Source organism: Symsagittifera roscoffensis, chromosome 7, assembly GCF_963678635.1.
Source record: "Symsagittifera roscoffensis chromosome 7, txSymRosc1.1, whole genome shotgun sequence".
Lineage (NCBI taxonomy): Eukaryota > Metazoa > Xenacoelomorpha > Acoela > Convolutidae > Symsagittifera > Symsagittifera roscoffensis.
The window spans coordinates 7,023,885-7,095,560 of record NC_087068.1 but is presented as its reverse complement, the minus strand read 5'-3'; the positions used below and the strand labels follow the sequence as shown (position 1 = coordinate 7,095,560).

General features: G+C 36.9%; 3 protein-coding genes across 5 annotated transcripts; all 3 read left to right on the top strand.

The window, feature by feature from the left end:
- The first annotated feature begins 13,743 nt into the window (after positions 1 to 13,743).
- Positions 13,744 to 36,311, top strand: LOC134850956 (uncharacterized). 2 transcript variants are annotated; one of them, XM_063866788.1, is made up of 9 exons: positions 13,744 to 13,776; positions 14,050 to 14,234; positions 18,607 to 18,843; positions 23,222 to 23,409; positions 26,329 to 26,420; positions 26,641 to 27,080; positions 28,242 to 28,561; positions 29,465 to 29,648; positions 35,121 to 36,311. In XM_063866788.1, the coding sequence occupies exons 2-9, from the start codon at positions 14,138 to 14,140 to the stop codon at positions 36,050 to 36,052; spliced, it is 2,490 nt and encodes an 829-aa protein (XP_063722858.1). In that variant the 5' UTR covers positions 13,744 to 13,776; positions 14,050 to 14,137; the 3' UTR covers positions 36,053 to 36,311. The 2 variants fall into 2 exon arrangements, with proteins under 2 accessions (XP_063722858.1, XP_063722857.1); XM_063866787.1 differs by having other exon boundaries at positions 13,750 to 14,234.
- A 306-nt stretch (positions 36,312 to 36,617) lies between these two features.
- LOC134851031 (uncharacterized) lies at positions 36,618 to 56,069 on the top strand. The gene is made up of 7 exons (XM_063866912.1): positions 36,618 to 37,141; positions 37,728 to 37,906; positions 45,664 to 45,752; positions 46,065 to 46,600; positions 50,818 to 51,131; positions 52,439 to 52,622; positions 54,908 to 56,069. The coding sequence occupies exons 1-7, from the start codon at positions 36,709 to 36,711 to the stop codon at positions 55,807 to 55,809; spliced, it is 2,637 nt and encodes an 878-aa protein (XP_063722982.1). The 5' UTR covers positions 36,618 to 36,708; the 3' UTR covers positions 55,810 to 56,069.
- Positions 56,070 to 56,529: 460 nt separating this feature from the next.
- Positions 56,530 to 61,689, top strand: LOC134851706 (actin-related protein 2/3 complex subunit 3-like). Of its 2 annotated transcripts, none has more exons than XM_063867910.1 (4): positions 56,530 to 56,681; positions 57,148 to 57,383; positions 58,095 to 58,225; positions 61,374 to 61,689. In XM_063867910.1, the coding sequence occupies exons 2-4, from the start codon at positions 57,166 to 57,168 to the stop codon at positions 61,538 to 61,540; spliced, it is 516 nt and encodes a 171-aa protein (XP_063723980.1). In that variant the 5' UTR covers positions 56,530 to 56,681; positions 57,148 to 57,165; the 3' UTR covers positions 61,541 to 61,689. The 2 variants fall into 2 exon arrangements, with proteins under 2 accessions (XP_063723980.1, XP_063723979.1); XM_063867909.1 differs by having other exon boundaries at positions 56,531 to 56,681; positions 57,029 to 57,383.
- The last annotated feature ends 9,987 nt before the right edge of the window (positions 61,690 to 71,676 follow it).

Genomic DNA, 71,676 nt, shown 5'->3' with positions numbered 1-71,676 from the left:
CTCATGCTTTCGTTTTTTTTTTTTCATTTTTGTTTGATATGTTTTCTGATTTTTTTTTGTAATTTTTCATGATACTGATCGGAGCATTCTGTTCTAGATATTTAATTTCAAATGTTTTCGCAACTATGTGCATCGTAAAATTTTTTACAACAAGCTAAACTAAACCCCCAATCTGTTCTAAACCATCATGTTAAAAAATTAGCCAAGCACAGTTGACTTCTAAAATTACTATTTAGATTTAAAAAATTTTAAACTCTAAAATTATTTAAGCAACTTTTATTTCTTTTCTAAAGAAGAAGATAAAGAAGAAAAAGACGAAGAAGAAGAAATACTTTTATAAAATACATTCAGGGCTTTTTGCTGATACAAGCATTCTTAATTTTTTAATTTGCCGTAATCAACTATAATTAAACAAGCTGAAAAAAAATTCAAAAAAAAAGATAGATTGGGATATGGGATTTTTTTTAGCGGGATATGGTATTAAACGAGTAGCATTAATTGCTGTATACTTTTTTAGAAACTTGATAGAGCGTAATGACCCTAAGTGCTCAGTTTTTCTAAACTTATATTTTATGATTTCTTTTAGGTTGCTGAATAAAGAAACTACGTTGATTCACAAAAGATTTTGAAACTACTATGATTTTGAAACAAAAGCTTAGTGTTGTGAAACCAGGAGAAACTTGGATTGAAATGGTTGATTGAAATGGAAAAACATCGGAAGAGAATCTTTGATTCTGACCCCGTGTAAAAATTTAAGATTAGAATTGATTAGAAACCAGGATCCAAACAGGGTAAGAACAAATTAAAATTGTTGATTGCCATCTCGTGTAATAATCAAAAATTGGAATTGATAAATAAGCTGCTTAAAGTTGCTATTGAACTTCGCCTACATTCAAAATATTGGAAAAAACACATCTCAGGATGGGGTACGAAACATGGAGCTAAAATTGCTGCACATTCTTTCAAAATTTGATAGAGGGCATTGACAACCTGAATAGTTCAGTTTTACTAAAATTATATTTAAGTAATTCATTTGAATTGATTATTAGAGAAACTATGTTGAGTTACGTAATTTCTCGAATGTTTTCTAGACAAGATTCTACTAATGTGAAATCAGGATAAGTTTGGACCTATTTGGTTGATTGTCGTCCCTTGTAAAAAAAGTAGAAATTCAAGCTTAAAAAGCCTAAAATTAAAATTACAAAAATAAAATTGATTAAAAACGAGCATCAAATCAAGATTTGTTTGGCTTGAATCTGTTTTTTTTTTTGGTCATCCCGTAAAAAAACTTTATTTACGATTTGGCAAAATAGCAAATTTGAATTGTTACTGAACTTCGAAGTGCTCAATTTTTTTAAACCCATATTGCTCAATATTATTGAAATTATCATCTATTTAACATTTAAATGGCATACTAGAAAAACTTGAGTCATGTAATTTCTCAAATTACTTTGAAACAAACGGTTGATTATCCACCTTTTTATCAACGTAAGATTAAAACTGATTAGAAACCAGGGTTAACCCAGGATAAACTTGGATTGAAATGGTTCATTTTCATCCCGTTTTAAAATCTATGATTATAATCAACAAATCAGAATTGGTTTTGAGTTACGAGCCTACTGATATTGATTTTGTTTACCTTTTTGGATTGAAACGGTTGACTCTCATTCCGTGTTTCAATCTAAGACTAGAATTGATTAGAAACCAGGATCAAACCAGGATAAGCTCGGATTAAATGATTGGTTGTCGTTCGGTGTGAAATTCTATTATTAGAATTGACAGTTCAGCAGCTTAGAATTGCTAATGAAAATCGCCTAGGTTCAAAAAACTTCAAAAACAGGTTGGGATGTGGGATTTTCAGGAGGGATGTGATACTAAACGGGGAGCTAAAGTTGCTCAAACTCTTTTAACAAACAGATCGAACGTAATGGCAAACCTAAGTGCTCAAATTCACCAACTTACATTTTCATAATTCGTCCAAATTGCTTAATATAGAAACTATGTTGAATCACGCAATTTCTCAAATGAGTTTGAAAAACGAGACTACTGATCAAAAACTACGGATTGAAAAAATCTTAACCATAAGAAACCCGGATATTCTCGATGGTTTGTTGACCCGTGCAAAATTTTAAAATTAAAATTGACAAATTAGCAGCTTAGTATTGCTATTCAATATGATGTAAATTTATTCAATAGCACTTTAAGCTGCTGATTTGTCAATTCTAAATCAAAAATTTTATTTTGCCAAATTGGAGCGAATTAGTTGATTGTAATGGTTACAGAGCTTACTTCCAGGTTCGGTGGCACTCAAAACTTCAAACAATTAGGGTCGAAAAAAATTATCCATGAACAATTAAACCTCTGTAACTCTTAGTTTTGCGATCTTCCGCAACGGCGTTTTGTTGTTGCAAACCGAGCTTGAGCTTAATCTACTAGGAGCTACGGGGTCACGTCAGTTTGCATCCTACAGGAGCTGGCTAGAAACAGCCCATGGGACAAGCATCTAACCGTGTGGTCGCTTTTGGTCTGTCATGTGGAGGTAAAGTGGCTCTAAAACAGAAGAAATGTCAGTGGTTGTGACACTTGCTTTATGAGGGATAAGTTCAAATTGAAAAAATTGGTTGTCCTCTAGTGTAAATATCTGGGATTAGAATTACCAAATAAGCAGCTGAGAACAGCTATTGAATTTTTCCTGTGTTTAATTTAAAAAAAAAAACCAGACGCGTTTGCGGAAAAGACGTAACAAAGATGGATGGCATGGCCCATCTAGTCTGAGAAGTGCAGGGACAGGGAAGATGCCTTCAAAAATCAAATTTTAACATCTTCACATATTCGTTCCGTCACTTCCACAGAATAGGTCAAAAGCGACGAGAAGGTTAAACACTTGTCCCATGTGCTGTTCGTAGGCAGATCCTGTGGGGTGAAACGGTTTTTGAATCCCTAGCCCCTAGCAGATGAAGCCCAGGCTCTGCTTGCAACCCCGGAACGTCGACGTCCGACGCGGCAGGTCAAAACCGATATCTACAGAAAATTAATCAATTATGTTTTTCCAACCAACAGTTCTTGAAGTTTAGAATGCCGTTGGCCGTAGATTTTTCTTAGTAACTCTATAAAAATTTGAGCCCATGTAACCAACAAATCATCAGAAAGAACAAATACGCAGTTAGTTAATTATCAGATAGATATGTAGCCTCAAATCAGGTGAATCTTCTTGAGTATCTTTCAACTCCTGTTCATTTTTTGCAGGCGTTAGGTTTCTCAATCTGGTCGGTTTATTTTCCAAATTTTTTGTGGAAACTCTCTCATAATGTCTGAAAATGGAACTAAACTAGGTGATCCTGAAGCCCTTCTTTTTTTGCGGAATCAATCCAGACAATAGTCAAACAGCTAGAGTCAAAAATTAACATCTGATTTTTAAGATGATGGAAATTTAGCCGACGACTACAAAGTAGTACTCCGGATCCTTGAAATCAGAACAAACTTACGGCCTGAGATTGAGCACACACCAAAAATTTTATGGAGCTTGAAAATTTTTTCCTCCTAAAAAAGTGAATTAGCATGCCAAAACTCTAATATTTCTTGCGTACGAGCCATTGCTTTTCACAAACTGATTTTGTGGACAGCTATGACAAACACTAAGAACCTCAGTATGCAAGGTCACTAATGTGAAACTGGATGATAGTCAGTTTTCACAAGCAGTTCTCCCGGCATCCAAAAGAGGCTTGTGTGATTCCTCAGCTTTTCTACTAGCTTTACCCGCTTTCTTAGCCAAAATAGTACCAGCGAAAAATGAGGTAAGTGAAACTATTGGTTCGAAGCTTGCGGATCGAACCTATTATGAGGCGCTTAATTGTTAGTTCGAACTTGGAAAAATTTAATTGGCCCCGGAAAACTCAACTAAAAAAAGAAAATCAAAAATGCTGATTCGATTTGAAGTTTCGAAACAAAATTCAAGATGAACGTAAAAAAAGTCAACACGTTCCAAGATAGATTTGGCTCCCAATTTTGGAACATCATCTCATGCAAAAATCTATATTTAAAATTCTTGAAGCAACAACTCAGAATTTCGATAGGAAGTCTATTAGGCTCTAAAGTCTGCAAACAGCATGAATTCACATGCAAAATAGAAGATAGTTGTCATGTCCGTTTTTGCCAGGGTTATTCTCCAGGCATTCAAGCCTGAATGCTCTTATGAAGCACACATTGTTTTCTATTGCTCTTGTGGGATGTAGCGGTAGTAGACTCCCTAGCCCCCATTAGACTTCTAAAATTACTATTTAGATTTAAAAAATTTTAAACTCTAAAATTAATTACACAACTTTTATTTCTTTTCTCTGGAAGTTTCTGAGTTATAATTTTAAATAAAAAAACAAAAATATTTTGGGACTAGTTTTTCAGTGTTAACTTTCTATTCCTAAACTCATCGCGCGTGTTCAAGCCCGGTTTCTCTTTCCTGATTTGTATTGACTCTATTGTTAACAGTTTTGTTTGGTTGTTTGATCTATCTATAACTTCCCAATTAAGATCTGATCTATTTCCTTCAAGACTGCATTGCTGAAAGTTGAGGCCTACCGGTGAGTCTGTTTTCTTTTATTCCTCATTTCTAGTAGTCAAATGTCGAAAATTTGTTCGACACAGGTGAAAGTGCCTTCACTACATGACAGTTTATAAACCACAACTCGGCTCACCTCAGACTGATCTAACAATGTCATACACATACCTGAGGAACAATTTTACTCGTGGAGAATCCTTCTCCTTGTTCTTAGCGCGGTAGCAGCTTTCACAGTACCAGACTATCTCGGTTATTGACGTGTACACATAATCGAATATTTTTCCGAATTCTAGATGATGCCAGTTTTGGGAACTTTCGCATTCAACCTCCTTTCATCTGTATTCCAAGGGGTTTGACTGGAATATGTTATGAAGGGAATCCTGATTGTAACCTCGGTTACCACGATACTTTTGAACTTCTGATTATTTTATGAAAGAAAAAAAACCCTCTGACTCTGTTTACTTTTATTCACGTTATAATTGTCGCTAAGCTATGATTCTCCATTGGTTTTTGTCTGGGTGAAATGATGAAAAGCTAGTGAAGTAACTTCAGTCACGATGATAATTTTTGACCTGATTTAAGTTGTTGTGAATGTTTTTTCTCATGCTTTCGTTTTTTTTTTCATTTTTGTTTGATATGTTTTCTGATTTTTTTTTGTAATTTTTCATGATACTGATCGGAGCATTCTGTTCTAGATATTTAATTTCAAATGTTTTCGCAACTATGTGCATCGTAAAATTTTTTACAACAAGCTAAACTAAACCCCCAATCTGTTCTAAACCATCATGTTAAAAAATTAGCCAAGCACAGTTGACTTCTAAAATTACTATTTAGATTAAAAAATTTTTAAACTCTAAAATTATTTAAGCAACTTTTATTTCTTTTCTAAAGAAGAAGATAAAGAAGAAAAAGACGAAGAAGAAGAAATACTTTTAAAAAATACACTTTTTCAAGTGTTTCAGTTTGGAGTTATTAAGCAGTGTAAATGGTGCGTACCCGGGAAGCCGCATTCTCGGATAGCCGATAAAACTAAATACCTCCGGCTTCATTTAATTTAAATAAGAAAACTTGTCACTAAATTGAGATGCATATTGATTGGATAAAAAAATGCCTCAAAATTTTGCAGCCTGTAATAAAACAAAACTGCGAACTTTTTTAAGAGACTTGATTGGCTAATACTTTTACTTTCATTGAAGAAAGCAACAATAAAAGCCCAAATACTACAGGGATTTGGCCCCGTCACCAACCAAAGCGTCCCTCTTAGGTTTTTTTAGTTTTTTTTGACATCCATTTTGGCCAACAAACCCTAAATTTTTTCAATATATACTAATTTTAGAGAGGAGCACGCGCTGAAAAGAGCAATTTTTTAATCAAAATTTTTCAAAAAATCTCAAAAACGTCATTTTTGGCCTGTTTTTTTTGGCGCGGTTTTTAACATTTTTCCCCCTCCCTCGAGAAAATCCTAGATACGCCTCTCCATTGTACTTATAATTTTAGTTGGTGGCCCTTAGTTTGGGCCCTCAAATTGAGGGCACGCCCTTGCCTCTGAAAAGAGAGCCTCTTACTGGCTCAATGCTTTACCACTGAGCAGATACAACTTCAACTTGAATTAATCAGAATTCAGCGATGGTATTTACTTAAGATACGAATGGGAACCGACCAAACTTTCACTCACGTGTCAAAGCTTATTTTAAACTGACAATTGCCCTACACTGTGCAAAGTGCGGTTAGACAAATAAGACACAATGAAATAAGAGACACATCGCCAACCTTATGAACGACGTCGAGATTGAGCCGAAACTTCAGCCATTGCGAGGCAAAAACTTTGTCAACAATTCAATTTTAACTGAAGATGAGGCTCGACTTGACATTAAGGCAAACGAACTCCGGAATTCACGATTTAGCCGCGCTTTCCTTGATGTGAAAAACGCATACAAATATCACGAAATGCTGAAAAACTCCAAATATCGGCAAAGAATTTTGAACATAGAGTAGATTGAATACTTGTGCCAGTCGGTCATATTTGGAAGTTTGACCTTGACCAACGTTAATCTCCATTTTGGGGTAAAATGGAATTTTTCAAATGTTCGAATTGAGCCTGTCATGCTAAAGTGTCTTGCGATAACTGAAAATACGAGAAATCAGATTAGAAGAATCGAACTACAATAGCGGGAAAGTATTCCAAAAAACAGAAGCGTGAAATTGCTGTTCGCAATTTTGCCACATAAATCGAACGAGATTAAAGCTGTCTTGTTCTATACACAGGTTCAAGAGTGACCGAGGACAAATAGATGAGGAAATCGAGTGGACCAGAGTGAACCTTCAGTAAAAAAGTGGACAGCTGAAGCTGCCGAATGGTCCAAATCGAAAACTTGTGTCTTGAGTGAAATCTTGTTTATTTCAAACTTCTTGATTAAACTTGATTACCGGATTATTTCTAGAGTTACTTTATGATTTAGTTAGTCAATTCTAGAGGCCGTGTCGTTATGTAAGTACCCAATTTAAATTTCTTGAGTGTGTTTTACATTATTATGTTCAGTTAGGGAGAGATTTAGGTTGATCCATCTGGAATGGATCAAAAGTCCACAGTCTAATAAAAAGTAACTGTATACGTAAGGTTCCGACCCTGTTTTAATGGCGTTCACGTGTTTTAGGTTTTTGAGATCTGAGCATGGGGGCGTTCTTTTTTTCTAGAGTGGGGGTATTTTAGTAGTGGCCTTCAAGCTGTAACGAGGTTTATAGTGTCATGTCGCAAGTGAAACGAATTGGCTCCGACAGCTTGAGGTAGAAAAACACATTAGATAGTGTCCCTGACTCTTGAGCCAATGGTTATAGGGCCTATTCTTCTTTAACCTCATATTTGACTTAAGTAGGCGACTGTTACATCTGCCCGCTAATTTTCGGATGCACCGGTGGCACTGTTCCAACAGTCACAAGGAATATGCAGCGATTAGCCAAAAAAGTAAGTGAAAAAAGACAAGAAAGGTTTCCAGAATCGATAAACTTAATAGTAACTAAAATAAGCTTCGAACTCCATACTTTGTATAAAGGGGTGTAGATTGCTGCGCAAAGTTATATTTGTCGACCACTCCATAAGCGTTATCGTAAAGGAAGGACGGCTAAGATAAATTAACATTACGACGATGCATTTAATGCTGATTTATGACTTCATTGATTAAATAATACTTTTTTCATCGCTGGTATAGCCCTTTCTGTAACTAAAGCGGAGGGTCTCTTTTGTAATTTAGTTTTTTATCTTAACTGCATGAAAATAAGGTATTTAGGGAACCTTCAGACATAATTTGTCTGAAAAAAACTGGATAAACTTGTCTGAAAAAAAGCGGAGAAAAATAGAGAAACTTATTATATAGTTTCATATAACGAAATGCCTGCGACGAAGTCGAGGTTGGCATCAAAGAATGACTCCTGCTTCATTTGCTGCAATCATGGCGGAGAGATTTGGGTTATGTCCGAAAGCTGTCAACATTGGGTGCACAGTGGATGGGTTGGATACAGCAAGGATCACTACAAGTTTCTGGAGAGGTCAAAAAATGTCATTTTTCTTTGCTACGGATGTATTCCAGCAGCCAAGAAAAATATGTGTGAAAAATCAACATCTCTATCAGAGGAATTAGTTGAGCTGAAGACTTAAGTTGAGGAGGTGAAGGCCGCGATTGGTGCGCTGAGCCAGCCAACCGCGCCAAATGCCGAAGCTAAGTATTCTTCTGCGGTTAATTCTGTTATATCCTTGAATGAATATGGAACAGAAATTAGATTCAGTTGTATTCCGGAATTTAAAATTGAAAAAGGTTTATATGGCTCGCGCGCTCAAAACCCTATAAGGAAAAACATTTTTTGATCATGAAGAAGCAAACATATTGGGAGTTATTGAAAATCTGGGTTTGAGTTCCGTAGGAGTACCGGGGTTCAGCCGCCTAGGTAAATTTCATCCAACCAGACTTAATTCGAGACAAATATTAGTTAAGTTCTCAGTTAAGTTCTTAGTTAAGTTCTCAGAATGCTAGCGCGGTCATCAATGCTCAAATTACACGAACCAACGTATTACGGTTAGGCGTATTGCGTGTTTCTTTCAAAATTCCTGAACAAAGAGGAACGACTGAAAGAACAGAAATTGTTGAAAAAGAGAAGAGAAATACTAAACAACGATAAAGTAGATCCGAAGTCCGTTCAAATTTAAAGTGGTACCTTGTATGTTACGAATCAAGTTATTGATCTGGAGGAATGACTGGAAAAATTAACGTGAAAAATCATTTTGCTATGTTATAATATAAGAAGCATTTATACAAATCCAAAAGACGTAAAGTTTTAGCAAATCATGCTTCTATTAACACTTATGACATAATTTGTATAACGGAAACTTGGCTTACAAATGATGCTTTAGAGGCGGAATTTTTTTTTGCCTCAGTTTCAGTGTTTTTGTGCAAACAGAAAGTTAGTAGAAAGCCAAACTACTTCACACGGTGGAACAATGTTTGTGTTAATTGAACATTTTTGGCAGAGCGGTTGAATATCGGCTATGAAGTAAACGGATCAATAATTGCATGTGTTGTATTCATGGGAAACGAAAAAGTTCTGCTGGTTACGTGTTATTAACCCTCTCCAACAGCAAGTATGCCTTTAAATCTAAGGATCTGCAAAACTCATTCAATTTTATCAAGAAAGCCAAAATAAAAGTAGATGACATTATTATGTGCGGAAATTTGAATTTTTCTTCACTAAATTGGAATACGCTTTAATCATGTCTACCGATTGAAACTGACTTCTTAAACCTAATGGAGCAAATCAACCTAGAGCAAAAAATAGACTTTTTTTACAGTAAGTACTGGAATTTTGGACTTAATGCTTGTAAACAATGGCATACAAGCACTTGGCATTTTAAAAGCAAACGTGGAACCTGAATTTTCAAATCTGTCGAACCGCTACCCCATCAAAATGAAGCTGAGTGTTGAAACGAAAAGATAAAAATTTTGCCCAGATGTGGTGTGTAGCTTTTGCAACGGTGATTATCAGAAGCTCGTTGAAACGTTGATCATTAGCAAATTTGAGCCTTATTAATGGTCCAATCTTGATAAAATAATTGAATTGTGGTATAAATGGCTTCAAAAGGCTTTACAAAAAACAATTTTCAAACGAACTGCTCATAGAGCGTTATTGCCTCCCTGGATAAATCAAAAATCGCCCACTATATTAAATGCGTGCAATTTGCAAGAAGAAAATATCCAGAAGCTCATACAAAGTAAAACTTTACAAGAATTGGTCAATACATCTATTTCTATGGACAAAAGTCAGTACGAAGATAAATAAGCACAGGAGAGATCAACCTCCAATCTTTTCAAATTATCTAAAGCCTTTGTAAAATCAAATTTACCACCCAAAATGTTTTAAAACGAATTCACTGCTTATTCTGACAAAGTTAAAGTAGATTTATTTGCAAAAGTCTTTTCTTCGGTTTATAGTAAATCAGTTCATTCGAGTTTCCTCGCAATTTGTCTGCTGATATGCCAGTTTTAAAAAAAAAAGCATCGAAACAAAAGAAGTAATAGAAATTTGTAAAAAAATAAATGTTAACAGAAGTAAAGGACCAGATGAATTACCACCTTTTTTGTTTCATAAACTCTGTATTTCTCTCTCCCCTTCTCTTACAAAATATATCGCAAAACTTTGCAAACCGGCGAATATCCAAAAACTTGGAAAGTTGCAACAGTGTCTGCGCTCCATAAAAAGAACGACAATTGCGATGTATCAAATTACCGCCTAGTGTCTCTTCTATCGATCCCTTCCCAAATTCTTGAACGGATTTTGTTCATTCGATTATACAACCACTATTCACAAATTCTACACAGCTCACTGTTTGGACTTAGAAGGAATCGATCGACGATTACTCAATTATTAACATTCCTTGAAAAAATGTATAATAGTATTAAAAATCAAAAGAAAATACAAGTTATGTTCACTGATTATAGCTAAGCTCTCGACCCCGTCAATCATGGTGTGCTCCTTAAAAAACTAGTTGAAACGAAACCGGTTTTAGAGGTAAATTACTAAATTCTCTGAAATCTTATGTAACGGATCGTAGCCAATTTGTTAGAGTTAACAACAAACAATTTTTTTTGGTAAATTAAAATAACAAGTGAGTTACCTCAGGGGAGCATTATTGCGCCATTATTTTTACTTGTTTTTGTGAATGATTTGCCTTCAAAATGCCATTGTCTTTTCCCTCTTATGTTTGCTGAAGATGCAAAATTTATAAGCATTGGAACAGAACCCAATTTAGTACATTAAGGTTTGAACGCACTTTTGAAATGGACTGAAACAAATCACAGGCCTTTCAACATGGATAAATGTGCGCATGTTTCTATCAACAGTAATGAAAAGATTTTTGATTTCGGAAATCACGTGATCTGTAACATTCGCCCAAATACTACACAGCGACGGAGCGTAGAAAAAGTACCTATTAACGACTGGCAGGCGTCAGTTACCTTAATTCTACTCGTTTTTCACCGTCTCGACCTTGCCAGTTGATTTTCTGGTCTGTTTAGGGCAAAGTAAAAAGTTACCATTTTTAGGCCATCAGTCAAACGACTTTTGATCAGCTTTCGTTTACATGCGAACACAACCACATAGCTGAGTCTCGGATCCTCAGACTACGTGGTTGTCATTAAGAACACGGCTCGAACAACCTATTTTAACATGTTTTTGTGTGACAATTCTATATTAAATCCATTGGAGATGGATTGACCCTTTCCTTTTTCTAGCTACTCATACTCTGAAATATTAAACAATAACGGTGTTAATTAAGATCTATGACATTCCAGCAGCTATAAATGTAACATTCGCCCGGAAGATACATATCGACGGATAACACAACTAAGTCTTAAGACGACTGGCTAGCGTCTAAACAGAGCTTTGCATGTTTTTCACCGTCTCTACCAAGCCAGTACTTTTCGGTGGTCTTTCTTACATCGGGTCGACAAAAACGTTACTGTTCTCCGGCTTCGACCAGAACGCTCAAATTAACTGAATTACATGCAAAAATAGTGAGCTCATGGCTGGGTCTCAGTATCCCCAGACCACGAGGTCACTCCTAAAAACAGGGCTACTATTTATTATATTACTATTGTTTTTGTTCAGTAGATAAAAATCATCATCTCCATCGAAGATGGATCAACCCTCCCCCCCCCCCCCCCCAACTCTTAGCACCTCATCCTTGTCAAAACTAATCCAAATATCAATTAAATTCAAGTCAGGACATGACAGGATGCTAAAAGTTCATACTAGTCAATAAAAGTTTTCCGTCCCGAGACCCTTCCGGATTCTTGAATCCAGTGAATCAAGCTCCTCAAGTTCGAATTCACGATAACACGGAGGGCTGATTTCTTACCCTTCACCGTTGTTCGCAACGGCCTTGCAACTATTGTAGCAGCACAATAGTTGCAACTCGGAACGTTCTCTGCACTCTGCTGCTGTTTTTCTTCAATTTCGACTTCTTCAATTTCGATCAAGTTGTTCTCGTCAGCGCAACCAATGTTGTTGTTCTGTTTTTTCACTCGTTTTTTGTTAAAAATGGCCGTTTCAGCATTTCTCAGAAATGTGACGTCATCATTCGAATTTTTGAAATTTTAAAACACTAGAATATTCCAGCCTTCACCGTTTGGCTAAACGTTCCAATAACGCCCTTAGTTCTTAAAAACCACCAATCCGGAAGGCTTACTGCTAAAATTCCGAATTCTGCAGAGATTGCATTTTTCACATTCTGGTCGAATGTCACAAAAGTTAGTTTATACAGTCCCTTCACATAGAACAGTCTCTGGGGGACCAAGCCTCCGCTCCCGTAATATTCTTGAGAAAACACTCTTATCTCTTATTTTTCGTGTCCCGGGAGGGTCCCGTGGTATATTTCTTCCCCCACTGAAGCCTCCTTTTCCACTAATTACCGTCGCTAAGTTTCTTATCGTGTGTTATTGCCACGATAAGAGGCTTCGTAATTCTCCTGTCTCTGGTACGACTGTTCTTCACAATATATGGCGTCGCTCTGCTTTCCCGTCTTTTTTAGTCAAAATGGCCGTCTTTTCTATTTCTCAGAAATGTTCACTCTTCAATTCTAGAACATTCTGACCCTCCTTCGCAACACTTTTTCGTTCATAAGGCCTTTAGTCGTTCTTTTTTACGTCGCCGGAAGGTTGTGCTGTGTCATCTGGCAGAATGGCACAATCGAAAAAGAGTTACTGCAATCAGATTTAGGTCCTATACTCTCGAGTGACCTTAAATGGGACCAACACATCGGAAAAGCCTGTAAGAAGGCAATGAAAGTTTTCTTCTTGATTAAACGAAACATTTCAAATATATATTGGACAACGAAGCTCAATCTGTATAAGTCAATGATAGTGCCAATATTAGTTTACGGAAGTCCTTGCTATGGTTGAGCAAAAACATCATGGGTATGTTAGAAAACGTACAGAAGCGCATCGTTAAGTAATATCACCAATTGGCGGAAGCTACAAAGCCTGTTTCGAGTTTTTGGGAATATTACGGCTCCCTATGTACATTCAAGTAAACATCCATTTGTTTTTGTCCCAACTGATTTTGGGTAGATATGATAGCGAACTAATTCACATGCCTTTCTAGTTCTACACAAATTCCTCGCGCTGTAATCTGTTTCAGCTGCAGAGACCAAGAAAAAGAATCTTGAAATAAAATTTCTTTTATCAGACATGCAGAGTAGCAAACTTTGTAAAAATTGATCTGCGTCAGAAAATAGACTGAGAAAATCGATATTACGTGTTTTCTGGAGAAGATTTGAGGAATAGGAAGAGTTGAATAAATGAACGTGGAGAGTTGGCTGTGACCGCTTGATAATTAACTGCAGAAACTAGACTAATCAGAAGAACTCGCAAACTGACTGGAGTGATAGCCCCTTGTGCTGACCAGCACAGAAGCACTACTACTAAAACGAATACTACTACTAACGCATACTTTTTCAGTTTTTTTTCCAGACAAGGTATGTGTCGAGGTTCTCTAAAAATCTAATTTCCATACAAAATTTTCTCAAACAAACAGATTGTTTTTTTGCTCTAATTGTGTCTGCTCTAAATTTTTGAGCTTTACTATGCAATTAGTTTTTAATCGATGATTTATAATGATTGTGTTTTTTCCCGTCGCTGTGTACTTTCAGGGCGAATGTTACATTGAGTATATGCGACGAGGTTAGGTCCCAAATCAAGCGAAATGGCCCGAAAGAAGAAGCGTGAGCGAAGGGATGGAAATATGAAACATATAAACTGTATGGAAACAGACGGCTTAGCTGCAGTCATTGATAAGCAGATAAATAATAAAATGCTCGGAGTTGTAGAGTTAAAAGATCCTCCTACTCAGATCAAAGAAATCGACTTTCTTAAGCAATTGAATATCGTCTCTACCTTCAGTACTGATTTTTTGGACTTCAGATCGCTCTACACAGACAAATCTAAATGTTTTAGAGAGGTGTCTCCAGACAAAGCACGCAACTGGTTTCCGACTAATGAATGGAATAGCTTGAAGAAATGGAATTTTTACTCAGCACATACAATGACCCATGGGCAAGTCAGAGTGCAACATGGGGGCCAACTGTTCCATTATCGCTGGGTGTTACGTAAGGGTGGAGATTCGTCGCTAGATATTTTAGGTTTGTATGTAACAAGTCCTATAAACTAGCAACTGTAGAGTTTCCGAGGAAGAAGAAACACTTAAATTACTAATTACTTCTACTACTACTATACACAATAGTCATTGCTTTTGTGCAATAACAGTGTAAAGTTAAGTTAGGTTCAAAGTCAGATTAACTGCGAAAACTAAGGTGTGTAATTGAAAACGAATTGTTCTTAATTGTGAAAACAAACCATGAAAATGCAAATACATTATGGATTTTCATGCCATGTATTTGTATGCTCCCATATAGGGTTAGATTGCATTTCAGAGGTGTGGAGCTGTGTTATTTTTTTTTGAACGTTTATGTGGTATTGTCAAATTTGCGTAATTTAACGGGCCAAGAATTTCATTTTATGACTTCAGATGAATAAAAAATTTTTTTTAGAGAAGCAGTTGAACAATGGTTATGAAATATGATTTGCTTAGTTCGCGTTGATTTATTCTATAGTTAGCTGTCGGTAGCCTCAATGCATTTGAAAAACTTTCCTTTTATTAGTTACAAGTAAGATATTGATATAGATATGTAACACATTTCAGCTCAATTCTGTTCTCTATTCCGATAAATGATTTACTTTTCCGGAGTGCGGCAGAAGATTTAAATTTTGATCTGAAAAATATGGGATTCAAAGTCCAGTTCAACTATTTTTCTAAGGACAGCATTGAAATTGCAGTAATTTGCTGCTTAATATACATTTAAACAATGAAATAAAGCAACCAAAGATAATGTTGGAAGTTGATGTCCAATAGTATCTATCGTTTTAATTCCTTGGGCCATTTTTTGTATTTTTTTGTTTGAATTTGAACTGACTGATTGCAATTAAGAATCAGACCTAAAGAGTTTTGGAACTGATTCAAAGCGTCATTTGAAGATAGGGATGATGCAAGTATCATACAGTCGTCAGCATATTGCACCAACGTACATACTTGAGATATTCGTGTCTGTATTTCATAGATATATGATTTGAACAACGGACAGAGTACCGTGCATTGTGACACACCTCTTTTAGGTTCAATCCAGTCAGAGAAAACTCCATTCACATTAACTCTTTGAAGACGTATTAAGAAAAATCTTAAATTAATGCATTTGCTTCAATTGAAAACCCAACTTACATTCATAAGAGCTTCATATATGAGCGCCTGACTGCATAGCATTTGAGCAGTGGCCAGTTGATTGCCTGTGTTTTGTTCGTGGCTTGTGTTAGAGAACATCGCGAGACAGCGGTACAGCTGTATGGACAATTGACTAAATCTGAATATTGACCATTCGAATCCTTTGGAGTGAAAATTTTGCACGTTTCGCTGAAATTTCAATTTTCTCAAAAACTACCGTTTTTCACAAAATAATAGCAATAGGAAAACCGGCTCCTAGGTGCCTGCATAATTCGTTAATCTCTTTTGACTTTACCCCACGTTCTACGGCCTTCGAAAGTTTCAGTTGGGGGATTTTTGGCCCAGTCGTTTTGCATTTTTTTTATTTTCTTAAATATTAATTGCACAAACTTGAGATCAAAAGTTTCAATCAAGAGAACAAATTATGGGAATCCCGCCTTTTCAAACGGCTATTCCCTAAATTTGGTAGAAAAAACTGATGGCCTCAAACAAGCCCATGTTTTGACATTTTGATTAATTTTTTAAAAACTTTTTTTACTTTTCTCAAAAACTACCCTGCCAAATCAGATTAAGGGCTTAACCAAAAGAAAAAAATCATTTATGCGAATCTACCCTGCGCAAGCGGCTACGCCCTGCGTATTGAAAATATATGGCCATAGAAAATTTCTGATGTTTTGCCCGTTTTTTGAATTTTTTTTCAGCAACTAACCTGCTGATTTTGAAGTTGATATATTGTTAAAACTAACTTTAGTGTTTAGATTTTCCCTGCGTAATCTGTTTTACCCTAATAATTTGTAGAAAAGTTGAGATGGACTTCGGAAAATTCCTTTTAAAATTTTGTCTCTTTTTTCGTAAACTACTAGGTTAATCTGATATTGAGGGTTCAATCTAAAAAAATCTAGCTGCGGAAATCTTCAATCTTAAAAAAGGGTTTTGAAAGCTGAGTTTATTCCCATGCTTTCGGAGAGAAAAGTTATTGGATTTAGGAAATCAATTTTTTGATCGATTTTTAAAATCGTTTATTTTTTTTTCGAAAACTACCCTGACAACTCTGAGAGAAAGACTTCAATTGAAAGAGTGAGCAGTAGTTTTCTCTTTTGAACAAGAGGTTAATCCACTACTTCAGCATAAATACTATACGGTTTAGCGTAAAGTACATTTTTTGAAAATTACGCATTTCCGTCCGTATCAGTACAATATATGCTTAGCTGGGTCACTAGTTTACTTCTAAGCGACCGTGGCACCGATGCGAGGGTGTGAGAATTCTGATCAACAGGTCGAATTTTCAAATCCGGAACATTTAAATAGTTTTTTTGGTCGAATTTTTGCTGCATAATATTGGCAATTTGATATAAACTGTAGCTGCTCTATTGATGGCTAGTGTTAGCACGGGAGTTGTATTCCAGTTGAGACCTGTTTTTTCGCAAATAGAAAATTTTGGCTGATTTCGATTATTATCTGTCGGCTTTTTTTGTCTGCTTAGTTCCACAGAAAGGACTTTTTTATACCATTCCCAAAGCTCTTTGTAGAGTTTCTAATGATGCAGGCAATTTTGTTCCGGGTATTTTGCAATTTTTATTAACAAAAACGATTTGGATTGATTTTTTTTCGTTTGATATTAATCATTGTCATTCATATCTTTTATCGGAAGTGGTGCGAAGCTCAACTTCGCCTCGTGTTTCAGTTTTTGCCTGTTTAGAGCTCTTTATGCATTTTCCTCGCATGTGTATGTTTGCGAAGCGCAGCTTTGCCTCTGTGTTACATTTACGATGACAAGTGTCTGAAAATCGGGAACCTCTTCGCTTGAAAGTTGAAATATGGTGCCTGACAATCTATACAATGAGGGAAACCCCTGCAAACACATAGATTAACGTTTTTAATTACGAAATGATCAATGAAAGACGCAGATTGGTTCTCTCAACATCAGCTCGAGTCCATTCGATTCTATTATATTTTTTTTCAGCGACAACATTTAAAAAAACATCAATTTTGATATCTTAACAGAATGTGTGGTATCGTTTCAGAACTTATCCTTAAGAAAGCTGTTCTTTCAAGTTATTCTTTCAAGAAAATGTTTTTTTTTCGTGGCTTCTTATAGATTTGCCAATTATGTTTAAAACTACAGACAAAGCCTCTCCGAAACTAATTTTAATCTCTGGGACTATTATTAACCCTCCCGCATTTGCATCATTGTTCCGCCTCTTAAGTATTCGCGAGAAACAGACTTTAATTTTTCCAATCTTCTAATAGATAAATTGAAGGATCATCTGCTTTATTTAACCCTGTCTCAGAAAGACAAATCATATCTGACAGGAACTCATTGCTAGTGCAGGCAGTGATTTAGTGCTTACAATTCAGTGAGTTAGTGATTCCAAGTCTTTAATATGTTCCTGTGAAGATCAAACATTTAAGTGTAACACAGCGACATCTTCGAGTCATTTAGGACTACCATAGAAAGAACCTCTTAGTTTTTGATGTATTAATGATAATGAAATGGGATTTAAGTGCTGTCTGGTTGTTGCGATGTCTGGAAAACACTGTGAAAACAATTCCAAATATTGAAGCGTTATCTCAGAGAATTGCCTCCTTCTTGTAATCCTTGGATTGGATAGTTCTTTGCCAATGATATAATATGATATCTCGTGTCCAAGTCGATTGTATCCTACCATCACTCTTCATCTGTTTCAAAACTTTGACCCTGGGCTGATTTAAATCTCCAAACACGCGGATACCGTCGAATTCTGAAATATTTGCCCTATTTTTTTTTGTTTTTCAACAACTTTTTCTACTTAATGGCTATCTAATTTTTGCTACGTTACCCAACCTAGACCATTTCATTATACTTAGTCTCACTCTTTTAGCAGAAGGAAATTCAACTATGCCAGACAGCGGTAAATTATGTCATTGAGTCATTTAGAAAGCCGAATTTTGTGATAATTTATTGAATAGTTTCAGAAAAAAGCTTTGCCCTGATATACGAGCATTATTGTTTTTGCAATCGCTGCTATTGGAAATCGCTGTATCGCTTTTGTATTGATCGCATTTCGACAACTAGTTTCACGCAAATCTCGCTTTTTTCATATGATAGTTTCCGGTTAGAAAATCATTTTTTTTTCAATCGTCGAATGATCTATCCGAATAATATTTGCTCACAGCAGATTAATCAAGTATGAGCTGGCAAGTTACGTTATCTGCCACATTTAGAGCAACTTATTCTATTTTGTTTCTTTGCTTTTCAGCGGACAAAGGTGACACTGTGCAAGAGGCGATGTGCGCAAGGCTGATTGCTTTTTGTATGGGCGAGAGGGCTCTAGCCAGGTTTCTGTTTGAGAATTACCTACACTTCATTTACAACGCTTCATTTTACTCAGCACATACAATGACCCATGGGCAAGTCAGAGTGCAACATGGGGGCCAACTGTTCCATTATCGCTGGGTGTTACGTAAAGGTGGAGATTCGTCGCTAGATATTTTAGGTTTGTATGTAACAAGTCCTATAAACTAGCAACTGTAGAGTTTTCAAGGAAGAAGAAACACTTAAATTACTAATTACTACTACTACTACTACTATACACAATAGTCATTGCTTTTGTGCAATAACAGTGTAAAGTTAAGTTAGGTTCAAAGTCAGATTAACTGCGAAAACTAAGGTGTGTAATTGAAAACGAATTGTTCTTAATTGTGAAAACTAACCATGAAAATGCAAATACATTAATGGAAATGGATTTTCATTCCATGTATTTCTATGCTCCCATATAGGGTTAGATTGCGTTTCAGAAATGTGGAGCTGTATTATTTTTTCTTGAACGTTTGTGTGGTATTGTCAAATTTGCGTAATTTAACGGGCCAAGAATTTCATTTTTTGACTTCAGATGAATAAAAAAATTTTTTTTTTAGAGAAGCAGTTGAACAATGGTTATGAAATATGATTTGCTTAGTTCGCGTTGATTTATTCTATAGTTAGCTGTCGTTAGCCTTAATGCATTTGAAAAACTTTCCTTTTATTAGTAACAAGTAAGATATTGATATAGATATGTAACACATTTCAGCTCAATTCTGTTCTCTATTCCGATAAATGATTTACTTTTCCGGAGTGCGGCGGAAGATTTAAATTTTGATCTGAAAAATATGGTATTCAAAGTCCAGTTCAACTTTTCTAAGGGCAGCATTGAAATTGCAGTAATTTGCTGCACAATATACATTTAAACAATGAAATAAAGCAACCAAAGATAATGTTGGAAGTTGATGTCCAATAGTATCTATCGTTTTAATTCCTTGGGCCATTTTTTGCATTTTTTGTTTGAAGTTGAACTGACTGATTGCAATTAAGAATCAGACCTAAAGAGTTTTGGAACTGATTCAAAGCGTCATTTGAAGATAAGGATGATGCAAGTATCATACAGTCGTCAGCATACTGCACCAACGTATATACTTGAGATATTCGTGTCTGTATATCATAGATATATGATTTGAACAACGGACCGAGTACCGTGCATTGTGACACACCTCTCTTAGGTTCAATCCAGTCGGAGAAAACTCCATTCACATTAACTCTTTGAAGACGTATTAAGAAAAATCTTAAATTAATGCATTTGCTTCAATTGAAAACCCAATTTAAATTCAGAAGAGCTTCATATATGAGCGCTTGACTGCATAGCATTTGAGCAGTGGCCAGTTGATTGCCTCTGTTTTATTCGTGGCTTGTGTTAGAGAACATCGCGAGACAGCGGTACAGCTGTATGGACAATTGACTAAATCTGAATATCGACCATTCGAATCCTTTGGAGTGAAAATTTTGCACGTTTCGCTGAAATTTCAATTTCCTCAAAAACTACCGTTTATCACAAAATAATAGCAATAGAAAAACCGGCTCCTAGGTGCCTGCATAATTCGTTAATCTCTTTTGACTTTACCCCACGTTCTAAGGCCTTCGAAAGTTTCAGTTGGGGGATTTTTGGCCCAGTCGTTTTGCATTTTTTCATTTTCTTAAATATTAATTGCACAAACTTGAGATCAAAGTTTCAATCAAGAGAACAAATTATGGGAATCCCGCCTTTTCAAACGGCTATTCCCTAAATTTGGTAGAAAAAACTGATGGCCTCAAACAAGCCCATGTTTTGACATTTTGATTAATTTTTTAAAAACTTTTTTTTTACTTTTCCCAAAAAAACTACCCTGCCAAATCAGATTAAGGGCTTAACCAAAAGAAAAAATTCATTTATGCGAATCTACCCTGCGCAAGCGGCTACACCCTGCGTATTGAAAATATATGGCCATAGAAAGTTTCTGATGTTTTGTCCGTTTTTTGAATTTTTTTTTCAGCAACTAACCTGCTGATTTTGAAGTTGTTATATTGTTAAAACTAACTTTAGTGTTTAGATTTTCCCTGCGTAATCTGTTTTACCCTAATATTATGTATAAAAGTTGAGATGGACTTCGGAAAATTCCTTTTAAAATTTTGTCTCTATTTTCGTAAACTACTAGGTTAATCTGATATTGAGGGTTCAATCTAAAAAATTCTAGCTGCGGAAATCTTCAATCTTAAAACAGGGTGTTGAAAGCTGAGTTTATTCCCATGCTTTCGTAGAGAAAAGTTATTGGATTTAGGAAAAGTCAATTTTTTGATCGATTTTTGAAATCGTTTATTTTTTTTCGAAAACTACCCTGACAACTCTGAGAGAAAGACTTCAATTGAAAGAGTGAGCAGTAGTTTTCTCTTTTGAACAAGAGGTTAATCCACTACTTCAGCATAAAATCTATACGGTTTAGCGTAAAGTACATTTTTTGAAAATTACGCATTTCCGTCCGTATCAATACAATATATGCTTAGCTGGGTCACTAGTTTACTTCTAAGCGACCGTGGCACCGATGCGAGGGTGTGAGAATTCTGATCAACAGGTCGAAATTTCAAATCCGGAACATTTAAATAGTTTTTTTTGGTCGAATTTTTGCTGCATAATAATGGCAATTTGATATAAACTGTAGCTGCTCTATTGGTGGCTAGTGTTAGCACGGGAGTTGTATTCCAGTTGAGACCTGTTTTTTCGCAAATAGAAAATTTTGGCTAATTTCGATTATTATCTGTCGGCTTTTTTTGTCTGCTTAGTTCCACAGAAAGGACTTTTTTATACCATTCCCAAAGCTCTTTGTAGAGTTTCTAATGATGCAGGCAATTTTGTTCCGGGTATTTTGCAATTTTTATTAACAAAAACGATTTGGATTGATTTTTTTCCGTTTGATATTAATCATTGTCATTCATATCTTTTATCGGAAGTGGTGCGAAGCTCAACTTCGCCTCGTGTTTCAGTTTTAGCCTGTTTAGAGCTCTTTATGCATTTTCCTCGCATGTGTATGTTTGCGAAGCGCAGCTTTGCCTCTGTGTTACATTTACGATGACAAGTGTCTGAAAATCGGGAACCGCTTCGCTTGAAAATTGAAATATGGTGCCTGACGATCTATACAATGAGGGAAACCCCTGCAAACACATAGATTAACGTTTTTAATTACGAAATGATCAATGAAAGACGCAGATTGGCTCTCTCAACACCAGGTCGAGTCCATTCGATTCTATTATATTTTTTTCAGTGACGACATATAAAAAAAAATCAATTTTGATATTTTAACAGAATGTGTGGTATCACTTCAGAACTTATCCTTAAGAAAACTGTCCTTTCAAGTTATTCTTTCTTTATTTTTTTCGTGGCTTCTTATAGATTTGCCAATTATGTTTAAGACTACAGACAAAGCCTCTCGGAAACTAATTGTAATCTCTGGGACTATTATTAACCCTCCCGCAGTTGCATCATTGTTCCGCCTCTTAAGTATTCGCGAGAAACAGACTTTAATTTTTCCAATCTTCTAATAGATAAATTGAAGGATCATCTGCTTTATTTAACCCTGTCTCAGAAAGACAAATCATATCTGACAGGGACTCATTGCTAGTGCAGGCAGTGAATTAGTGCTTACAATTCAATGAGCTAGTGATTCCAAGTCTTCAACGTGTTCCTGTGAAGATCATGCATTTAAGTGTAACACAGCGACATCTTCGAGTCATTTAGGACTACCATAGAAAGAACCCTTTTAGTTTTTGATGTATTAATGATAATGAAATGGGATTTAAGTGCTGTCTGGTTGTTGCGATGGCTGGAAAACACTGAAAACAATTCCAAATATTGAAGCGTTAGTTCAGAGCATGGCCTCCTTCTTGTAATCCTTGGATTGGATAGTTCTTTGCCAATGATATAATATGATACCTCGTGTCCAAGTCGATTGTATCCTACCATCACTCTTCATCTGTTTCAAAACTTTGACCCTGGGCTGATTTAAATCTCCAAACACGCGGATACCGTCGAATTCTGAAATATTTGCCCTATTTTTTTTTGTTTTTCGACAACTTTTTCTACTTAATGGCTATCTAATTTTTGCTACGTTACCCAACCTAGACCATTTCATTATACTTAGTCTCATTCTTTTAGCAGAAGGATTTTTAACTACGCCGGACAGTGTTAAAATAAGTCACTGAGTCACTTAGAAAGCCTAATTGTTGTGATAGTTTATTGAATAGTTTCAGAAAAAAGCTTTGCCCTGATATACGAGCATTTTTGTTTTTGCAATCGCTGCTATTGGAAATCGCTGTATCGCTTTTGTATTGATCGCATTTCGTTAAGTAGTTTCACGCAAATCTCGCTTTTTTCATATGAAAGTTTCTAGTTAGAAAAACATTTTTTTTTCAATCGTCGAATGATCTATCCGAATAATATTAGCTCAAAGCAGATCAATCAAGTATGTGCTGGCAAGTTACGTTATCTGCTGCATTCAGAGCAATTTAATCTATTTTGTTTCCTTGCTTTTCAGCGGACAAAGGTGACACTGTACAAGAGGCGATGTGCGCAAGGCTGATTGCTTTTTGTATGGGCGAGAGGGCTCTAGCCAGGTTTCTGTTTGAGAATTATCTACACTTCATTTACAAAGTGGCGAAGAAAAAAAGAAATCCAATCCTTCTGTATGAGCCACCACAGAATATACATCAGCTCATTCAAAAGGTAGTTCAAAGTCATAAGAAGTGAGCGGTTACGTAGCAAAAGTTAAAGTGGTCATAAAGTAGACATAATCAAGAGAAGAAAACAAACGTATGGAAGAAATCAAAACAATTATTTATTTCGCACGTTTAATGATCTCAGTTCTGATGTGTCGACTTTATGATCTGTCTATTTCAAAGTGAGCAACTCAGAAATGAAACATGAGTGACCTATTTTGCTCTGGAAGTTGCGCAGAACGTTAAAAACACAGATAGGTTGAAAACTTAGCAGAAAACGTATTTGAACCAACTGCAAATGATCGAAGTGAGTTTTCGTTTTACTCAATTAGGCGGTGTCTTTATTTGTCACGCCGTTTTTTATTACCCTTGCGATAAGCAAGGGTATTGCAATCGGGTACTAGGCCTTTTTTCCGTATATAACTTTGTTACATCTCCTGGACTCATTCATCTGCCGCGCCTCACTGTTACAAAAGACATATTTTGAGCATTTTAGTAGCGTTTTAAATATCCGACCTAATCAACGTTTGTTTTGTATGTTGGTGGCTGTAATTTTACTAACTCGATTTGTCGTTTGTATATGGTTCAATAAGGTTAGGATTACTTAATATCGACATATTGCGTTGTTCTGATGAATTCTGGAGGAAAGGGCGTTAAGAGTTTCAGCTCTGGTGTTTTTGGCTTTGCAAGTTTAATCAGCCATCCGAAGACTAACACAACCTCTTGAGACAGCGAAGGCTTGTGGTTCGAATCCAGCCGGGACCTGTTTTTTTTTTTGCAAACTAAAAGTTTTTATGCTTTTCTGACTATCGACCGTCTTTTTATTTTTGTCGGCTTAGTTACCTAGCCCGATTTTTTTCAGGGTTCAGCTCTCTTCGAAGTTGGCTGTAACACCCATGCATGACGAAATATCCCGGGATTTCTAGTACATCATTTTTGCAAGCTGAAAATTTAGATTATTTTTTTGTCTGCTGTTTGTTGTCGGCTATGTCCCGATGAAAAGATTGTGTAAATGAAAATTCGGCTTCTCTTTTTTGCATTCCTAAAGCTCCTTAAATTTTCTAATGGTGCAGGTAATTTTGGTGACTTTGTTCCGGATATTTTGGGCTTTGATTGCAATTTTTTTTAAAAAAATTTGAATTTAATTAATTAATCTCTTTATTGTTCCGACTTTCGATACGAAAGTAACGGAATATTTGTGCTCGGGGTGGGTTTTTTTGCTTCAGACAATTTTCGACTTTTTAACTAGCCATTTTTGACGGAATTTTTTAAATATCATTCGAAAGCCATCGTTGTCCTGAGCTTAAATTTGAAAAGATATTTCACCTGTGATCATTTTTCGTAAAGTTAAGTGGGTTTAAAGATTTCCATTTTGGTCATTTTGACCAATTTGGGACAATTAACGCGCGATATAATTCGCGCTATTAACGCGTAAGCGGAGATTTAATCCGTCTTAGCAATCGTTCCAAATTGGTTGAAAGAAGCTTCTTTGCCGTAATTGATTTTTTACAAGGAGAGAAATGGAGTGCAGCCTGTATTTAGACAACCGCGTATTCATACTCGTCGGTATTTAGACAAATACTGTATGAACCAATCAGAATCGAGAAAAGACATAAATAATCCAAAATAAGTAATTATTATTTTTTAATTTCTTCTTTGTCTCGATTCTGATTGGTTGAAACAGTATTTGTCTAAATACTGACGAGTCTGAATACGCGGTTGTCTAAATACTGTTATGTAACCGAGTGAAATCTATTGTTTTGTATTTTATATGATGGCGTGTGAGGGGATGATTTTCATAGAAAAATTTTCAATAGAATTTTTTTTTCATTTTATTTTGTTTCATTTAATTTTTTTATGTTGTTTATGTTATTACTGCTCCACAAACGTTAAAAGGCAGTCGGAACTTTCAGTGCTTTGCCCAGATACGAGCAATCTTGTTTTGTTTTGCGTTTTATATTAATCATAGTCTCTGTAAGTAGTTTGAAGTCGCCTTGTAATTTCTAAATTTAGCAATCCTGATCTTCCATTAATTCATTTTTGATAGTTTTTGTTTTTGCTTTCGAATGGTTCCGGCTCATATAACAGCAGCCTTATTGCGTCGTCGGATTGAGGTAGGTTGGGTCGTGAAGGCTACAGCGTTCCAAATGTTTTGGCTCATTTTTTTATTACCATTTTGTTTTTGGCTCAACGGGCGTCCACTCATTAAACAATTCTGAATGCTTATTTGACCTTGCAAACAAATCTACCATCCTTTCAGCAGTTTTCAGTTCAAGTTTGTTTTAGATAGTTTTTATTTATTTTGAAAAATTTCTTGAAAAGTCAATTTTTTTGGTTCCCTGATTTTTCATACAAGTTTCGGTCGTTTCGTTTTCCGCTTTTTTATAAGCTATTTAATTAATCTGGTACGGTTTTTCATCGGCGTACTTTTGACATATGGTTTTTTTTTGGTTTAAACAGTGCTTACTATAATTGAAAGTTCAGTTATTTGAAATTTATCCTGTCTGATTTGGAATATTTTTTTTTGTTCGGCAGTTTTGTTTCATGTTAAATCGACTTAGTCGTTTTTTTTTGCGTAATTTTGAGGGCAAAATTTATCCTTATGCGATTAAAAGTTTTTGTAGGTGTAGTTTTTTTGACGTTTTTCAAGTTACCTTTTCAGAATTGTTCATTTACTAACACTTGCGAGTTTTTTATTGCTTTAAAACTTGCGATACAAATAAATAGCGTCACAAGAACGAATGTTATTATGCAAAAAAGACAAAGTATCGCAAGTTTAAGAAGCTCTTTTTTGCTTTTTCGTTGATTTACGCTCCCCTCTAATATTCTATCTAGCACTGCTATGGTCTTGTATCGCAAGTGATGCGAAGCTTTGCTTCAACGCAGTGTTAAATTTGTGATATTTTGATGACATTTTAAATTCTAGGGACACCTACATAAGCAGCCCAAACCTCAACTGAGCAGCGAATATGGTTCAGATGTTGAAATTCGCAAACCCAAATCGTGCAGCGTGGAAGAGTTAGTCAATTTTACTTATAAATCTTTTTTTTTTGAGTTTATGTGCTGGCGTTTATGTTTATAAAAGATTGCGTTACATTTGTGAAATTTATAAAATTCTTCTTTTATCCAATTTTAAAAATGGCAAATTCATTTAAGACCGGATTTTTTCCTTTAAAAGAGTTTAAAAAACGTTTGTTTTCTACTGACAATTACTTTTGCATGATGCATTTTTTCAAAGGCTTCTCAACTTCAAAGGCAGGAAGAAACGCAAAGCTAGCGAGCTGTGTGTAAATACAGAGTTGCAAACTATAGGAGAATCGAAAACTGATGATAATCCACCGTCTAATTTGCAGAAACCACAAGATGCCCTGTTGCACTTAGGAGGCTCAGATGTGATTGAAAATATTCTTATTACTCGCATAAAATTGCGAGAGAGTTCAGAAGAAGACTCAAATGAAGATGAGAGTGAAGACGACGAAGAACTCGACGAAGTCGATGAAGAGAGAAATCAAGAAAAGGAAAGGAGAGACGATAATGAACCTGAGATCAAAAAAGAAGTGGATGTCTGTCTAGAACAGGGAATCGAGCGAGAACCGGTTCAAGAGGAAATGAAATTGGAATATCTGTACGAAGCGATACTTTCTATCGCAAACAATAACTGTCTCTACAAAGCATATGGTGAGAAGTACTCGTAATTTTTTACATTTTTCTGTGTCCCATAGGATCTAGAATCAGTACTTTTTTTTTACAAAATAGCTGAAGATGGTGTTATAAAGAAAGTGTCCCGGGTTAACTTCTTTTCATACAAATTCATATAATTTCCATAAGGAAAGTTCTATGGAATCTCTATGATAAACAATTTTTCATACATGAAAAATGTACGCATATCATTTTTGCATAAATCGAAAGTTAATTGTCAGTAGTTTTTTCTGTTCAGTTTTCAGGTAGCTGCATGTGATCGTATTGGAGTTGCGTATAGGTCAAAAGGTGAACCAAGCTTCAATTACACCGATCCTAGCGTTATTCTTCTTAGTATGCGCTCGCATCAAATGAACCGAAAGAAGTGTTTCAAACTACATAGCAATAATGAGAACTCGATTTCAGAAATTTTCTAAGTCAATATATCTCGCAATTTATACATATATGCGTTGCGATTTTTTACATGCGAACTTAGTGCGGATGCATTCTGTTTGTTATAAGCCAAATTATTACTAGTTTTAGTATTAGTTTAAGTTCCTTTCTTCTGTTCAAAGGAAGGTAAACTCGACTATCGATCAGCGAAAAAAACGTGGTCTTCTAATTCGAAAATGGAATTTAATTTTCAGGTTTCCCAGCGAAATAAAAAAAAATTACCTATTGATCCAGTTTTTTCAAATTGGCTTAACTTTATGGAAAATGGGTATCCTAAATTGTTCTAAAAATTCAAAGAGCTTAAAGGGCATCCTTTTTTGAAATTCGAAAGTTGAGTTTTTTCATAATAGAAGCCAGTATTTTTTTGTTTAATAGCGTTCATTGAATCTTTTCCAATTATCTGATGGCTAGATTTTCTATTTTAATTTTTTTGATTGTTTCGCTTCATTATAAAATCGTTCCATATGTTCGAAAAATCGGAAAGATTCATTTGTTTTTTTTTCTTGATTTCGTTGAGCTCAATTCTTGTCGACCAGATTCTCAGATGATTATTTTCTAATAGTTATGAATTTTTAGATTGAGTAACTAAGCTGGTCACTCTTTGAAATCCAGTTTAATTTGGATCGATCAACCTAAGATAAAACGTAACTGAAATAGGCATAAATGTGGGATATTGAAGTTGTAATAAAATTTAATTTTATTTTTCAGCTAGCTGCCAGGAGTTGGCGATCGAAACAGCTGCTTCAGTTGTGATAAAGAGAATATTTGATAGGGAGAATTGGGCCGAATTACTCCTCCAAAGATACATGAATTATCTCAATTCAACCCAATCGAGTAAAATTCCCAGGCCACAGTTATTTTCGAGAGTGCAGAAACCACATGAAGCTGCTGTAGAAGAGCAAGTTGCTGGACCCAAAGTTCAAATCACAAAAAAACGTCTTCCGTGCCCCCTTGTGGAATTGATAACAGCTTGCTCAGCATTCGAGCCTAAAACCAGGCATGAGACTTGGCTCAGAGAAAATTCAGAGGTGACATGCTTATTTACACAGGGAAATGCTAAATAATTTGAGTTGGCTTTTAAACATTACTAGCATAAATTGGTGCTCAGCATAAGTGCTCATTTTCCTAATCGGCATACTGCTCATGTGTTTTATCGGCTTTATTGTTCGCTGGTGTTTAGAAGACAGAAAGAGCATATGGCAGAATACATTTAGGACTGAATCATCACTGAGTCTTAAATAGTTGAGACACAAAGCAGTAATTTTGTAGCTATGATCTTATAATCATGCAGAGGGAAATTCGTTTTCTTAGCTGATTTACTTTTGCATTTTCATGCCGCTTCATAGCTCCCTTTTTCCATTTTTTGCTCGTGTTTGCGAAGTGCAGTTTCTCGGTGTATTATTTTGCGTTTTTCATTTGCTTAGGGTTTATTAGGGCTTATTATCTCGTGAATTTTAACATGAAGAAAAGTGCAGATCCAGTTTTACGAGTCAATGAATGTACTAAAGAATATAGATCTTGATGATTTTTTTTCGGGAAGTCTTGTTTCGAAAGTGTATTTAAAGTTTCAGATTTCCCAGTGCAAAGAAAAATTACCTATTAATCCTGTTTTCTCAAATTGGGTTAATTTTATCGTAAAAATCTCAATCATAAATTGTTTCGAAAATCTGAAAGCCTATATTTTTTTTTCTTTGAAAGTCAAAAGTTGAAGCTTTTTCAAAAAACAAGTCAGTTATTTTTCTGCTTCCTTGCGTTCAAAGAGTCTTTTTCCAAAAGCATGCTGGCTATGTTTTAAATGAATTTGTATAGCACAGATTAACGACGGGCAGTTTTTTAACCAGGATTCGCTTAACTTCATGATTTCGCAATTTTTCAGTGCACTAAAAATGGAAACTTTGAGATGCAGTGGAAGATAATAGTATTCTTTTCAGGTATTGTTTTTGGACAGGGAACGATTTGTGGCTTGTATGTGTCCTAGTAAAGCTCTCGCAGAGATGGAGCCGATAATGCTGTATCAGTTTGATATATACAAGTATCAGATGGTTGGAGAAAAGAGATTGGTTTATGGATGTGTGAAGAATACACCCAAGAACTACACCAAACACCAAGCATACTGTTAGTGAAAATGAAAAAGTATTGTAATTGACGTAACATTTTATCGGATCGGAAAATCAGATATAACAAACAAGCCGGTGAAGTTTTAATTGCAAAGTGCATTGCTAAATGTTTTAGGATCACCTTTAAAACGTTTTTAAGTAGAAGAAAAGTTTAGAGATTCAATTCTCTCAAATTGGGTTAGTTTTGCAAATCATAAAAATTGCAAATCATAAAAGTTTCTGGACAATCAAAAAGATGCGAGGAGATATATTTTTACTCTTGCGAGAGCAAGTATTGTGTAATCGGAAATTGGACTTTTTTTCCAATAAACATCTCTCTCAATTTTGTATGAAATTGGGAAATTGTTTTAGGTGAACCTTAAAAACTTTAAAACTGTTTCTCACATGGCCTAGAAGTAACGCGGTTGCCGTTGTACCCTTATTCCTGTTTGATTGAAATAGGTATTATGAAAATGTATGGTATCGGGTTTTATTATTATTATTATTATTATTATCATTTGAGACGCTTTGGAAAAAGATTTCATTTTTTTCCCAAAATTTAGTTTTTCTCAAAAATTACTGAGCTGATTTAAAAAAAAATGGTATCAATGGAAAATCCGCCCAGTTCCTTGTGTGCCGGCATAATCCCCTAGTCTCTTTTTACCTTGCCCCATTTTCTGCAGTCTTCGAAAAGTGTGTGTGGGGGGAATTTTTGACCGACATTTTATTAACATTTTCTCAAAAACCCTCCGAAATCTAAGATTTTGGGTTCAACGGATAGAACAGGTTATGGGAAGCTCCCCTGCATTTTTATGGGAAGCTCCCCTGGAAGCTCCGCTGCGCCCAAAGTTTTTTTACACAAAAAATTATGGCCCTCAGAAAAGTCGATTTTTTGACCGTTTTCTAAAATTTTTTGAAATTTCTCGAAAAATACTCTCTCAAATCTGAGATTTTAGTTTTAATCGAAAGGACGTGTTGTGGGGAGCTCCCCTGTAGAAGCGGTTACGCCCAATTGTTCTTATACAAAAAGTTATGATCCTCGGAATAGTCAAAATTTCGATTTGTAGACCGTTTTTTGAAACTTTTGACTTCTCTCTAAAATTACCCTCCTAAATCTTAGTGTTTAGTTTCAACGAGTAGAATCGGTTGTAAGAAGCTCAGCTGCAAAAGCGGTTACGCCTAAACTTTTTTTACTCAAGAAGTTATGACCCCCTTTTGTATCTTTGACGTTTCTCGAAAACTACCCACCCAAATCTGAGATTGTGCGTTCAATGGAAAACACGAGTTGTGGGATCCTTTTCAATTTAGCGGCTTACCCTTTTTTAACGGGAAAAATTATTACCCTGGGAAAAGGAGACTTTTCGACGGTTTTCAAACTCTTTGACTTTTCTCAAATTACTTCCCCATATGCGAGATATTGGTTTCAATGATAAAATGGGTTGTGGGTAGCTCTCTGACATGAGAGGCTACGCTCAAATTTTTTCCAGCAAAAAAGTTGCGCATTTGGAAAAGTCAAATTATGATTTTTTGACAGTTTTTTTCAATTTCTTTATTTGTCTCGAAAGTTACCTATCGCATCAGTACAAAAAAAAATACAAAAATTATCAAACAGGTGTTTCCAGCTTTAGCTGACCTCTAGTGTTTGGGGTTCGAGTCCCGGCTGGACCTTGTTTTTTCAGAATTGATTAGTTATTCAAAACATTCCGGGAAAAATTGAATGTTCGAACTTTCGTTTGTCTGCTTAAGTTTTGTCAGCTTAGTAGCCAGATCGGTGAATTCTCTTGTGCTGTCAGCAATTTTCTCCGTAAGTGCAAGTGTTTTTCATTTACTCATGTAATTTGTAAAAATTAATAGCCTTGACGTATTTTTTTCTTGGTTTTCCATTTGTTAGATTTTTTTCTCTTGAAAGCTTTATTTTTTATTTTAAAGCAAGTTATTTTTTATGACAATAATTTCCTCTGGAATTTTGTTTGTTTTGGGCTCAATGGGCGTGTACATACTTTTTGTCGGCTTAGTGACTGCTCAGTAAACACCGAAAGCCTTTTCAATACTCTATAGTTGTATTTTCGATAACGATTACCAAGCTTTATCAAATCGGAACGTATATTTTTTTGTGTAACTAACTTCTTGACAGAATCATTGAATTAATTTTTCTGGATTATTCATTAGTCAACTCTGTCATTTCGACAATCAACAGGCATTTTTGAGCATTTCTGCATTTTTTTAATTCCTGTTCTATTTACACAATAGAGCTAGCGAGTGTAGTCTCATAGTATGAATCTACCTTTTCCAAACCAATTCGCACATATATGTGCTCATTTGGTGGCACTTTTGCTGCTGTAATCACAGTTTGTAGCATTGGAAATTTCATAGCGTCTGTTCTCTGCTTTGTTGATGGCTACTTTTTCAAGGTTGTCAAGCGACCAAGGCTCATATGACTGGACGCGAGACTCCTAATTTACTGTTTGGAGGTTCAATGCCGCACTTAGCGATTGGTTTCTTAATTTTTGGTGGATTTTTTTGCTGCATAGAATTGACAGTTTTAAGCATCTGTATCTGCTTTATTGGTTATTAAAGTTTGTAGTTTTTTAAGAGTTCGTGGCGCTGATGCGAGGACGTGATAGACTCTTAATCATGAGGTTAGAATTTCGAATCCAGCTCATAGCAAAAGTTTTATTAATCAATGCTTATATTCTTCATTCTCTTATTCGCTGCTTTCTCTCGTTTTCTCGATTGAGTTTCCTAATTGCAGCCCCGTCTGTATCGAAATTTAGTCTAGTTTTGGTTATAAACTAGTTCCGAGTTTTTGTTTTTAAGAGTTAAAGAACGATGTTTTTTTTTACTTAAATAGGTTTTTTTTTAAACTTAAATAGGTTTTTTTCTTAAATTAAGTTCTGTAATAAGTAAAGAAGCGCAACATACTTATGAATGCATTTATGAATACACGTAGGTATATATGCACTTTTTGAGTTAAACTGATTGTTGTTTGATTAAAGGTGCTATCCAATTATGAAAGCGGAAATAGCGCAAAAATATGATCGATTGCCAGTTTCGAAATTGGATTTCAATTTTCAGATTTCCCAGCGGAATACAAAATTTACCAATTGTCCCTGTTTTCTTAAATTGGTGCCAGTAATAAACGGTTCTAGATATTCTAGAAGCTGTAATCCGATATTTTTTTCCGAAACTTGAAAATTGTTTCAGAAAACTTTTTTTGGTTTCTTTGTTCTCTTACACTTTTCCAATCCTCTGTTGGCTATGTTTTTTACTCTACTTTTTCCGCTTCTTGTTATTTCGGCGTAAATGGTTTTGGCTTTTGTTGCATGGGCTCATCTGCTCTCAAGAAAATGTGATCTATTGCCAGTATTGATTCGTTTCATGTGTAAAGATTTCTTGTGTGCTTTTGCTTCAGCTATCAGAATGCTCTGAAGGTCAAAATGTTTTATGACACATTTTTTTTTGGCTGAACGGACGTCTGTCCAAATTTTTTCGGTTTTGTATCGCTCCGAAAATTTAAAACAACTCTTCGTCGTTCGTCTCAACTTCTTTCAGCTAGCTTGGCTCTGTTTCTCATGTAGTTTTGGTAATCTCTATGTGCGTGAGGTAGAAATACGCTACTATCTTCGTAAATATAAAATAATTGGTTTTAAAGCTGTATTTTTCCTGGGTTTTAAATCAGATTTTCGTCGTCTGCAGAAATTGCCCTACGGCGGCTGAAAGTTTTCAGAAAACGAAATCAAGAAACATCATTTTGAATTAGAACAATTAATGATTTGAAATATTTTTTCTGTCGTTTGTTTAGTCAGTTTTGACGCTGTTGAAATAAACCAAAATACAATTTTCTGCATATTGCGTATTATAGTTTTTAAGCCGATTTTATCGAATCCGAGTCATTGTTACGAATAAACATAAAATTGGTTCAGAGCATAAAACCAAAAAGAAGAACTGTTCGACCATTGTTTATCCCATAGAGTTTGAGCCCGAAAAACTCAACACAGGCGTTCTTTTTTGCTGTAAGGTGCTTCAAAACGAGCTAGAATTCGTTTAAAATGCTTTTTCTTCAAGCCTAATTTTTTTAGATTTCCTTGCATGCGTCAGTTTTTCAAGTCTCAGGCTATCAATGATCCAATTACAAGTCTCACGCAAGAGAGCTCTCTGTCTTAAATATGTCAGACTTCGAGAAGTTTTTCTGGAAAAAAGAATTTTTGTTAAAAAACGCAGTAATTTGTTGAAGTAATAACTGATACTTCCATGGAAATTTATTTCAATGTCGGGATTAGGGAGAAAACCATAATTCTATTCCAAGCTATTTCAATAGACCTGCAAAAATTGTGCTTAACAAAGAAAAGTACGATTTTTGTGCTGAATTTTGTCAACAAGTGTACCTCCAGATTTTGCTGGACCCTTTGTTTTGTTAAGTTGACAAAGCTATTTGCAATCTCATTAATTTTTACGAAGTAAATTTTTATTTTATGGGTTGTTTTTAAAAATTTGCTCTTGCCTAATTTTTGATTTAAGCGGTTGGACTTTTGGTTTCTGTACAAGTTTGCATCCATTTGCTAAAAAGAAGGCAAACAACGCTGGCCAGAAATAAAAAGCGAATGATGCGCAAAAGCACAAAACTGTTTTCAGGTTTATTTGGTTTAAATTTTTAGATTTTTTTCGGAATAAAAATTTCCAGCTGATCCATACTTCTCTAATTGGGTTAGCCTTAACAAAAATAATGTGAATCACAACTTATTCCGGAAACTAAAAAATCTTTAAGGTTATACTTCATCTTTGAAACATTTTTCGAAAATTTTTGAATAAGTTAGTTGTTTGGTTGCCATGAGTTTATTAGCACTTTTCCAACTGTTTGTTGGATTCCTTGAAACTTCTCAAATTTGAAAAGAAAACAATCTTTTTTGGTTCGAGTTTTCATCATTGTTCCAGTGGTCTGTGTGCAATGATTAGGCTGATAAATTTGTTTATAAGATTAGCTTGGCTATAAATTAATATTCACCAAAATCTGATCTAAAGCGTTAATTAGTAACCTTAAAAGCTCGCGGATCGATTAGAAAGCCTTATCAAATCGGAGTACCCATTTTTTCAAGTTAAACAAATAATTCAGCAAGCTCACTTGAATGAGCATCGCTCCAAGTAAAATCGAAGCTTTAATCAGAGCATGTGACGTAGAGGTAACGCACATACCTGAGAAGATAAAGGCGAATGGTTCGAATCTGGTCGGGACATCGTTTTTCTTCTGACAAGAATTCGTTGTCGGATTTCTTTGTTTGTTATTTTTGTCGGCTTGTTGTCACTGCACGGAATTTCACTCTGAATAAAGTCGCCGTTTTTTTACAGTATTTTAAGCTGTAATTCTTTCTCATATTCTATCAAAAGTGGTGAGAAGCTCCGCTCGACCTCTGGGTGAACAAAACATTTGAAATTTGGTGTACAAGAGTTTCCAATCATGAATTTTTTATTCAATCCCAGTTTTGTTGAATTTTAGCGAATAGTCTGCTGGTGGCATTTGAGGCTGCATGTGCTATGTACTTGAGCATAGAATATTCTAGAAGAGGAGGGAGTGAAATTGCACGGGAGACACTCTTTAACTTTGAGGTTCTTTTTGGACGAACTTTTAGTTGTTACAAAAAACTGAAAATCAAAAAGAACGCTAGAGATTGTTACAAATACGCAATGAAAGCTTCAGAGCCTGATATTAGATTGGAGTTGGAATTAGAACGAGAAGCATTCGATCAGACAGTTGCTACTGTGAATGAGAACCACAGAGTTAAACTAAACAAATTGTACTCGGTACAGATTATGCAACAGTATCTGTCCGGAATTGTAGAGCGGAACATGGTGCGATACAACACTAGAATTACCCCTTTGAGGAAAAAACAAACTGAGTATCTTCAGCCAGACCTTGCTGCTTGGAATCCAGTATCAATTGCGGGATTTGAAGGGCCGCCAAGAAAAACGAGTTATCAGAGTCTTTTGGCAGACCAGCTTTTCATGAATTGTGAGCCGAAATTGTTTTTCATAGATGGCTCATTTATTGTGAACTTAAAAGTTAATAACTCCAACTACAATTTCACGGCCAAGTCTGCAAACTCGATTGAAGATGCTCTAATGTTGGCGAGTCAAAGAGCTCAATGTGCGTTGCATTCGGACAAAGGAGCTCTCCTAGGCATGCAGAAGGACTTAATGTCCATGTTGCAATATCTAGCGGAAAACTGTAACGTGACCCTAGATGACCTTTCTGCAAGAGTTGACCATTTGGGACCTGACAGTTTTTCTGCGTGTGTAACTTTCAAAGGAAAGACAGTTCGTTCATTGGTACATGAGACCAAAAATGAAGCTTTACTTAATGTAGTGTCCCAGTGCTTCGAAGACGCAGTGACCAACCCGAATGAGTTTTGTATGAATCTGAATCATTAATTTTCAGTTTGCTGCCAAATATCTACAATTATGTTATGGTACTATTCAGAAACAATTTGCAAGCAATACAATAGTGCAATTAAATTATTTCTGTCAAGCTAAATCTGAGTTTAATGACCTAATTTTATCTCATTTGTCTCATTTTCAATCGTTTCGATGAGATTTTATAAATAACATATTCATCTGGACGTGATTATTTAAAATTTATAACAATAGCGTTAATTAGTTTCCTTTCCTAATGTACTGTACAGATAGATTTGTTTTTATTTGCAATCCACGTTTGCTTTTGCTTTTTAATTTAGATATCTTTGTTTTTTTTTTTCGTACAAGATTTTCTAAATGCTTCTAGAAAATGCAAAGGTACCTTCACTTCGGTTGTGAAAAGCGGGATCGCCTTAACCATTCTCCTGTGGTACCTGGTACCGAATCCCCCCGAATACACTATATATAATAAAAAATGTTTCTAAATTATATCGAAGATGTGAAATCAGAAACAATAAATTTTCATCAGCTCTATGTGAATATAATTAGAGGATTATTGCTAAGCAAGTGATTTTTCAGATTGTTTGTTTTGATGCTACAAGTGATTGCTTTGTTTTATGGAAACCGTTAAGACTTGAGTATATGCGACGAGGATACGTTCCGAAGGAAGCGGAATGGCCCGAACGAAGCAGAGTGCGCGAAAGGGCAGACATATTAAGGATAAAAAATCTATACAAACAGACGTCTCTGCTGCTATCAGTCAGAACCAGAACTGTTACGGGAAACCCGGAAAAGTCCAGCTGACGGATCCTCTAATGCAAATCAAAGAAATCGATTTCCTCAATCAACTAGATACACTCTCCAAATTCAGTGTTAATTTTTATGACTTCAGATCGCTATACGCGGACAAGTCGAAATGTTTACGCGTATTATCTCTTGACCAGGCACGCCGCAACTGGTTTCCTAGCAATGAATGGAACTGCTTAAAGAATGCATTTTCATACTTGGTTTCAAACGTTGGCCATAGTAAGGTGCAAAACGCGGGTCAAGTGTTATGGCTTCGCTGGGCATTACAAAAGAGTGGAGATACACCGCTAGCTGTTATAGGTAATATTACATCAGCAAGTTGTTTTTTCTATAATGCGAGTACACAAGGGCGTAGTGGCATTACAAAGTCCACTTTTTTCTAACAAATAACAGTGATAATTTACAGGCAATTTTGAAACATTTTATTTTGACATACTGTGAGATAAATGTTTTACTTCTCGGGAGTCACAGCCCAGATTAATCGCCTTTTTACGCTTGGCAATCAAGCGTGCATCATCTGTATTACGTTAGTCTGCTAAAGGTGACTGGTCACTGATTAATATAAATAGAAAGTCTAACACCAGAAATAATGAAATGATTGAATTAAATGGGAATACGAACATACCAATTGAATTTCATACCACTTAGCAGTTTGCGACCAATTGTTTGTTGTTTAAACACCCTAAAAGTCACTGCCAACGTCTTGCAAGGTAGCCAACAGAGCGTAGGACTTTATACGAAAATTAGAGCCGCTTGTCGCTGTTTTTCTTTGCTCTGGGACCCATTCTTCTGTGCTCTGGCTTTCTGCTAAAAGATCCAACTTTTACTTTTCATGCTAAAAGGTTGGTCCCAATACTTAGTTTAACGGTTCGTTTTTTTTTATCAGCGGACCACGTTGAGCATTCACAGGAGGCACTGTGCGCGAAGATGATTGCTGTGTTTGCGGGCGAAAGAGCACTAGCCAGGTTTCTGTTTGAGAATTACCTGCACTTCATCTACAATGTGATCAAGAAGAAAAGAGATCCAATCTGCCTGTATGAGCCGCCACATAATATCATACAAGATGTTAGTTTTTCAGAAGGTCTTAACAAGTCATAGTTAGAATAAACAACGACAAACTGCAATGCACATAAACTATTGTTGTACATATTTCCTGCTTTGCGGGTTAAATAAGTTCCTAAAATGTTTCCTGATCTAAGGTTTTCTTTTTTTTCACCCAAAAATTTTCTTACTTTTATCTATTCATTTCTCCGCGCTCGTGTTGTATAACCAGTTCACATTTTTAAGAGTCATGAACGTGGACTTTAATTTTCAGATTTTCCAACGCAGCAAAAATTACCCGTGGCTCCAGTTTTCTCAAATTGAGTCAATTTTTATCAAAAAGTTGTCAACCATAAATTTTCTAGGACTTCAAAGAGTTTTAAGGCCATTTATTTTTTTCTTTGAAATTCGAACATTGAGACTTAATTAAGAAACAAGTAAGTTTTTTTCTGTTTCTTTGCGTTCATGACTCTGTTTCAACTGTCTGTTGGGTATGCTTCGACTTACTTCGCTCTTTTTTTGTTCGTCTGTTTTGAATGTTCTGTCGTGGTCAATATTCGGTCTGCTTTGAAACGTTTCGGTTAATTTCCTTAATTAAACTCGATGAACGTAGATAAGACTCTTATATAGTTCGTGATCATTTTTTGTCAGAAAAAAGTCTTAAAATTTGTTCACGCTCAATTTGATTTTTGCTCCGGCTTTACTTGCTTTCTTTTTAATTTATTTCTTTCATTTTAAAAGGAAGGCAAACTCCACTGTCGAACAGCAAAAGTGTAAAGGTCACCAACCGCGTGATCGACTTCTAATTTCTAAAGTGTATTTTAATGCTCCCAGATTTCCCAGTGGAATAAAAGCTTTACCCACTGATCCAGTTTTCTCAAATTGAATCAATTTTTATCAAAATGTGTCAATCATAAATGTTCTAGGATTTCAAAGGGCTTAAGGCCATCTATTTCTTTCTTCGAAAATTGAGACTTGTTTAAGAAACAAGTCAATTTTTTCCTGTTTCCTTGCGTTCATGACTCTGTTCCAACTCTCTGTTGGCTATTTTTCAATTTACTTTGCTCTTTTTTGTGGTCACTATTTCAATTTACTTTCTCTTTGTTGATTTTATGGTTAATGGCTCATAATTTATCGCAAGTGATGCAAGTGATTTTTTAAATGTAAAAAACTTAACAGGAAGTTGCTCTTGCTTTAATAAGGAGCCTTAACAACTTCCATGTTCCTTCTCACTAAAACTGGAGATAATGAGGTCGTTTTAAATCTCGTAAAGGTTCTGGGTTCTAGTCCCGGAAGGACTTTTTAAAATCAGTATGTATAAAATTGCCTATTTTCTTGGGTAAGAATTGAATTAGGATTTTCATTTGCCTACTCAATTTTTGATTACAAGTGTTGTTCTTGAAACTTGCAAAAAAACTTTAATTAAAAAAACAACGTTTTTTTGGCTCAAATAATTTGCTCTGCGGCTTTGTTTCCGCTTAGTAAGTTTTGTTCAGTTCCTAATTTAAAGTTAAAATCTTTTGCTTGGTATCTTTTTCTTGAGTTTCTGTTTGATAAAAACAAATATTATGAAATTGTCTGGAATTGGTTTTTTTAATTAAATTTTTATACTGTCTTCCTGCATAATTTCTTAGTATCTTTTTACTTTACCCCACTGTCTACAGTCTTCGAAAAAGTCTGTGGGGGGAATATTTGACTCATATTTTTGGATATTTTCTTTTTCTAAAAAAAAACACCATCCCAAATCTGAGATTTTGGGTTCAATCGAAGTAACGGGATGTGGGACGCTCACCGGTATAATCGGCTGCCCATTTTTTGCGTAAAACTTTATCAATGTTTGATTTATTGACATTTTCTTGGAAACTTTTTTTTTCCTGAAAACTACATTACTTATTCTTTGAGTAAGTGTTCAATCGAGCTACCCGCTTTTGGGAATCTTCTCTGCTTAAGCGATCATGGCCTATTTTTTGCAGCAATAAAGTTGTAGATTTGGGAAAGTTTTTGACGTTTTGATGGTTTTTAAAAAATTGTTGACTTTTCTTTACACCAGCGTCAGTCGCAAATATTGGTGCCAGTTTTGGCGCACCTTTAAAGCTTTTTGATGGCATGTGCTCTGACTTTCGAAATTTAATGAGTTAACTCAGTTGATGCATTTTGAGTTCATCAAATGAACCGAAAAAAGCTATTTGTTTCAAACAACATAACAATAATAAAAACTCGATTCCAGAAGTTTTCTCAACCAATATATCTTGCAATTTTTTGAAATGCATAATTTATACAAAATATGGCTTTATGCTTTGCAATTTGTTACATGCGAATTTATTGTGGGTGCCTTCAGTTTTTTTTAAAATTTTTTACTTGCAAAATTGTGTCTATTTGTATTTGGTGCCACTTTGCTGAATCGCATTGCTTCTAGAGCTGCTTTTCGTCGTGTTCTCACCGGTGTTTGCGAAGCGAAGCTTCGCCTCTGTGCAAAAACCACCCTATCAATTATGAGATGAAGGGTGGGTTCAATCGAAAGAACCAGTTGCAAACCTATTCTAGTGGAGGAACAACTAAGACTTTGGGCTAATACATTTTTTCAACTTACACATTTTATCCAGCATCAGTATAACAATTTCAAAAAGTATCAAACAAGTGCTTTCAGCTTTAGCTGGGCCCTTTGTTTTATCGAGACATGAAAAAGTTTTGATTCCCCTAGTTTTTCCAACATTTTTTGGTTGTTGTATCGCAAGTGGTGCGAAGCTCGGCTTGGCCTCTGTGTAAAATACCCGTCCATAAATATCATTTAAGTTCGTCGGCTCAGTTGACGCTTGTTACTTGTTTTTTTTTTGGATTGATTTTCGTTGATTGTGTATCTGGACTTGTTTTCCGCAAATAGAACATGATTCCAGACGAAGTTTTGAGTTTTTTAAGTTGTGCTTTTTGAAGTGTTTTTTCCTTTTTTTTCGGACTGAGTGGCTTTCTTTTTCTGTCTGCTAGCCTACACTGCTATTTTTATGTTTTATCGCGAGTGGAGTGGTGCGAAGCTCCGCTTCGTCTCCGTGTAAAAAGTTTCTTTTCAGTGAAAAGTCAGTATTGCAGTCAGTTTATTGCAAGCAAAGTAACTTTCTAATTTATTGCATGCAAAGTGTGTTTCATGTAAGCTTTTACATTCCAATTTCTTATATAGAAATTTTGTGTTTCCGTGCAATTTTTTGTGCTGAATCTTCTGCCGCTTTTTTGCTTGTGTTTACGCTTGAGATTAGCGAGCGTTATAAATTGAAATAGACTTTTTTCGGGTTAACAACTAGTTTAACAGAATCACTTGAATCATTTCACCTTTGTTTCGTAAGAAATCAAAAGTCAGAAGTTAATTCGCACATGTGTTGCAGAGGATAAGCTCCTTCTTACTCAAACAAAGGTCATTGGACTGCTTGTATTTTGTCGGCTGAGTTGTCGCAGCACCAAATCAGCCTAAAAGGATAATTTTTTCATAAATTGAAACTTTTCAGTGAATTCCGATTTTGGGTAAGTAATTGAGATACAAAAAATTTTGACAATTCTTTTTCGCTTTTGATTTTTTTATGCTTGTTCGTTTGCAAGTTGTTTTCTTCAATAAATTCAAGTAGTATTCTGTGCATTTGGTGCAGTGATAATACCCATGCTTGACAGATCCCGGAAGGTCGATTCTAGTCGGAGTTTTTTGGGGGAAGTTTTCGACTATATTAGACTTTCGTTTTTGCTTATTTTTGTCAGCTTAGTTCACGCAGAAAGGTTCAGGCTCTATTTAGTGTTTTGAAAGCTCTCTCTTAAATTTCTAATGGTGCAGGTAATTTTGTTCCATGATTTTTTGTCTATGTTTGCACTTTTATAACTTTTTTGTAAATTTGATTTTCGAAGTTTAAGTTGTAAATTTACTTGCTCCAAAATTTAATCTTAAAAGAGCGAACTTATTTTAATTTTATAGGTTTTGATGATTTTTTTTTCGAGGAAAAATTCGTGGAATTTTTTTTATAACTTCAGAAAAACCTCCGTACATAATAATGCATTTATGAATGCACGTAGGTAAATAAGCTTTTTGAGTTCTATTTTTAAAAGAGAAGAAGCAGAGCTTAGATAAATTGCGCTCTTCAATTATGAAAGCGGAAATAGCGCGGAAAAAAACGTGATCTCCCTCAGTTTCGAAAACGTTTTATTTTTAAAATTTGCTAGCGTTATTTTAAAATTCTTTACATTGATCCAGTTTTTTTTTCGAAATAGGTTATCTCAATAAAAAAAGTGTCTATCTTAATTTCTTTTTGAAATTCACAGTGCATCGTAGCCTGTCTTTTTTCTTGAAAAATTGAAAGATGAAAAAAAAAATAAATTCAAGAATTTTTTTGCGTCTCTTCTTGAATAAAAACTTCTCTTGCCTCAACCAAGTAGAGGAGTTCCCAAAGTAAGCGACAGGAAATTAGTGTTTGCCTCACCACCCAGTAACGAATGTCAACAAGCCTGGAAAATTCGCCGAGTACTAAGCGCCTCTAGCATCTTCGAAGGAACCTCTCCTAACAATGCTCTTCTGCAACGGTCCTCACAAACCTCAATCAGCGGAGTTGTCATATAATTTCTTGAAGACCAGATTTGCATCTCAGCAAACATCGAGGCCATGTTCATTCAAGTCTTCATTGAGTCTCAAGATCAGCCCTTCCTACGAATACTATGGAAGGGCCACCAAAACAAGTTTATCACCTACCAATATACCACAGCATCTTCGGTGCAACGAAACCACCTTGTTGCTTGCTACGCTACTCGACAATTTACCAAAGACACTGCCGACGACATGCTCAGTTTGCTACAAATCACAGAAACGAAAATATATATGGGCGACTTGTACAAAGCCGTATCAACGCCGGTTGAAGCCACCAGATTGATGAAAGACCTTCGAACAATGTTCAGCTGCTGGGGTTTAAACTTGACAAACTAGACATCCTTCAAACGGACAAAATGGACATGCTCTGAACATGTTCAGCTGCTGAGGTTTCACATTGACAAAGTGAACATCCTAAAACAACAACTCTAAACAGTTTTTAAGGACCGTCAATCAGAACATAGGGAACAGCTTTAGCCTCACATAAGACTCAAGACCTCTCGAACGAGTTCTAGGAGTCAAATGGGAGCCCGACAGACGTTTTTCTCGTGAAATTTTCAGACGATTCAACAAAAGGATCTCACCCAGCGCACTGAAGCTTGTTTCTTCAATCTTCGATCCACTTGGAATAACAATGACTTCGACGGTACGATCTCGGAAGTTACTGCCTGGACAACTCGACCTCAATGGAAGAAACCCTTCAGCATGGCATCTCTGGGGCTCTCAAAGAAAAGATTGACAAACGCAACCAGCTCATTGAAAATTGCCTGAAACGAAATTATTTCAAAACAGGAAAGAATATTCTCCACACAAAGCTTCAAGTCTTGAACAACGCCTCGGAGCTTAACCTCGCATCAGTTGCCTACTTCAGGGCCACCTATGCCGACGACCTAATGGAAATAAGTTTCAAGTTTCATTGTTGGTGAAGCACGAGCAGCCCCTCAAACGGACGAAAAAACCGAACTTGGACTACAAACCGCGACCGTTGGAGCTACAGCAAATCTTCAAATCAGCGCCACCAGATCATCATTACCAACCGCCTCAACTTCATGTTGGACTCAACGTCGTAAGAAGATTGGATATACCTACGCAGCAAATCAACAGTGATGACGATGGAATACGTGGTTGCAACGAATGCGACATCACAACCCGATGGATCAAAGGACCAGTCTTCGTTGCGGGGCAACCTTCATCAGATTGGCCCGCAAAATTGGAATTACTCCCTTTGACCGTTGTTCTAGCGACAGACAGCCAACTTCAGCCGACAGCAAACCTCAGTAGAAAGAAACCTCTACATTGATCGAATACAGCCGATTCGGCGCTTGGATACGAAATCTCTTTATAGAGAACACCACAGCAAGAAGACACTTCTGACAATTCAGGAACGAGCTAATGCGTTTGTCTATTGTGAAGAGATGCCAACTGCCTGCTGACACTTCAGGAACTAAGTAATGCGTTTGAGTCTACTGTGAAGAGATTCCAGATGCCAACTCAACATTTTCGCCGAGGAAATTGACAGCTTTTGTAAAATTACCTCAATACATGCCCACAGCCGACTACAAAAACTCTGTGCATCCCTCGACAAATACTAATTTTTTTGAACCAGATCACGACTCAGCAAAGCAACAATTCTTCTCTTCAGCCGCTACCAAGTCATAATAAACACAGAGCGGTAACCCGTTCGTCTCTTTTTACAGTATGTTCACGATAGCAAAAGACATGATGGATTAGAACACAGCTGCAGCATCGTACAACATGGCATATTGATTCTCCACAAAAGGAAAATCTTGAAAAGAAGTATCCGACGGTGCCTACCATTCCACCGACTAGGACAAGAACTAATTAGGTCTAATGTACGACATGCCTCTTGCCGAAGTGCCAGCAACGGACAACAAAGGTTCTCGTCTTTGCATGAGCTAACTTCATTGGACCATTCGCAACGAAGAACGTCAGAAAGTTTTCCAAAATATATGTTTTGATCTTCACCTGCCTGGTTACTCGAGCAGTACTTACTGCAATCTGCGACTTCATCAACACCGACTGCACGCTTCAAGCCTTTCGACGCTTCATCGTCCAACGTCGAAAATCCAACCATATATAATCCGACAACGGAAAATTTTTTGTTCAACAGCGAGTTTGAGCAACTTCTCCAGCAACTTCAGAATCTAAACAGTTCAGGATTTAGGACGATTTTCTTGAATTGAATTGGAACTTCAAACTACCCGGCGCGCCACACTTTGGAAGATTTTAGGATAAATTAGTGAAAATTTTCCAGGATTCCTTCTGCTGCAAAGTAATCGGATTACGCTCTCGCAACCACGAAATTTTGTAAACCTTCGAACCCTGCATACGTGTCATCTGACACGAAAGAGTGGGAAGGGAATACCTTCTGCACTCAGTCAATGTCAAAAATGGAGAGCTATAACCAGGAGACTAAGTCTGGACTCTATAAGACCTCACGCCTCGTGGCATTTGGCCCCTGTGACGGGTACCCAATACGTTTCCCGGATCAGATGGAATCGGACAGACCAACCGTGGACGCCTCATCAGACCCCCTATTAATCTCTCGTTAGTTTTGGGGACTAACTCAGTAGCAACCAGCTCCCTCCCATCAACAGCAACTGCATTAATGACGACGGGACAAGAAGCAGCAGAAACCCGGGCAATTCACCATTACGGACTACTCCTCGACTCCGACGACTACTGACGACACCCGACATGCCATCTACAGAATTGACTTTATTTGAAACCTTCAAGTGGACCCGGCTATGTTCCCGCCACTATGACGCACGTGTCAAAAACATTACTCATAGCATTAGAAAACTTAACAAAAGTCACATTGCCAGTTTAATTAATTAAATCAGTTTTTAAAACACGATTTCCCTTTCATTAGCCAGTAGATTCAGTGATTTAGCTGAGTAGCTTTTAATCTTTTATGGACTTTAGACTAAAAGTAACGACCCATGTTCGGGGCATGTTAATTAATGTCAGGTCTCCAACAAACCATCAAAAGCTCTTATTATCTCTTTAATCTCCTATGAGGTACTGGTACGGTTTAATGCCCCCCCCCCCCACACTCCTTCATTGTCTCCCTTTTAGTTCTCATGTCTACTTGTTGCCTTTCAAGAATTATAAGTCTTGGACATCACTTATAACTTTTTCTTTACAGATTGGAGAAGAGGTGCCGAAACCGAAGCTGCGAAGCGAATATGGTTCAGATGCTGAAATTCGCAAGCCCAAAGCTTGCAATGTGGACATGTGAGTTTCTGAAATAAAAGTTGGTGGATTTTGTTATTAACCATTTTATCAAAGGGAGAAATCCGATACAAGGTACAACATTTGTACTTGCTTAACTATTAGATAAGTCCTCTGTAAGGTTGGAAATTCAAACAGGGTGCAGTAGGAGGGAGATTGTTAGCAAGATCCCATTTTAGTCTTACTATTTGCCAAGATCGTATGATCTATTCGAAGCTCTGTAATAATAATATGAAAAAAATCTTCTCTCTCATAACCAGAACTGTGATAAAATTATTTGTTTACCCTTGACGCGTCTGTTGGGTTGTTTCAAAGGTTTCTGAATGTGATGGAAAAGCAACTACGCAAATATAGCTTGAGACATGAGAGGAGAGGCAGAGACGGAGATAAAAATTCTGATGAGATAGTTTCGTCCAATGTGCAGAAACCAAAGGACGTCCTGTTGCACTGGGGATGTTCAGATGCCATTGAAGATATTCTTATTACTCGCATAAAGGTGCGAGAGAGTTCAAACGAAGACGTAAATGAAGACGATGTAAGTGAAGATGACGAAGAACACGATGAAGACGGTGAAGTAGGCAATGAAGAAGAGGATGATCAAGAACAGGAAGTCAAACAAGAAGAAGATGTCAATCTAGAACAGCCCACCAAGCAAGCCGTGGATATCAATCTAGAACAGCCGACCAAGCAAGCCGTGGATATCAACCTAGAACAGCCGATCAAGCAAGCCGTGGATATCAACCTAGAACAGGGAATCAAGCAAGAGACGATTGACGATGAAGTGAAATTGGAATATGTGTATGAAGCTATCCTTTCCATCCGCAACAATAACTGTTTCTACAAAGCGTATGGTGAGAGTAGATTGATTCAGTATTTCGTATTGTTTTCAAAACATCATCTAAAATTATCAAGAGTCAATGAACACTGCGAAGAATCCTATTTACATCTTGATTACATTTGCGATATGCGAAGAATCCTATTTACATCTTGATTACATATGCGATAAGCAAGGGTATTGAAATCGGAAACTAGACTTTTGGTGGTAGACCAGTAAATCGATGTATCAGTACACCAAAAACGGGCGGACTAGATCAGTAAACCGAAAATTCATGAATTAATTACGTAATCACATAATCAGAGATTTTCACAAAATGACAAACTGTTTCCTCAAAACAAAAACTCTTCCCATGCGCCCAGTAGTTTTAAAATTATTGTTCTAGCTCAAGAAACCTTTTTTCCATAACTCTTTAATTCCGCAATTGATGTAATTATTGCGTAAATCGGGTTACTGATCTTGTAATTTACTGACACATTGGTTTACTGTGCGAACCTCAGACTTTTTTTGCCGTAAACAACTTGGTTCGAAGGAATCGTCTATCTATTATATATTTAAATGCGGGCTTCATCATCTCGCCATAATTAAATTTTTTCAACGTATTATTTTTTGCTGGTTTTACGAAAGAATTTTGGCAGGTTTAAGCTGTATCGTATATTGCAATGCTACGAAAATTTTTCGATTTTCTAGCTTGATTTTAATTTTTTTTCGATGCTGACAGGGTTACGCTAGGTGCTGCAATTTGTGCCCCCAAATATGACTACCCAAATCTTTTTACTTTTTTCGAAAATTTTCATAAAACTTAGATTCAAACAATTCCAAAAAATTGAATTTCTCAACCCTGTAGTAAGGTGCTGTCAGGGTTACCCTAGGTGTTGCAAATTGTGCCTCTAAATATGACTACCCAATTTTTTTTCTTTTTTCGAAAATTTTCATAAAACTTAGATTCAAACTATTCCAAAAAATTGAATTTCTCAACCCTGTAGTAAGGTGCTGTCAGGGTACTCTCAGGGGTTGCAAATTGTACCTCCAAATATGACTACCCAAATCTTTTTACTTTTTTTCGAAAATTTTCATAAAACTTAGATTCAAACAATTCCGAAAAATTGAATTTCTCAACCCTGTAGTAAGGTGTTGTCTTGGTACTGACAGGGGTTGCAAATTGTACCTCCAATTATGACTACCCAAATCTGTTTACTTTTTTCGAAAATTTTCATAAAACTTAGATTCAAACAATTCCAAAAAATTGAAATTCTTAACCCTGTAGTAAGGTGCTGTCAGGGTACTCTCAGCGGTTGCGAATTGTGCCTCCAAATTTGACTGCTCAAATCCTTTTATTTTCCGAGATATGACGTTTTTTTAAATGTTTTTCAAAAAAATATATTTTCGAAGAAATTATAAATTAAAACTTGTAAAAAGTTGATTTTCTCAACCCTGTGTTTGGGTGCTGTCAGGGTGCTCTTCCGGGTTGCGCATCTTTCGTCCAATTATGAATGCTCGAATCTTGATAGTTTTCGAGATATGGCGTTTTTTTGTGATTTTTTTTCATTTTCAGAAAACAGATTGAAATTTCAAAATTTGAAATTCCCAACCATGCAGTTATGAAATTTTTTTTTCAGAAACTTTCAAATAACTTAGATATATAAAATTTTACAAAAGTTGAAATTCTGAGTTCTATAGAGTGAGGTGCTGTCAGGGTACTCTCAGGCGTTTTAAATCTGCCTCCGAATGTGACTGCTCAAATACTCTTAGTTTCCGAGATGTGACGTTTTTCAATATTTTTCAAAATTTTTCACAAAAAATTTGAATAAAAAAAACAACGTTTCAAAATTTGAAATCTTGGGGGTTTCAGATCTTGCATCCGAATTCGATTGTTAAATCATCTTAGTTTCTGAGACACGAGGTTTTTATGTTTTTTGCAAAATTTTTCTAAAAACTAAGATCTAAAATAATTTCCAAGTTCGAAAAAGTCAGCAATTATTATTAAATTTCAATTGAATACTTTTCAGGGGGTGATGTCAGATTACTACCAGCGGATGCATTGGCCTCTCGTCCTAATTTTTTCGCTCATTTTTTTTTTTCATTTAGTTTTTTTTCTTTTAATTTAGAAAAAAGAGTCTGATATTTTAAAATGAGTTACGCTGAATTATATTTTTTTGGTTATGAATTTGATGATTTTGAAATTGAAATTGTTTCAATTTTTTTATTGAAAGTGCAGTTGTACCCTGTCGGCTATTTCAGGGGTTTTTTTGCGAAGAGCTGAAGTTTAGTTTAAAAAACCTTGCGTCAAAATTTTTTTTTTATGTTCAAATTTTGAAATCAAGCGGCGATGGATTATCCCGTCTTTTTTTCTACGGTTGCATTTATTTCGCTGTTTTTTCCCATATAATTTACGTATAAGCAATTTTGATGTTCCCTAGTCTGCTTGAAGCACCGGAGGCGTGTTACACGCTAGTTTCCTTGAACGATCTTTTCATCTAGACTCATTTCCTTGAAGCTTCTTAACAACCAATTCGCCGCTACAGATATATGTTGTGCTTGTTGGGTTTTTCAATATCTGTCCTGTTCGAATGTTTTATGTCGTTTGTAATTTAACCACCTGTCGTTTTTAATTTTGTAAAATTTCAGTTTTTTTTGTGTGTTTTGAGGGTGAGGGGGACTTAATAACTTTTTGAATTTTTTCCGGCTTTTTTTGACCTCATAAGATTCGGCCTGTATTATATCGGCTAAGTGATTGTTAATTTTTTCGACATTTGATTTTTTTTACTTAGCGGCATTCTTGTTTTGTATCGCAAGTGGTTCGAAGCTCAGCTTCGCCTCTTTGTGACTTTTTGATTTTTTTTCAGGAAAATTTTGTTTTTAAGTTCAGTTCATTTCTTTTCGTAAAAGGAAGGTAGACTCCGCTATCCACCAGCTAAATTTTAAAGGTCACGAAAAACGAGATCGACTTCTAATTTTGGAAATTAAATTTAATTTTCAGATTTCCCAATGGAATTAGAAACTTACTGATTGAGCCAGTTTTCTCAAATTCGGTTAATTGTTTCAAAGAAGTGCCAATGAGAACTGGTTCTTGAATTTCAAAGGGCTTTAAGATCAAATGTTTTTTAATTTGGAAATCGAAAATTGAAGTTTTTCAAAATTGTAATTCAGTATTTGCACTAACAAGGTTGTGAGCGTAATGTATTAGTACGATCCTTTTTTTCCAACCTAACTCATAAAAAAAAGTGCTCATTTTGTATAGCATTTGTTCTCTGCCTTTTTTGTGCTTAGTTTTTGTGAATTTTTAAGTGTCCGTTGGCTGAGTGTTTAGTGCGTATTTTTTGGTATCTTTCTTCTATCTAAACTTGCCAGAGCAAGTGTATTGTAGTTGGCAACTAGTCTTTTCCCGTAGATAAAGTTCTTACAAATTGTCAACTTGCTTTATTATTGAACTTTTTTTCGGTGAGTTGTCGGACTTTCTTTTGTCTGTTTCAGTTTTTTTATCACGGATTTTGCTTGTACTGGAAGCAACTTTCCTTGTAGATGCAAGTGCAAGTACTGTTCATTGTAGTTTCAGGGGGACTTCAAACTTTTTAATGTTTTAAAAAAATTTTTCTGCTCAACTTGTGTCCTCTCAAAGATTGTCGGCTTTGTTCCTCTTCGTTATTTTTGTTCCGTTGCCTATCTAATAATCAAATGAATGGAATGTTTGCCTAGAATGAACTTCTATCGAGACAGGCGAAAATTTAAGTTATGGTAGACCTGTTTTTCAACGTTTTTTGCCTTGTTTTAATGTTTGTCCTGAATCCCAAGTGTTGCGAAGCTTTGCTTCGCCTCTGTGTACACTTTAGCCATTTTATATTGGCTATATTTTATTTGTCAATGAAAAAGTGATTTTTGTCTTTGGTAAACAAACAAAAGAATTTTTTTTCAGGAAAAAGGTTTGAATTTCGATCGCGCTCAACTTTTCAAGGTTTGAATTTTGCTTTTTTTGGCAAGAATTTGAATACTTTCGTTAAGGCAAATTACGCTGTCCGATCAAGACAGTGGAAACGGCGCGAGAAAACGTGACTGAGTTTTAGTTTTGAAAGTGACTTCAATTATTAGGTTTTGAAGAGGCATTAAAAAATTAACTGATGACCTAGTTTTCTCAATAATATGGGTTAGCCTTATCAAAAAAGTGTCTATCATAAATTGTTTTAAACTGATAAAGACATGTAATAAAAAGTCATGTTTTTTTTCTTTTCTTTTCAGCTAGCAGCGAGGAGCTGGCAGTTGAAGCAGTTGCTTCACTTGTGATACAAGGAGTGTTCGGTAGGAAATCATTGGCCAAACTCCTCCTCCGAAGCTACATAAATTATCTCAATGCAACTCAATCGCGTGAAATTCCCAGGCCACAATTGTTTTTGAGACTCCAGAAACCACCAGCGTCGGAAGAGCCAGTTGATGGACCCAAAGTTCAAATCACAAGAGATCGTCTTCCTTGCCTCCTTATGCAATTAATAGAAGCAAGGTCGATATTTGATCCTGAAACCAGGCATGAGATTTGGCTCAGAGAGAATTCAGAGGTAACATGGTTATTTACGGAGGGAAACGGTTGACAGAGTTGGCTTTTCCATCATGTTTAACATTAATTTAGTTCTCCACAAAAGTGCTGTTTCAGTCTCGATGTACTGTACATTTGTTTTATCGTTTTTTTGGCGACCGGTGTTTAGAAAGCAGCCAGAGCAAATGGCAGAACTGAGGAGACATCAAAGAGTAAATCTGTAGGGTCTGATGTTGGAATTCCAATGTGGGTAGTTCGGATCAATTGAGCAATCTCTCCCCCCTCCGTTGTGACCAATTGAGCTATCTCCATCCAAACAAAAACCGTAAAGCGCTATAAAAAATACCTTATCAAATTCAAGCGAGTAGTTGACTTTCTCATAGCACGCAATCAATTGACCAATTGACGTTTATTTTTTATATGAAAAATTTTTGTCGAGTTTAAAAAAATGTGTTCTACGAATTTTTGTCTGCGCGATCATTGCCTCGAGAAATGTAAAAGACCACGGTTTGTGCTCTACCGTGGTACCTGAATGCCAAAAATTGTTTTCGGCAGCACCTCAATTATGTACGCAATAGTATTTTTTCCATTTTTGACCGAAAAAATTGGCTCTTTATGCATCACTCTTAGTGATTTTCTTTTATTTGGAAAGGAGTTTGTGAATTGGTTGGAGCCACGAATGATTTTATGTCATTTAAGCGAATTTCAAGTGGTTATAAATTAGCCTCAAGTACCTCAACTAGCCAACGCGAGAAGGGGGAGAGATTGCTCAATTGCTCCGTAAGTTCTTTCTATTTTTCGCAGATGCTTCACTCATTTTTGGGATTTTCTTGCAGATTCAAAGCTCTTTTTTTTTGCCATGTTTTTGCTTGTATTTGGGAAATGCAGCTTCTCATTTGCTGCATGTATGTTAGGGCTAAATGTCTCGTTAATGTTTCCATAAAGAAATTTGCACATCCGTTTTTTGAATAAATGTGTATATTTACAATTATGAGAGTAGCGTATTAGTACAACACGACCCTTTTTTTTCCAAACTATCTCGCAAATAAAAGTGTTCACGATCTGTAGCATTGGAAATTTCATAGAATCTGTTAGCTGCTTTATGTGTGGCTAGTGCTTCTGAGTTTTTAAGCGTCTATGGCTGAGTGGCTAGTGCGTGAGAATCATAATTTCTAGGTCGCAGGAAGGAATTCGACACGTTGAATTTTTACTAATTCGAGGCTTATTTCTTTCTTTTCACTTTTTAGAGCTGCTTTTTGTCATGTTCTCGCTAGTGTTTGCGAAGCGAGAACATGACACGATATTGTGGATATTGATAATCGTTTTTAGGTGATGTTTCTGGACAGGGAACGATTTTTGCACTGTATGTCTCCGAGTAAAGCTCTTGCAGATGTGGAAAAGTTATCATTGGATCAGTTCGATGTTTACAAGTATCAGATGGGTGGAAGAAAGGGATTGGTTTATGGATGTGTGAATAATGCACTCAAGAATAACATCAAACACCAGGCATACTGTAAGTAAAAAGAAGTAATATTCATGTAATGGAAAATTTTATAAAATGGAAAAAAATGACGAAAAGTGGTTAGTTAAATGTTAATGTGCAAAGTGCATTTATAGGCGTTTATCAACGATCTGTTTTTTTAAGATAATCTGAAGTTAATTTTTTTTGAATAGAAGGTAAATTACGCTCTCCGATAACAAAAGTGCAAATGGAGCAAAAAAACTAGATTAACTTAGTTTCAAAAATAGTGACGCTGATACTTTTTGAAATTCTTCTGCCGTTTTTTAGATTCCTACTTATTTTTACGGCTACAATCAAGTTAAAGAAAACAGCCAATTTTCATTGGTCCATCGAGAACTGATGTTCTCATAGTTCTTGAGCCCGGAAGTTTCAATGTAGGCTTTTTGATATTTGCGATACCAACCATATCAAAGTTAACTGCTCATCCCAATTTATTACTCATGTGATGTAGCGATTATTTTTTATTACGATTCCACTTTTTTTTGGCGAACTCGCGCAAAAGAGTGCTCATTTTGTTGCTTTTGAAGTTCCAATGGCGGAGACGGAATAACTCGTTATCTTTAGGTCGACGATTCGATACGGGTTGATTACAAGTTTTTTTAAGTTTTCTGAATACCTATTGAAATGAAACTGTCGATTGATCCAGTTATTGCAAATTCGTTTTTTTTAAAATATGTAATTATTTTCCAACCATAAATTTCTGGCGATATATTTTTTTATCTTTGAAACCAAGTTGAAAAGTTTAAATAAAAATTTGTCATTTTAGTTTTATGAGTTCATTAACACTCTTCCCACTGTGTGTTGGGGGGATTTGAAACTCGCAATAAAAGACAGCTCGCATTAACAGATAGCTCGCAATATAGTTACCGCAGGAGTCGAAACAATGTGTTGCGAGCTTGCCAACAGAGGGTAGGACTTGATACGAAACTTAGAGCCGGTTATCGCCGAGTAGCGCGCCCACCGACGACCTTAGCCCGAAATTCTTACGTTATAAAATAATTTTCAAACTGCGTCTGTATTCTGAAATTTCGCGAGTTGTCGCGATACGTAGTATGTTTTATTCTCTTAAACTTCAAAAATTGGAAAAAAAGAAAACTTTTCTTTTGTGTTTAGTTCGTTTTAACTATTCTAATGTTCTGCGGGCTGTGTTCTCTTTTCGAATTGATTGATTCATCAGTATATTTTTAAGCTTAGCTTGGCCTATAAGTACATATTTTATACAGATCTAAACATAGAGTATTGTTATAAATTACTTAGGTCGTGAATCGTATTTGTCAGCCAGATCATAATTTACACAATTATTTTTCCGGTTCAGAGCTAAGTTTTTGGCTCAGTTGAACAGCACTCGATCAGCACGAAATTCTAGGTTAACAACTTGTCTAACAGAATCATTGAGTTATGGAAATCTTGATTAACTACACTAGCGAGCAGCGTAGTGTATTAGTACGAGCCTTTTTTTCTAACCCTACTCACGAATAAAAGGGTTCACGATCTGAGCATTGCAAATTTCATAGCATCTGTTCTCTGCTTTTTGTGGCTATTGTTTTTGGTTTATTAAGTGTCTGTGGCTGAGTGGTCAGTGCGTGAGACTCAGAATCTCTAGGTCGCAGAGCGAATCCGATAAGTAGCCGAGTTTTTACTAATTCGAGGCTTGTTTCTACTCATTCTTATTGCACTCTCTAGAGCAGCTTGCGGAGCGAAGCTTCGCCTCTGTAATAATTGGCATTCTAATGTTTTAATCTGCGCAGCGAAGCTTCGCCTCTGTAATAATTGGCATTCTAATGTTTTAATCTGCGCAGCGAAGCTTCGCCTCTGTAATAATTGGCATTCTAATGTTTTAATCTGCGCATATAGCGATAAAATTCCCGCAATGGGTCGACCAATGCTTAGAACGACCGGCCAAGACCTGTTCTTTTTTGCATACTGAAAATATTTAGCTTGAAAAAACATAATTGTGCATAATAGATCCATGAAAGCAATAAATCTAGCCTTTTCTTTTTTGTACATTTCTCGCGATGTTGAAATAGTTGGAAACCGATTTTCTGTTTATTTTAGGATGTGTGTTTTCGCCTGGTCTGAGTTTGTCAGATAAGCTGTCATACATCATAAATGTGTCGGAGATTGAATGGATTGTGCCTACTCGTGAAACAGTTTATTTTAAAATTAAATTTTTACATCTGAACACTGGGATATTTTTTGTCTCGCAAGTGATGCCATGCTTAGCTTTGTCTCTGTATATTTTACAAATTGAATCTTAGTTTTGTTTCTTGTTTTAGCGACTAATCTGCTGGTGGCATTTGAGGCTGCATGTGCTATGTACTTGAGTTTGGAATATTCTAGAAGAGGAGGGAGCGAGCTTGCATGTGAGACGCTTTTTAGATTTGAGATTCTTTTCGGAAGATTTTTTCTTTGCTACAAAAAACTAAGAATCAAAGAGAACGCTAGAGATTGTTACAAGTACGCAATTAAAGCTTCAGAGCCTGATATTAGATTGGAGTTGGAACTAGAACGAGAAGCATTCGATAAGACAGTTGCTACTGTGAACGAGAACCACAGGGTTAAACTAAACAATATGTACTCGGTACAGATGATGCAACATTACTTGTCTGGTAATATAAAACGGATTATGATGCGATACGCTGCTATAAATCCCCCTTTGAAGCAAAAGGCTGAGTTTCTTCAGCCAGACCTTGCTGCTTGGAATCCAGTATCAATTGCGGGATTCGAAGGGCCGCCAAGAAGAACGAGTTATCAGAGTCTTTTGACAGACCAGCTTTTCATGAATTGTGAGCCGAAATTGTTTTTCATAGATGGCTCATTTATTGTGAACTTAAAAGTTAATAACTCCAACTACAATTTCACGGCCAAGTCTGCAAACTCGATTGAAGATGCTCTAATGTTGGCGAGTCAACGAGCTCAATGTGCGTTGCATTCGGACAAAGGAGCTCTCCTAGGCATGCAGAAAGACTTAACGTCCATGTTGCAATATCTAGCGGAAAACTGTAACGTGACCCTAGATGACCTTTCTGCAAGAGTTGACCAATTGGGACCTGACAAGTTCTCTGCGTCTGTAACCTTTAAAGGAATGGCAGTCCGTTCATTGGTACATCAAACCAAAAATGAGGCTTTACTTAATGTAGTGTCCCAGTGCTTCAGAGATGCAGTGAACAACCCGTAAAAAACCGAATCTATAAATTTTAGTTTGTTACTTAAAATCTGGAATTTAGTTTAGTTACTAACCAAAAACAATATGCAAACAATACAAAGGTGCAATCAAATTATTTCTGTTGAGCCAAATCTAAGTTTGATACTTGAACTTCATTTATATATCTCATATAAGGTCTCGATGATATATAATAAATAACATATTCATCTGGATGTGCTTATTTGAAATAGAAAAGAATCGCTTTTTAGCGTTAATTTATTTTTGTTTCCAAATGTTTTCGGGTACAATTTTATTTGTGTATATTGTTGTAACAAACGCGCACTTTTCACTTTGGTCGCTCGGCTTATGTAAAAGATTTTCGCAATTCTCCCACAATTTGCTAAGATGGAAAGATGGCTTTACTTCGTGTTATGCAAGCATTGAACTGAAACACAAGTTGGCTAAATAAAATATTAGAAAAGGTTCTGAATTGATTGTAATTCAATTTTACTGTCAAAAAGTGTCCCAACATGAAAAACTGTTTCAATTCAAGAACCTGCATAAATTTGGTTTTCACATTTTTTCGAGATGTCGATGGCTACTCAAAGCCTTCAAAAAATTCAACAATGAACTTTTTCGCTGCTGATGCAAGTTTTTGAGCTGGCATATAAATTAAGAACAGAACCTGATTTGAAGCTCTGATCTATCAAAGCTATTATTCAACTTAGATTGTTTAATAAAATTTGTTTGGTTCACATTAAATGAAGTTAGTTGTGGACAGTTTGTTTTGATAGCAGACAAAAGTATTCTATTTGGTTCTATGCGAAAGCAAGTATCTCAATGGTTTGTGTGAACCATCATTAATTACCGATATAAGAAGAGTTGTTAGTGAAATCACGAACAAGGTTTGTCAAACTTTTACTCTCTTTGGAGAAAAATGGGACCAATAGTGATAGAGGTTTACTAGGAATTGATCGGTTTCCTCCATTAAAATATCATGCCTCAGGGTGGGTGCTTTATGTGATAACACAGTTTCATTTTATTGTATCTTTTTTAGTAACAGTTCTTATGCGGTTCAAGCTCTTTCTGAAAAATTTTCGTGGAAAACACTATCATAGTTGTACCAAGAGTCGAATAGCAGAATCCCATAACCTTCAGGCTTCCGAATTTTTGAAATAATTGTTTCGATTGGTTTTTAAACTCAAAATGTGTTCATATACAGAAAAATTATTGCGATCTTCTCAAATTTCAGTTTTATTGTATGATCGGAGTTCGCTTTAATATCTCGCAACTTGGCCATCTTTTGCTATCGCTATCGAAGTCGAACTTAGAATTATTCTTCTGTCCAGACTTTTAAACATATCCTAGCAGAGATCCATAGACAGAGCCATGCCAGCTCCGCACTCCGGTCTGAATGACAAACTATCTGGAGTTAAGATGTACCTGGACGTGCCTGGATTCCAGTTCAACGATAGCATGGATCCGAATGCTCTCCAAGCAGTAGAAGAGGCACTCACCTGTTTCAAAGCGATTGTCTTGTTCAAGAATTACGAGATCAAAGGAGATGCTGACAGACTTCTGATATACCTCGTGCTATACATCCACAGGTAAAAAAACTGGAAAGTTCCAGATGTTTCGGGTTTATTATTTCTGATGCTGTCTGAAGTTTCATGCTTCTAACTCCTGTTTTAATGCATAGATGCCCATAATTGAACAGATGCTTTGAGTTAAAATGTTTTGAAAAGTGCATGTTGGAGATGTAACTGCAGACAGTTCGCCCATGTTTGAGATTAACCGAAAATCCGACCCCACCCTCATCGCTTTTAGAAGGGGTGGGGGTGAAATTACATTTTAAAACCAACCTACTGAAAACAAATCGGCAAGGTTTCGAATGAAGAATAGTCAGTCGGAAAAGCCAATTTCATCTCAATCTCTATCAACATATTGTGTGTGTTTCTGAAATGCATATTTTATACAGAAGTAGTTTTCAGAATTAATACATGCTTACGATGGTGTAGATTTTACGGTACGATACTCGGGTGGCGGGGGGGGGGGGTTTGTACGGTTCAATTAAAACTTTAGATCCTTCGAATCTCTCTGTACAGTTCTGGATGCGCAACTGTACTACTAAGTAGTCTCGTCGATTTAAAAATTGCGAGCCTGAAACCAATTTTTAGCTTGATGTTCAGTGTAATTATTTTGAGGTGTTGAATATTCATAGTTTTTTTGAAAATGATAAACTGAGTTGGTCAACATCAGTATATATTTTTTTTGAGTTGGGTTATAAATTTGTCATTTGATTATCATTCTGAATGTAGATGTCTGATGGAGCTGGGTCAGACTAAACCGAGCAAAGACGCGGCTGCCAAACAGCTGGAGACGCTGGCCATCCAGTGCACTGTCATCCCAGGAGACTCCTCATTCCCCCTGTCCGCCTTCTACAAGACTGGTAAATATAATTCAAGTCGAGCCCGTTGGCGGCCCGATAAACAGGGAATTTATTAAATATCGACCCGTTGGGGCCCGTTGCTGCTTTTTTGGTAAAAAACAAATTTGTTTCAAAACAATTTTAATTAATTGTTTTACTTATTTATAAAGACCTTTTTAAAAGCCATGGAAACCATTTCAATTGCCTCAACGGTTGTAGGCGAAAGTTTTGCCCGTCTTTCGGATACCGGCAGACCGCAATCAGAGTAAAGCCTCTCCGACTGCCCGGAACTGGCCTGCGTTCCAAGCACCTTTCGCGCAACTCTGGACAACAGTGGAAGCTTGTCAGAGTTCTTTCTCCAAAATTGAATAACATCTTAATCTGCAACTGCAATTGAGAGAGACTTGTATACTTCTATCGCAAATGCGCAAAGCCCGCTCGTCATATGCTATCTCGACCACAGGAATTGACTGATCTTCGGCAAAATTTTCGCGCATATCAGAAAAGAAATCTTGTTGTTGATTTGGAATTGTTGGCTCTACTCGGCGTCGGGTAACAGATGGTTCTTCGTCTGCGTTTAGCTTTAACTGACATATTTGTTCTAGTACCCATTTGTTTATGGTTTTTTCCGTAAATTCCAAGTCACTTGTTGAGCTTTTTGGCATGAATGAAAACGACCGGAATGAAGGGTCGAGGAAAGTACCAAGCCAATGGATTGCTTTAATGGACCCGTAAAACTTGTTGTTCAAACCATCCATAATGCAATGTTTCAGAACAAGTATTGGTTGTTCATCACCAGGAATACGCTTTAGCAGACTATGTAACTTGTAATAACACGAAATCTCTAGGTTTATTGTTGGCGAATCGGATGCCTCCAATTTCTTGAATACAAGACTGAAAGTTTTGTACAGAATGCTCACAGAGCGGTTAAGGTCCAGGTTAACAGCGGAAAGTAAATATAGTCTGTTGCGACCTGCCAATACTATTGCGAGTTCATCCTTGCTTTTCTCAATACTTGTACCCCGTTGTTCAGTTGCTGTCCAGCCGCGAGTTGCACAACCTGACTTAATCGTAATTGGCAGTTGCTCCTGCAATCCCACCGAAGTCCTACAGTAAGGTACTAGCTCAGATGCAGACGTGCTGTACTCTTTTAATTCTGGCGACTTGAGATTTGCTTCCTTCCAGCCATCACAGAGGACATAGTTCAAGCGATGGCACATGCAGTCAAATCGTGCTTCTTGTTTGAAAGCACAAACAATGTTAGAGCCTCGATCTGTTGTAACGGCAATATCTTCACGAGCAAGTTGATACTCCTGCAATATGGGATTAATTGCCGCTGTAATGTTGGCGGCGTTGTGACTCTCACTTCCGAAGTGTTTAAGACCCAACAATGTGTTCTTCATCACAAATTCCTTTGTTATCCAAAATGCATTAACATCAATGTACGACAGTTTTCGGTAATCGTCGCAGGTAAGAGACACACAATCGGACGCAGCAGTCTCAGAAATAATATCCGCAATTTTTGATGTGACTTTAGTGACCTCCCCTTTGAGGCAACTAGCAACTGTATTTCTGCCGAACAGATGGGGTTTGATGTCAAACTTACCATGTTTTGAACCCAAATTCACCATTCCTTGCAACAATTCGACTAGACCTGGTCCCTCAGTAGAGTTGAACGAATGGTGACCAAGAAACACGTGTTTCATTTCTAATAACTTTAAGGAGTCTTTTTCAGCGTTGGTCAGTGTCACTGTTTTGTTTAAATACTGGTTCATTGCGCCCGTTACTTTCTTTGTAATACAACCGTCCACATGTCGTTTTAAATGCGATGTGCCACTTTTTGTACTGTAAGACAGAACACTTTCGCACTTATGGCAGCAGCACAAATTTTGAAAAATGAATCCAGAGGCGACAACTTTCACAAGTTTAAATGTCTTCCAGACTTCGGATTTGAAGTGCTTTGTGGTGCCCACAGAGTCTTCTTCCACAAATGCAAAGATTTCGTGCTTCGTGTCACGTCGAATTTGTTTCTGCAGTGAATCGGCAGTGAACGTAGTAGTCATGTCGTTTAGCACACTGCAAGCTGTACAGTGCGCACTGAAACATAACATTAGTTAGTCAATAAAAGTAAGGCCCGTTGGGGCCCGTTGACAAAAGTGAAAACCTCGGCCCGGCCCGGCCCGTTGAGGCCCACGGGCGGCCCGGCCCGTTGACAAGTATGTATCGGGCCGAAGCCCTTTATGTTCCGACTCCGTTTTAAGGCAAATTAACGAGTTTTAAAGAGATAGTATAAAATTACCGTAAAATCAAATAGTTAAAAAAATCAAAAAATGGTTTAGTTCAAAATCCACTCCTAGCATAATCATTCTGCAATTTCTTTGAAAGTCAGAACAAAATAATGTCACATATGTTTTGATAATATCCCAGATAAAATAACGACATTTTTTCTCAATTGAGCTTAATAAGTTTTATTGTGTACACTGACACGTCTGCGAGCGTACTATATTAATACGAACCATCTTTTTTCCAACCTAACTCGCAAATAAAAGTGTTCATTAAAAGTGTTCACTCATGTGATTGAACTTTTGCTATAATTACGATCTGTAGCATTGGAAATTTCATCGCATGTGTTATCTGCTTTTTTGTGGCTAGTGTAACCGAATTGTTGTGGCCGAATTCTTACTATTTTGAAGCTTATTTATACTTTTTCTTTATAGGGCTGCTTTTTTTGTGCTGTCGCTAGTGTTTGCGAAACACAGCTTCGTCGCTGTGTTGTTAATTACGCTTCCGAATTTTTAACCTTATTGAAAATTTCTAGTTTTTTGTAAGCAAGTTAGTTAATTTTTAAAATGTTTTCCTATGCGAGTATTTGATGTTGCTGAATATATATGAGTCCTTACTTCTCAAGGATGGGAGTTCTTAGCCCAAAAAATAATCCAGAATTTTTCGTCAAAGATTCCTAAAAGATAATTTGGTGGTTCGCCGTAAAAAACTGACTCATCTCGATCCGAGCATAGAAGATCAAAAAAGTAGCAATGTTGCGGATTGTGCGACAAATCTGATTTTGGCTTTTTGCGGATTCCGCTTACAATGCAGAGAATGAACAGTTTGGCCTCGTAATGTCACTAGTCCTTTCCATCATGTTAAAATGATCCTTGTCTTTTATTAGGCTACCCTGGTGACTTCTCACAGTACATGGAGAGACTTAGGAAGGAGACGAACAAGAGGCTGATTGAGAAAGTGTACCTGGAGTCGCCCTCTGCTCCTAGCAAGTGGTGGCTCGCATTCGCCAAGAGGAAGTTCATGAACCAACAGTTGAAGAACTCACGCATGTAGATTACACAACAGAACATTATTGTATTATATTCAGTTGCAAAAAAGTTTCGACTGATGAGTATATTTGAACGAGCAATTAACTGGTTCCGAAAAATCCACTTTTTCACATAATCCATTTTCACATAATCTATTATTGAGAATTTCACAAATTTTTAACAAGAATTTGATCAAGAAAGGCGAATTGCTCTTTAATCATTTTGTATGTCCGAACTTTTTGCAACTCTGTATAGCTCGTTGCAAATTTATTGTCCTATCTTTAAAAAAAAAATTGAATTCCAATCTGAACTTTTGGACTATTTTCTGCAGTTTTATTTTCGATAGCCTATTTCGCGATTCTTCAATAAATAAAATTGAGCGACGATCCTTTAACTATCGATGACAAATATGCTTGTCACTACTATCTGCTCACCCAGATACAGAAATTTGCATGAAATTGGCATAAAAGAAATTAGTTAGAAAGAGTTATTGAATGGATTTTTCAAACCTTATGCAAATAATTGAGGTGAAAACAAAGACAAAGGCTAGAGTAAGATCAGCTGCTAGAATAAATTTGGTTGGTCTTTTTTTCCGAACCAATTTTTTGGCAATTATTCAAATCTGATGATACTTTAAGCTCAACTGCCTTGAGTTATACACAAGAAATCAAAGTGAAGCGAAAAAGCTGTTGATACTAAAAGGTTGGAAAAAATTTGTAACCGGTATAGTTGATGTTAAGTTCAGTTGGAAATTAACTTGCTTTCAATAGTCTATACGTTGTAATCGATTGATAAAATTATGTTTTAATCGACTCTGGCTGAATTGTTTGATACGTTGATTTATGATTTAAAGCTTAAAATAATTGAAAATAGTTTTTATATTGTTAATTGAATTTCGAGCTTATTTGTAAATGCGGAAGTAGACGGTGGAGCAGTAGCGTTCATGTCAGCAGGTTAAGGTTCGTTGTAATTACACAAGCGTGCTTGCGAGAGTAGTGTTAGTAGATCAGTCCAATTTTTTGTGTTATAAGACTAATCTCGCGCGTTTGCATGTAAAGTTGAAGTGAAACTATTAACGTCGGAGGGTTCGCTTTCAAAAAGGGAAAATTTGAATAGTTGGTAGAATTGGAGAATAGTCCTTTCTGTAAGCTATTTAGAAGAAGTTTAATCTAGATTCTTCCATATAGTTTCGTCTAGCATGTGTCAAATTTTCAATCCCTGTTTTCAAATGATTGCAAAAAATGACTGAAATGTGAAGAAAAAAGTTGTTGGTTGTAATCAAACTGTTGAAACGCCTTTGTCCAATGACTTATTGAGTCATCTGCATATAGTGTTTGAATAATTTTTCCTCAGACCAGCTCTCACTTGGTAAAAACGTTTGCGCAAAATTGCAATCTCAAATCATTAAGCTCTTGATTTTGAATTTAAATTATTTCACACGTGATCATTCTTATGAAATTATGGAACTTGAACATTGACAATTTGGGAGTTTTATTGGACAATATGCTTCGTGGTTTGGCTGTTTGTTTCACAGGAAGATATTTTAAGTTTTCTTGGTGTGTTTTAAAATGGGGAAACACGCTGAAAGTGAATACCTCAGAAAACACATCTGTATTTACACAAGCAAAGCTTGTGTGATAGTAAGAACTCTCTTTTCTTTCAAATCTAAGTCGCAAAAAATACTGTTCAATTCAGTTAAAAGTAAGGCAATACTAAGGATATCAACAGAGACTATTATAATACAAAAAGCACTTAAGCTGCAAGGTATCATGGATCTGTAACGCAGAGGTAGGGAAGGAGTCCCGAAACAAAATAATAGGGTTCGAATCTGGGTAGAATGTTTTTAATGAACCTTTTCGTGTACTAGTTAAAACGTGCCCGCTCTATAAACTGCGGAATGTTAGTTGGTAAATTTCTTTTTTCAAATTTACTGGTAATGCTAATGCGTCATAATTGGCTTGCGCCACTTACCAATTATGTAGACTCATTATTGGCGTGCGTCACTTCAGAAATCTTGTAGACAGATTTTTTTTATTTCACTCAGTTTTGTGTATGCGAAGTACAACTTAGCCTTTGTGTATCAAGTATGGCTGTCGTATTAAAACTTATTGATTGTTAAAGTTTTGTTCTGAATAGTAAAAATTTTCTTGGTGTTTTTTAAATAGAGAAACACAAGCTCAAAGTGAATACCTCAGAGAACACATCTGTATTATCAAGTATGGCTGTCGTAAAAAAACTTAATGATAGGTTTAAAAATATTAAGATAAAGTTGTTCAATAATGAGAAAAACTGCCGTGATTTTTTACAATTATTCCAACGGAAATTATACACGGATTAATTTTATCGCACAATATTTTTCAAGCAACGAGTAACCATTTTGTAGCGTTTTTATTATTTCAGTCGCCCTGTCATTTTTTTCAAAAAAAGAGAGTTTTTTATGTTAATTTCAACTCAATGTCCAGTGGTCACAATGACAGAGCGAGCTATTTGCACAGCAATCGTGTTTTTATTCTTGTTTTTGGAAAGTTTTCGGTTGTTGTCAGTGGTCGGAAGCTACTAAACGATTTCTACAGAAACTGACTAAACTTAATGGGTATGTGGAAATTTGACATCTGATTTGTTGAACGCTTGAAAAGAGGCAAGGGAAGCAAAAAATTGAAGATATAAATGCTGGAGGTTCTCTTTCAAATAGATATCCTTACGCTTGCGATTAGCAAGCGTTATCACACTGGAAAATGTTGATCACACTGGTGATCGGTATCAGATTTTTCGGCTCAACAACTTTCGGCTCGCTTGTTTATTGGTTCATAATGAATTCAAACTTTTTTACGTTCCTGGCCAACTTAGCCTGTAGTTTACGAATATGCCTGGGACGTCAAGGAATCTGAACAGGATCTATTTTTTGTTCAAACGCGAAATGTTCTGTTTTAAATAAAATACCGGCACATGTTGAAATCGTTTTTTTTATGCTGCCCGAATTTTTTAAATGCTGCTTTAATTGTTTGATTGATTCAAACAAAATGTAATTTAAATACCTTGACTTCGTATTTCCTTTTTTGTTTTTTCAATTCGCTAAAAAAATTCATCGGCCCAAATTATTTGGGCGTATTTTTTATCAGCTTAATAACCTGTTTTGGGTAGTTTTAATGGAAACACAATTTGGACACTCCACTCCGCACTTTTCATCTTAGTTGTATGTTAACCAATCGGCTTGATGAATTTTCTTTTTTTTTCATTATGAATAGTTATTTCCAATTTCCTTTAAAAAAATATAGTTTTCCTCAAAAACTTCTTCTGATTTCAAAAAGTGGTAACAATTGAAAGACCTCTCACTCCTTTGTGTGCCTTTATACACCCTTAGAGTCTCTTTTTACTTGAACCCTCTGTCAACAGCCGTCGAAAATGTCTGTAGAGGAATATTTGACTCAAATGTTTGATTTTTTTTGCGTTTACTCAATAAACACTCCTCTCAAGTCTGATTTTGCAAATCTGATGGAAAAAATGGCTTCAAGAAATTCCCTGCATGTGTGCCATTCTGCCGGATGACACAGCATAACCTTCCCGCGACAGAAAAAAAAGTGACTAAAGGCCTTATGAACAAAAAAGTGTTGCGACGGAGGGTCAGAATGTTCTAGAATTTTTATTTTTAAAATTTCGATTGGAAGAAGAACATTTCTGAGAAATAGAAAAAAGACGGCCATTTTGAATAAAAAAGACGAAAATCAGAACGACGCCATATTTTGTGAAGAACAGTTGTATCAGAGACAGAAAAACACGGAGCCTCTTATCGTGGCAAGAACACACGATAAGGACCTTAGCGACAGATATTTGTGGAGACGGAGGCTTCAGTGGGGGGAAGAGAAATACCACGGAACCCTCCCGGGACACGAAATATAGGAGATAAGAGTGTTATCTCAAGAAAATCACGGGAGCGGAGGCTTGGTCCCCCAGAGACTGTTATATGTGAAGGGACTGTGAAAACTGACTATAACAGCTGCTGTAATGTCCTAGATCTTAATTAACACCGTTATTATTTAATATTTCAGAGCATGAGTAGATAGAAAGAGGAAAGGGTCAATCCATCTCCAATGGAATTAATGTAAAACTGTCACACAAAACATAATAAAATAGGTTGTTCGAGCCGTGTTTTTAATGACAATCACGTAGTCTGAGGATCCGAGACTCAGCTATGTGGTTGTGTTCGCATGCAAACGAAAGCTGATCAAAAGTCGTTTGACTGATGGCCTAAAAATGGTAACTTTTTACTTTGCCCTAAACAGACCAGAAAATCAACTGGCAAGGTCGAGACGGTGAAAAACGAGTAGAATTAAGGTAACTGACGCCTGCCAGTCGTTGATAGGTACTTTTTCTACGCTCCGTCGCTGTGTGATATTTGGGCGAATGTTACATAGACGTTTTTATGGCGCTCCTGGGTGGGCCTGTTAAAGGCATGAAACCATCATGATCAGCAAGCGTTTCAGCGACGTACCCTCCGCTCCGGGCGTAAGCCCGAGTTAGAGGCCTTAATGACCGTTGTTGTACTAGGGGGAAGGTGCGTACCCTCCGTCTAGTGCAATTTAGCTTTTTAACTTAGTTAACACCGAAAATTCCGGGGGCCGGAGGGTTAGGTGGGAAATCTAGAGCCCGCTTGTCCTGAGGTCCCAGGACCAAAAACAATTAAAGAGAAAGCGTAAAACCAAACAAAAATAGTGTATAACCAAGAAAAAGCCAAAAACAAATTTATTTAAAAACAAAAAAGTACAAAAAACAGTAAAAAAAAAAAAATCCAAAAAAGACCAAAAACAGTAAAAAACATAAAGTGACAGTTTATATGTTATTTCCGGACGAGATGTGATCTGACCTTCCTATTTGTTGTTGTTTCAGATTGATTTATATCGTTTCTGATAGAGAGATTGTGTGTTTTGGTGAAGGGTTGGGTACCCTCCCTCGAGTGTAATTTGAGTGTTTAAGCACGTTAATGGTGATTTTGCCGGTGACCGGAGGGTAGAGTGGCAGGCTGATCAACGTGTTCCACACTCAACAGGGACATCAAGGACAACATCCGCAACGACTGTTGGGTATCGTTGAAGCAATTTTAGTATCGTTCGGGTACTATTTCCTTAAAACTTAAGTGGTGGGGGGCACGATTGGCGCGGTCCGATTGTACCCTCCATCGATTACAAATTTCCGAGTTAAGGGTCTTAATTCGGATATTTTGGTGCAAAGGAGGGTATAGTACTATTTATTAACGACTATTTATAGATTATTGTCCTTACTATATATTACTTATCTCCTATTTAGACCCAAGAAACACCCATTTTTTGTCGAAAATTACCAATTTTCGACCAAACTGTAGACCCCCAAATTTTCGGATATCCGAGCTTTTCCGATAGGCAAAAAGCTTTTATATAGAGAGTAGCCACGTAGTTCGATCCCCTTTATTAAAGAAACCGCGTGAGCTAAGATTCAGTGGAAGTTAGAAAAACGAGAATTTTTCGACCAAAATTTTGATAATTTTCTGTATTTTGTCAATCTGTTTTGGGGATCGAGTTTTTGAGTTTTTAGAGTTAGAGCAATAAAATTTTTTGCGTTAGGAGCGTGCTAGCATAACGTGCTCGGTTACCAGAGAAATTTTTGGGTAACCCTCCGAGTAGCTCCGTGGATAGAGCTAACGACTTAAGGTTTGGAAAAGGAAGGAATCGGAGGGTCCAAATTTGATAGTTTTTGGCCAAATTTTTGTTTCTAAACCAATTTTGGTCCGGTTTTTTGCATTATTCCAGTGCCGTACAGGGCTACTACGCTCATTTCAAGTATTTTTAGGCACTTTCGACCGGAATTGCGAAAAAAGTCTTTCAGATCCTATACAGGTGGTGAAAAAGGCCATTTTGACGAACGCGTTTTTGGCGATTTCTCAAAGACTAGTTATCCGATCGGGATAATTTTGGTACCATAAGTCGACGTTTTTGACCATTTTTCCGAATCGCAACCGTTTTTGGGTTGATTATTTCGGAAAAGAAAAATTTTTTAGAATTTGTTGGTTCGGAGGGTCCAAGTAACGGGCAACCCTCCGAGCGGCAGGAAATTTTATCAAAACATCTTTTTATTTAACTGGGAAGGTTGACAGTGTCAGCCAACCTAGTTTTAAGTCAGGTAGACCGCTTTCAGAGGCTTTACTGCGGTGATTTAACCCTTTTTCTTGATTTTGGGGGAACCCTCCGAAGTGACCCTCCGGAGTCAGCTAAACCCTTTAGCAACCCTCCTTAGTGGAAAATTTCCACGAGATCACCCTAAGAAGTTGAAACAGCTTCCCCTAGAACCCTTAGCTTATTTTGACGCTTTTTGAAGCTAGTAGGAGAACCTTCCAAGTGAGATCAGAAAATTTGAAAATTTTGGAGGTACCCTCCGAAGTGACCCTCCGGAGCGTATTAAGCATCTTATTGACCCTCCTTAGTAAATTTAGGGGGACCCTCCGAAGTAACTTGGGTGATTAAGATACCCTCCTAAGTAACTTGAGTGATTGAGGTACCCTCCGAGGTAACCCTCCGGAGTGTCTTAAACCTTCTAGCGACCCTCCTTGTAAGAGACTTGAGTAAACCTTCTGTGGCAATTTGGGAAACGGAAAATATCCATTTAATTAGGATCATATTAGGATATTAGGCGTGCTTATCAGGGTCATAAGAACCCATTCTGACCCGGAAATTCGTGATCAACTTTGGATTCTATATTGGGTGTATTAGAAGTACCCGAACAAGATATTTTTTGATTGTGATTTAGGTTGAGTGGTTGCCTTGAGCTACTTAATAGGAAAGTTCGGGCAATCCGGGAACAAATAAAGGAAGACCTCGGTAGATGTATTAAGCAAATACACACCCACTTGAGAAGAAGAATTGTTCCCTACTCTCGTGCACTTGGAGCAGTCCGAGTGTGGGAGAACTTTTTCATAGATTTGACGAATTTTCGACCAAGAGGTTGCCTTGAGCTACTTAGTAGGACAGCTCGGGCAATCGCAGGACACCCAAAAGAAGACCTCGGTGGGTGTATTAGGCAAATACACACCCACTTGAGAAGACTGTGTCCTGGGCTTCGTTCTTTCGGATCGTTCCGATTGGGGGAAGTCTTTTTCTTTAAGACTAAGTTTTATTTATCTATTTCTGAATCATCACTGCTTTTTATCGAAGATTGTTTAATTTTAACAAAGCAGTGACTTGATAAATTGTGTGGCAATAAATTGATACTGACAAAAGGTCGCTGTCACCTGTAGGATATTCTTATCTGATTATCGATTGTGTTTTGTGTGTCGATTATATCTTGTGGAAACTTAGTGATACTGTTATACTATACAACCGGGTTGAGTTAGCATTATATCAATACTGGGTAGACCCTGTGTGTAACTTTAGCTGAGTCACTAATTTAGTCGTGAGAGATCTAAGAGACATTTTGATACTGACGGAATCGAGTAGGCAGCGTTAAGGGATTTAACTAAATCTTGTTTGTGGTACGTTTGATTGCCATCAAATTACGAATACTTTCATTTTGATAAAAACTATGCAGCGCAGGGACTCGCTAGGATCGACTACTAAAATTCCCAGGCTAAGCAAGGGAAGCACGCGGAAGTTTAGAACTAGGCGTAGCCAAACCTCGTTTAGCAGCGCTTCCGACGCGTTTGCTGAAGACGAATCGACTAAGGGTCAACATGATCTTTCAGTGAGCGAAATGAAACTAAGGAGCGAGAAAAACTTCGATGGCAATCAAAGGCGGAGCGCCGAGGCCGAGCCTGCGAGCGAAACGCTGGTGGATCTCTTTGACGAAGGGGAGCGAACGCTCATTCGACCCGACTTTGAGCCAGACGAGGTCCTCGAACGGGAGGAAGCCGAGAGGACAGAGGAGACCTCGGAGCGTCCCGAGGTCGAACCTCGGGAGGAAGTGTTGTACAGGGGAATGTCCAAATCAGAGACTAAGAGCTATAAATGGAGAAAGGAACCTTCACATCTGACAAGTGCACACTCATCCTTGGCCAAACAGAGTAACAACGCGATGATGTCGAGTATGAGTCCGGGTGAAGAGCAGACGTTCTCGAAGGCCAAGAAGAGTTGGAAGTCCTTGTACGACGAACGCATGGCGTCACTACCAACTGTAGGTTTGACTTCCAGTGATGGCTACCCGGAGATAACCCATCCGGATGTGAACTTCACACCGTGCCCAAGGAACGACATGAGCAGGGAGGCGTCTTCTGCCTCGCCGACCAGGCCTATGTCAGATGGGATAACGATGGGAGCATCATCAACGTTCGACAGACTGATGACGTCAATGCACAAGCAAAAGGGCGGTGCGTCATCAAGTACTAGGCTACAGCCACAGTTGACCTCGTCTTCTCTGGGGCTAACCCCGCCATTGGGGCAGCTGGTGACATAAGTGATATGTTCGCTGGTGTGATGAATGGCCTGGATGAATTGAGGCGAGACATGACTAAGAGGATAGATCAAGTTGACGAGAGAGCTCACCATGGTCGAGAGAATTTGAAAGATGAGCTAACGCACGTGAAGTCGCAGGCGAGGTTTGATCAGGCTCAATTGATTCGTGACACCGATCAATGCCTGGCCGAGAGCCTGGCACAGGCAAACAAAGAGTCAGAGGAAAGAGAGGCTAGGATGACAAGAGAGATCGAGCGATTATTGAATGATCATGATAATACCTACGCCCAAACGATGACTGGCCTGGAGAAGAGGTTAGACGCCAAATCTGACTTGATGATGCGGAAGCTTGACGCGATCCTGAATGGGAGTAGTTGGCAGGAGCATTCCAACTCAAGGGAGCGCTCAAGCCATGCGAATGTTGGAGATGGTACGGGCAACAGTGCCAGAGCCCAGCAGGGCTCGAGAACGAACTACGAACATAGAAACAAGGAGCGGCCAAGGGCAGCTCCGCAGAGGCCTGGCTGGACGAATCCAGTACCGCCGGAGGCAGATGCCACCCCGGAGACAAGATTGCCAACCGTGCCACAAGTCAGTTCAGTACCAGATCTGACTACAGTCTCGCAAGACACAACGATGTATGCCTCGATGTTTGAGCCTCTGAACAGATCTCTTGAAACATTCATCACCAAGCTCTCGAAGTCAACCGAGAGAGGAGAGAGGTCAAGAAGAACACTGAAAAAGCCGAAGTCATATAAAGACGAGTCAGACGGCTGCATTGATACTTGGATAGAGGTGATGAAGTTACACTTTGAGGAAGAGAATCTCTCCAAGAAACAAGAGTGCAGCGCGCTGACGAGCAACCTGGAGGGTACTGCATTAAATTGTGTAATGGCGAAAAGAGCCAATGAGAGAGACAGCGCTCGCAAGATATTCGACATCCTGCTGAATCGTTTCGGCTCTGGAGTACAAGGGCACCAGGCCATGGTGAAGTTCGAGAAGAGGCGTCAGAGAGATGAAGAATCAATAGATAAATTCTTGGATGACCTTGAATTGCTCAGGAGGAGGAGCAACGCGGATGAGAGAATATCCGAACGAAACTTGGCGATCGCTTCGAAGTTCATGGATGGTGTAAGGAGTGAGGAGTTGAAGACGATGTTGGCCACTCACTTCACCCTGTCGCTTGACCAGGTACCCACGCCCGACGACTTGCGTATGAAGTCACGCGAGTATTTACTGATAAAACCGAGGGCGCAAAACCGTTACAGCAATTATGGCAACTATAGCGGGACAAACACTGGTGCGAATTCCAGTTGGTACAAACCTCGCGATGACATGGACAAGAGGAGGTCGTGTGCGAATTGTGGTTCGATGGACCATCACGTTTCTGCGTGTTCTGCATACAAACAGAACATGAAGGCCATAGGCTACTTTCTCGAGGACGCTGACGCGACCGACGAGGATCATGAAGAGTACGTGAGAGGGCTCATCATGAAATATGGTCCGAGGTGTTTCTTCTGTAATTTGGAGGGACACTTCAAGTCGGATTGTACTCAATTTTGGGACGCAGTAGCGGACGCGAAACATCCCCGCCACGATGAGGCGCTTTCGGGTGTCAAGGCCAGTCGAGCACGTCTGATGAACGAGGCTGAATCTCGGAGAAAGGAGACGACACCGAGCACTTTCACGACTAAAAAGGTTAAGACATGGCCTGACGAGGGGGTAGCCTCAAACCTCGAAACAGAGTCGT

Coding starts and splice junctions, on each gene's coding strand:
- LOC134850956 (XM_063866787.1), top strand. CDS start 13,799: ATGGCCCGAAAGAAGAAGCGTGAGCGAAGGGATGGAAATATGAAACAT. Junction 23,410..26,328: donor TACATCAGCTCATTCAAAAG/GTAGTTCAAAGT, acceptor TTTAAATTCTAG/GGACACCTACATAAGCAGCC. Junction 29,649..35,120: donor CACCAAACACCAAGCATACT/GTTAGTGAAAAT, acceptor GTTGAATTTTAG/CGAATAGTCTGCTGGTGGCA.
- LOC134851031 (XM_063866912.1), top strand. CDS start 36,709: ATGGCCCGAACGAAGCAGAGTGCGCGAAAGGGCAGACATATTAAGGAT. Junction 37,907..45,663: donor CACATAATATCATACAAGAT/GTTAGTTTTTCA, acceptor TTTTCTTTACAG/ATTGGAGAAGAGGTGCCGAA. Junction 51,132..52,438: donor GGCTCAGAGAGAATTCAGAG/GTAACATGGTTA, acceptor AATCGTTTTTAG/GTGATGTTTCTGGACAGGGA.
- LOC134851706 (XM_063867910.1), top strand. CDS start 57,166: ATGCCAGCTCCGCACTCCGGTCTGAATGACAAACTATCTGGAGTTAAG. Junction 57,384..58,094: donor CTCGTGCTATACATCCACAG/GTAAAAAAACTG, acceptor TTCTGAATGTAG/ATGTCTGATGGAGCTGGGTC. Junction 58,226..61,373: donor GTCCGCCTTCTACAAGACTG/GTAAATATAATT, acceptor GTCTTTTATTAG/GCTACCCTGGTGACTTCTCA.